We start from the raw sequence: 61,376 nt of genomic DNA, 5'->3' as shown, positions 1-61,376 counted from the left end.
GGGCTTCAATTAAGTCTCTACAAATAAGAAGTTGTATATTTGCATTCATATCAAATTCTGGAATGCTGGGTGCAACCATGCATAGATGCGGGTAGCTCATTGCAACATACGGTTTAGGGATTTCGGACGTTTCATTGGGGATGTCATCACATTCCATCAGAAAAGGAAGATCCATTGTTACAGATGTGTCAAATGAGCGCATGTTAAGTGCCGCTTATCCCGAACATGCTGTGAGAATGTAATGAATAAGTAAGGAAGTAATGTTCAAGACATTGAATAACTCTTGAGATGCAGGAGACTGGTTGTACTGACCATACACGATTGCTTTCTACATATTGCTTGGATTGTCTGGATGATATACATCGAGAAGGAAGGTTTTACTGCATGATCATCCTTGAAAAGGATCGCCGCAGAATGTGGGTACACTTTGCACTGGTGTTTGTGAGAGTTGTAGATATAGGTGATACTGTTTCTGCGTCCAACTTCATGGTCCGTAAAGTAGAAGAATCATGCGCTTTCTCCCCGCCATGCAAGCTTGGACTCGCTGACGAAACTTTGTGGAAATGTAACGCTGAAGAATGACTACGACTTCCACAAGTTGTAAATTGGATTTTAACTTGACAGTCTTTTGCTACATGTCGAATGGAGATACAACATCTAATACAAATGTTTTTACTTCGCAGAAAGGTATTTTTCCGTTATGACAGAGTTTAAGTCCGAAAAGCTTTACATTCATTAATGCTGCGGCTTGCCTTTTGATAAGGACAACGAACACTGTTGTTGTTCTATTCCGTTGCATCGGATTTTTTGGAATTTACAGATCGCTTCTGGGTTGACTGCTAACTACCAATGAATGAAAATCCTGGGTCATTTCTAACTTTTTAATTTGGTTCCGTGCTGCCGTAAATTCACTTTACTATGCTGTTTGAAAAACAGCTAGCATAACCAATTACACACTGTATAATTGTATCAGGCTTCTCCCTTCAAGTAATAACAAGAACACCTGTTTGGGTTCTCGAAAAGACGTTTATTTAGGGGTTACCGATTGCAAGGAATTGTCCATTGACGAAACCCTATAATAGCAATGTTTAACAATATCAAGAAATATGCTAAATAAAACATGAATACTATAATTTCACATAAATACTGATATGTAACCAATGTACGATTATCGTATTACATGGGGCATACCTAATTGAAGACCTACGGGTAATTGAAGACCTACGGAAGACTTACAGAAGACCTACAAAAATGTGGACTATATACATCATTATTAATATACTTTCAATTTCATCTCTTCTTTTTTCTTTAAAAGTCTGCGGGCATATATCACACGATATATGCCCGGAAACATTCCGGCCCGCAAACATTACATCACAATCAAATTTCTACGCCGTTAATTTTCAAATTTTTCATCTTTTACTCAGTTAAACCGATACAGTTATTGTTAAAAATAAAATTATTGTTAGTTTCTAAATGAAATTGAAAGTATATAATAAAAAGGTTATAAACTTTGTATGGGAAATATGACGACCTCGTTTTTTGTCGCGAACGGACCTCGCAAGCTCGGTCCGTGTACGCGCAAAAAAACTCGGTCGTCATATTTTCCCATACAAAGTATATAACCTATAAAAACTAATATGATTTTCTGATTAAGCATGTCTCAAATATAAAATAAACATAAACAATTTTGATTAAAATGAATTTTAAAGTGTATTTATAAAGCTCGGTATGGGGAACATTTTTTTTCTATTAGACGACCTAGTGCAAGAGCGATAACTCACGTAAATATATATCTACAAAGCAGCTGTTCAATTGTTATTCATTTCTTTTATTTTTTAAGATATAATTTTGAAACATTTTACCGATCTTTTAACAAAGAAAATATACAAGAAATGATTATTAATACGCAAGATCGCGACTGCTTTTTCCGTCTTGGTTTTAAATATTACTTTCCCCTTTCAAAGTCTCGCGAGACCCAGAGTATGCGAGAATTTGGGCATGTTGGTAAATAATACCAGTTCTGCAACTTTTGTCGTGATCGATTCACCCGATTTTAACAATGGTGTACTATCATTGCATTGCATTAGACTGTAGTAATGATTCAAGAAGGAAACATAATACGCAGAAATATCCACAAATTATAGTTTTAATGGAAATGTGGTGGATTGTTTTCCCACTGCTGTCAGCCAGGAAATTCACAAAGCTTGCGTCAAAATATATAGCTTCGCGAGCTAAATTCAGAAGTTCATTTTTCCTGCATCCAGACGTTTTACACACGTTTCATTTAAAAATGCTTTTAATTGTGGAAAGCACATGAAGGTTAAATCGTCTTCCGATGCCATGTTTTGAATAAACAAAAAATGGCCAAGATCGACACACTTTTCCAGACTTCTTTACAAGAGAGTTCCGCTAACTCAGTATTTACGATCTTGCGTATTGAACAGCTGATTTGCAAGTATGACATTTAAACGAGTTATCGTTCTTGCGCTAGGTCGTCCAAAGAGAAAAAAAATAGTTGCCCCTACCCAGCTTTGAAAATACACTTTAAAACTTATTTTTATCAAACTTTTTTGTTTATATTAGATATTTGAGACATGCTTAATGAGAAAATCATATTAGTTTTGATGTAAATAGCCTATATTTTTGTAAGTCTTCAATTACCTGTAGGTCTTCAATTAGGCAGGCCGATTACATGGGTGATCTATATCAAGGGAGATAACTCTATACAAATAAATCTCCCAAGTCCTATAGATCTAGACTTTAACTTCATCATAAAACTTTACAATAATCATCATTCATTTTATTCATGTGTGTAATAAATGAACTGATTCTATATACATATACCCTATCATATTATACAATATACATGTGTAATATGAGTCTCACATACCTAGGATTAGCCACAGGGGCTCGTCACGAAATTTTTGTCTTAATAAAATTTGATATCGTCTATTCTATATTTACATATAGAATAGAGAGGGTCAATTCGTGACAAGCCCCTGTGGATTAGCATAATAAAGTGAATTTGAGGGGACAGTGATGGGACAGAAGAAGAATAGTCTAATGGCGTTTACAGCACGCCCTGTAAATCTGTCTCAGTTTTAATCACGACAAATCAAGTGTTTACAAAGCTTCTGAATAATTTTAACAGTGCTCAAAACTGGCGGTAAAACTATATTGTGAATATGTGTTCAACTCAAAATAATCTCGTGATTTAATTAATCAAACTTAATTATTAGCACTATTACAACTTAAATATACAATATTATTCACGATTAACCATAAAACTTAAATGTAAATTACCAGGACAGCCTTTATTTTATTAGATGCACTCAATCAGGCATTGCTCAGCCTCTTATAACATTCCACTGCAGCTTTTGACGGCCGGTTCATCCCGATCGGGTTCGGGGTGTTAACGAGATTTGTTGCGTAATGTAACCCGAATTACTAGGAAATATCAACAACGCGCATTGAATTATTTTAATGAGAATATTGGGTATTTTATAGGGGGAAATTATGTTTTAGTAGGTAAGAATTTTATAAGAAAAAAATCTTTTGTCATTTGTCAAAAATTATTCCATCGACTAGCCTTAGAAATGTCCATCTACAGATCGGGGGTGTGGTTTGTAAAAGGCCTGAGAGAATACACAAAGTGAGTAAAGATGACAAATCATGTAACATATTATGACATCTAAATCGCCATTTGGTTTTTACATGAAGCAATCCGTTTCATATGATCATATTGTAACGTGCTAATGTCCAAGAATAAGGCAGATGTTATATTTACAGTTTATTTACAAATATACACATATTTACACACAACATTTATGTTGAACAACTTCAAATAGTTGAAGTTCAATATACACATCAGTCCATCTGCTTACGGAGCAGAACTGACATCCATCTGTATTAAACTCCAATACAGAACTGACTCAAACTTGGGCATGCCCCTCAAACTTCAAGGTTCCCAGTCAAAATCATAAAGCACCGATAATGGCTAACCTTAATCAGGAATATAAACAATTAACCCTTATATTCCCATGAGAACATCGGCGACCACTAGTGTAGGACGCTGACAGACATATCCCGTTACCCATTGTGATAACAGTATAGAGCAATAAATGCTGAGCATGCATACAAGATAAACAAGTGAACAGAATTAGTGAAACTCCAAAATTATGACATTGCTCCCTCCTTCAAAGACATGTGCCCACACATGTTATTTACAAATTAAAATTGACAGTTTTCTCAATGTACATTCTCAGTTAATTACACTGTCACTTTATAAATCCAATCGTTCCACAGGACGGCGGATTCGTTTACCGCGACCGTATTCTGCATCAATCCCTGCTTCGCAATCGTCATTATAACTCGCATTGTCAATAGAACGTACCTCGTCATCATCACCAGACTGCTGATCACTTGACGGCTGCCACGCGTCACTTTCGCCATAAAATGGTTTTAATCGGTTGTAATGCACAACACGCGGTCTGGAATTTGGTGTCTTTTGGATTCGGTACACAAGATCACTAATTGACGTAACTACGCGATAAGGTCCGTCCCAATTAGATTGTAATTTTGGGCTCACGCCGATTTTGCGTTTAGGATCAAATAGCCACACGAGGTCACTACTTTTATATGGGTTAAATTTCACAGAATAATCGTATCCAGACTTCTGTTTATCACTTGCACTTTTAATATGTTGTCTAGCCGATTCATGCACTTTGCTCATTTTGTCCTTCAAGTCTGCCACATATTCAGGCACACTGTTTGTTTCTTCTTTAGGAATACTTCCGTACATTAAATCCACAGGTAAACGTACTTCCCGACCTAACATCATCAAATTCGGGGAATATGACGTTGATTCCTGGTCAGCACTCCTATATGCCATCATTGTCATCGGGAGAATTTCGTCCCAGTCTCTTTGATCTTTAGACACTAATGTTGCAAGCATATTTCCAACCGTTTTATTGAAACGCTCAATCATTCCGTCAGATTGGGGGTGTAAAGCTGTAGTTCGAGTCTTCTCCATTCCTAGTAGTTTTGACATCGAGATGAATAGTCCAGATTCAAAATTTCTTCCCTGGTCGGAATGAATAAGTAAAGGGACCCCAAAACGACAAATGAACTCATCAACGAGCTTCCTGGCTACAGTCTCAGCCTCTTGATCTGGGATCGCGTATGCCTCAGTCCATTTAGTAAAATAATCTCCCACAACAAGAATGTATTTGTTTCCGCGTTCTGTTACAGGTAAGGGACCCATGATATCCAGGGCCACCCTCTCCATTGGAGCTCCCACATTGTAGATCTTCATAGGGGCCTTGTAGGATTTAGACGGACTTTTCCTTGCCAAACACTGTTCACATTTACGACACCAGTCCTTTACACTAGATCCAACACCCGGCCAATAAAATCGTTCTCGTATCCGAGACAAAGTTTTGTTGACTCCAAGATGGCCAGCTGTAACGGCATCATGAAGCGATTTTAATATATCTGCACGATATATTTCTGGCACAATCACTTGCCACGAAATTCGCTTCCCTGTATCATCTTCCCATCTCCGATGCAGGACACCATTCTTGAATTCCAGTCTTTGCCACTGAGACCACAAAGTTTTCACTGGCACACTTTCCAAACAGATTTCCTCCCATTTAGGCTTGGTATGGCTTTGCTGCAATTTTGAGAAAATAACACCTATTGTCGTATCGTCTCTTTGGGCTTTGGCCATTTGAGATTGTGATATTCCATTTATCCAGGAAAGTTGAGTCTTTTTACGGACAACATTGCATTTTCCTTCTTGACGAAAAGTTTGCTCAGTTCGCTCACAATATGAGCAGTCTTGGCAAGGTCAGCGCGACATCGAGTCAGCATTAACATGTTTTGCTCCAGCTCGATGTTCTATTTCAAAGTCATAAGTGCCAAGAACTTCCAGCCATCGAGCTAACTGTCCTTCAATATTTTTGAAATTCATAAGCCACCGAAGTGACCCATGGTCTGTGCGTAGGCGAAACTTCCTGCCATACAAGTAGCAGTGGAAGTGTTTTATGGACTCTACAATCGCGAGTAATTCCTTGCGGGTTACACAGTAGTTTGTTTCGGATTTCCCTAATGCATGACTAAAATAGCCTATTACTTTCTCCTTACCATCTTGAATTTGAGAAAGCACAGATCCAATGGCTTTGTTGCTAGCGTCTGTATCTAGGATGAACTCTGAGCCTTGAGGATCCGGGTATGCCAGTACCGGACTGTGCATTAGTTTAGATTTTAGCTGCTGGAAAGCCGTGTTGCACTCATCCGTCCACAGAAATGGTTTATTTTCTGTCATGGAATTTAATGGACGAGCAACTTTTGCAAAGTTCAAAATAAACTTGCGATAATAAGAGCATAATCCAAGAAAACTACGAAGCTGCTTAATGTTGACGGGCACAGGCCAATATTTTATGGCATCAATTTTTGATTGATCCACTTGAATTCCGTCCGGGGTTACAATATGCCCCAAGTATGTCACTCGCTTTTGAAATAAGAAACATTTCTTTGGACTTAATTTCAGTCCCGCAGTACGTAGTCGCAAAAGCACTTCCTCTAAATGATTTAACGTTGTCTCAAAGTCTTGACCGAAAACAATCACGTCATCAAGATAAACCAAACAGGTTTTCCAAGATAATCCCGATAAGACTTTACTCATTAACCTTTCAAAGGTGGCAGGTGCATTACACAGTCCAAAGGGCATGACCTTGAGCTAGTAAAGTCAAAAGGTAATCCGGAATTTTGCCATCTGGATAATAACAAGTTTTCTCACTTCGGTCTATTGTTACAGCTTCGCAGTGACCAACTACTGTTCTCGGATACAGTTTGATTGATTTGTCTGACACATTGAGCACACGTATAGGAATTTTTTCCTTCGACAAATCTACTACAGCTTTCCCTACAATCAGTTTATACTTTTCAGTGAATTTCTCCGTAGGAATAACAAGGCCGGTCTTAGGTACTGAATCGATATCCAAAACTTTTCCTTGAAGCAACATCTCACTTCCAGCTGGAACAACACTGGTATCTTCCAGAACAACCCTACAACAACGCATATAGTTGCACGAGAATGTTGAACATTTTACAATATGCCCATTCAATTTAAACTGACTATTTCCTACATCAAGAACACATTTATGTGCCTTCAAGAAATCAAATCCGAGCAATCCCTCAATGTCCTCATCAATGTCAACAATCCAGAATTCGTGCTGTACAGAAATGCCTGCGAGAGTCACGTTCATTGTCGCGATCCCTTTTGCATGAATACATTTGCCATCAGCCATCTTCATATTCATTTTAGAAGATTGTAATTCGGGGAATGGATTCATTTTCCTGTAGACACTGGTATTAATGATGGAGACATTGGCACCTGTATCTACAAGAAATCGTACAGATTCGGCATCATGTATACATCCATCCACATACATACCAGACCCGTCCTTCGATATTCGAGAAGATCGCGGGGCAAAGTTTGAATTTCCCTTACCAGAACTTGATGATTTTTTGGCTTTCGGGCAGTTCCTTCTAAAATGATTCCCACCACAGTTCCAACAACGGATTTCTTTTGTTGATGGTTTTGAATTAGCAGCACATGTATCTTTCGATTTTTTCATTGTTGCTATTTCCTTGCGCATTTCAACAAGTTCCTTTGAAATTTCTCCCATACATGCTTTAATGTCATCAGCACTGAATGATTTTTCATTTTCATAGTCACTGACAGTTACATTCCGCACCGCTGTAGTAGCTCATTTTTCTCGTTGTCTTTCTGCCATATTAAATGCATCCAGTTCCACGGACAGTTTTGTAGCATCATCAATGGTTTTTGGATGCGCTTGCTGAATCCTCAGTCTCATGTCGGAGTCAGTAAGGGCGTCTATGAAATGATCCCGACACAATGTTTCCAGTAGATCTCGCGGAGCATTAGGGTAAGCTTTTCTGCTCAATCGTTTTATATATTGAGCTAACTCCGGAAGTGATTGGTCTCTTTTCCGGACAAGGTTTTTTAGCTGAACTCGGAACAGTTCAGTTCTGTTCTCGGATCCAAAACGGCGACTGAGTGCAATTGACAATTCAACATAGGAACGTCGTTTTCCTGGCTCCAGATCAGCTAACACTCCTTGTGCAGCACCCCTTAACGAGGACGCTAAGAACATGGACTTCCTTATGTCGTCCCATCCATTTATCTCTGCCACGAGTTCAAACTGGACTTTATAATCATCCCACGGCTCAGACCCATCATATGCAGCTGGACGTACTAAAGGTTTCATGAAATCCCTGTTACTTTGATGATCATCATTGTAACTATTGTTTCTGAGTGCCGCTGTAGTATTGCGTATTTCTCTATCAAGCGCTGCACATTCTCTTTCTATACGCTGGATCTCATGAGGGGTGGATGTCATCGTCCCTATTCCTGTATCTGACCTATTACGTCTTATTCCTAATAGCACAGTTGGGGTATCTAAATTTTCTGCCATATCACTTGTAATAATAATCCCACCGCTGCCACCAAAATTGTAACGTGCTAATGTCCAAGAATAAGGCAGATGTTATATTTACAGTTTATTTACAAATATACACATATTTACACACAACATTTATGTTGAACAACTTCAAATAGTTGAAGTTCAATATACACATCAGTCCATCTGCTTACGGAGCAGAACTGACATCCATCTGTATTAAACTCCAATACAGAACTGACTCAAACTTGGGCATGCCCCTCAAACTTCAAGGTTCCCAGCCAAAATCATAAAGCACCGATAATGGCTAACCTTAATCAGGAATATAAACAATTAACCCTTATATTCCCATGAGAACATCAGCGACCACTAGTGTAGGACGCTGACAAACATATCCCGTTACCCATTGTGATAACAGTATAGAGCAATAAATGCTGAGCATGCATACAAGATAAACAAGTGAACAGAATTAGTGAAACTCCAAAATTATGACAATATGTTTTGCTTAAGTCCTAATGTTTTCCCCTTATTAAACCCTTCTTTATTTTTTATCTGCTTATTAAACACAAGTGTGTTATAATAAAATTGATTTTGTTACACATTTGTGATATTTTTAGTACTTTTATTTCTCTAACACTGATTTCTTACAGTGCTATTAGGTGTCCTTTTAAGGTATTCAATGTATAATGACCATATTTCATATGTAATAAATGGATGGTGGGATTTTTGTAATCATGGTATCATTTTGAAGGGTTCATCAAATAAAAATAATCCACCATAGGAATTTTCAAAATTTTGTTTACTCCTTGATTTATTTCACCTAGAATTTAACATTGAAGTATATGGGAAAAGCAGGTTTTATTACAATATTTTAAAAAGAAATGATATTTTCATACAAATCTCTTGGTAGAAAGTTACATACACTTTCTCTTAATGAAAATATGAAATAAAATTAATCATTGACCACACACATTTTTAGAAAATTCGATTTTTCTTATTTTTACAAAGGGCAGACAACTCTTCCAAAAAGTCTTAAGTGCAAAAAGGTCAGGTTCTAATCATTTACCAGTCATGTGAATTTCACCTGCTTCACTTTCATCATTATTCAACAATAAACATTTATGTTGATCTAAATCCTTCAAAATTGTTCATTTTCCTTACATTATACATGGAATACCTTAAATAAGTTAACTTTGTGTAATTGTATCATCATTGTTTGATATATTTTCTTTGATAATTTAAGTTCTGATTTTTTCTATATTGTTGGGGGTTTTTTTTTGGGGGGGGGGGGGAGGAGGATCTCCTGAGTTTACTTACTTGCAGGTGACCTATTACATTTGGTTGTCGTCTATTATCTTGTGTTAACAATTGAACAATTTTAACTTCTTCTTGATAACTACCAGTCCAATTCTTTTCAAATTTGGTAATTGAAGCATCTTTGGGATAAGAGGGACATAAATTGTAAATTTCAGGACTCCAGCACCCTTGGGGTCCTAGGAGTGGGGCTAAAACTGCCCAAAATTGACCATTTTCAAAAATCTTATCAAGAACCGCACACATGTAAGAAAAACTATATGTATATAAGTGATGTAGAGCAGGAAGGCCTCTACCAAAATTGTAAATTTCATGATCCCCAGGGTAGGGGCCAGCTCTGACCATAGGGCAGGGCCAAACTTGGTATATAGTGTTTGTGTGTAAAACACTTAAATAACATCTTCTTTAGTGCTATTGATGCTAAATTGAAACTAGATAGATCTATTTGAAAAGAACAGGTAGTCCTTTACCAATTAAAATTGTGAATTTGATGATCCCAGGGGTAGGGGTTTTGGTATTAGGATGGGGCCAAAATGGTCAGTTATTAAATGTGTGAACAATAGACATTTTTAACTTCTTCTTGATAACTACCATTCCGTATTACGCAAGATCGTAAATACCGAGTTAGCGGAACTCTCTTGTAAAGAAGTCTGGAAAAGCGTGTCGAGCTTGGGCATTTTTTGTTTATTCAAAACATGGCATCGGAAGACGATTTAACCTCCACGTGCTTTCCACTATTAAAAGCATTTTTAAATGAAAGGTGTGTAAAAGCGTCTGGATACAGGAAAAATGAACTTCTGAATTTAGCTCGCGAAGCTATATATTTTGACGCAAGCTCTTCTCAGCTTTGGGAATTTCCTGGCTGACAGCAGTAAGAAAAAATCCACCACATTTCCATTAAAATATATCAGTTGTGGATATTTCTGCGTATTATGTTTCTTTCTTGAATCATTACTACAGTCTACTGCAATGCAATGACAGTACACCATTGTTAAAATCAGGTGAATCGATCACGACAAAAGTTGCAGACCTGGCATTATTTACCAACATGCCCAAATTCTCGCATACTCTGGGTCTCGCGAGACTTTGAAAGGGGAAAGTAAAATTTAAAACCAAGACGGAAAAAGTAGTCGCGATCTTGCGTATTCTTTTCAAATTTGGTATGAAGCATTTTTGAAACAAGGGAGACATAAATTGTAAATTTCAGGATTCCTGCATCCCTGGAGCCTTAGGGATGGGGCAAAAACTGTCCAAAACTGATCAATTTTAAAAGATATTTTTCTCTAGAATTACACATGTTTAAGAAAAACTAAATGCATTGTGATGTAGACCAGAAAGGCCTCTACTAGAATTGTAAATTTCGTTATCCCTGGGGTAGGTATTCTCACACCCCAGGGCAAATTCAAGCTTGTAACAATCGTGGTCCCTGGGGGTAGGATGAGGCCACAATATGGGATCAAAGTTTTACATGTAAATATATGGAAAATCTTTAAATATGGGCCAATGTAACTCAGGTGAGCGATGTGGCCCATGGACCTTTTGTTAACTTAACCTCTGGATTGCTTTACTTTTGGTTTGTGTATATCTTAATAGTTTGGTCTGGTTATAATTTTACAGAAGTGGATTCCAATCAGCATGTAAGAATTTCAATAACGCTGACCTTGAAGTCAATGCTAGCGGTAGAAGTTTTATGATAACTGGAGCAAACAGTGGGATTGGAAAGTGTGCAGCCATCGCTGTTGCACAGAAAGGTATAGAGTCTCAGTAAAAGGTTTATTGTCACCTGAGTAAAGCAATACAAATGTGTCATAGCACATCTTTGATATTGCTCTCGAATTTTCCCTGTCAAGCATCTGAGACAAAAATGTTTTATTTATATATAATTGATCTTTAGAAATTATGAATATCATGAAATGTTTGATCCCCGCAATTGATTTCTAGAGAATCTTCCTATCTATGATGACACACCAGGTACAATCTATTAATTGTGTATAACAATACACCGGGTAGAGTCTCCAGTTTGTTGTGTACAACAAATACAGAGTAAACTCTTCAGTCTGGTTGTGTATAAAGACATCCTGCTTATTTTGTTCACATTCTGAACTTGTGTATCCAAATTTGTATTACTGCATGTACATGTAGGTGGCACTGTGCATATGGTGTGTAGAGATGTTACTAGAGGAGAAGAGGCAAGGCAAGAAATCATAACACAGACTGGGAACCAGGCAAGTTCTCACTGTGAACCAGATACATTAGTTTTGGTATCTCTGAGAAGTCCTATTGTAACTTTGATAACATAACAAAATGTCTTTGTACAGATTAAGAATATGTAATTTTATATTCTGTAATTAATTTCTGTAGTGATTTACATATGGAAACTGCTATTTAACTGAGGACATAATTGTTTTTATTTTTACGCAGGATGTTCACTTACATCAGCTTGATATGTCTAAACCAAGAGACATTTTCAAGTTTGTCAGAGGCTTCAGAGAATCTGGAAAAGTCCTTGATGTTTTGGTAATTACAAGTCTGAAGATGTTATTGTTGAAAATTTCAGTGTCAGTATATCTATAACTTTTCATGAACACATCAGATGTTCATTTAGGCATTTAATATGCATATTGTAAGTCACTGAAAGGTAATCAATATGAAGAAAAAGTATCAATATCATATCAAAGTTCAACTCCATCGTGGACAGATATATAGATTATGTGTATGAATATATGATTTGTTGATATCCAGATGTATTTAAGTTTATTAGGAGTTTTAATAGTAAATCTAGAAAAGTCCTTAATTGATATATGAGTAAAACATGACAACATATTGTCACATTAGTGGCTTATTCCTCAGTTTGTCGATATGCATCTCTGCATGGCCTAGCTATGACATGCATCTCCTTGTGTAGTACATGTATATATGATTTGCAGATTAACAATGCTGGATGCATGGTGAACACAAGGGAATTAACTGAGGAGGGTCTGGAAAAGAATTTTGCAACAAATACTCTTGGTAATGAATTCAAGATACAGCAGAAAATCAATTGATGTTAATTAGAATCATTTTTTAACGTGGCCCCTGTCAAAGAAGGGACATATTATAGTATGGCTCTGATCGTCTGTCCATCTGGACCTTGTAGGCAAACTGTGAAATGAATCATATGTTCTATAATCTTACAACTTGATACATTTGAACACCATGATGAGAGGAAGATGCTTATTGTTTTTCCAGGTCAAAGGTCAAGATCGTAGTATCAGTTAATAGGAAAACCTTATAGGCTGAGTACAGACCAAACTATTGGGGCTAGGACAGTCACATTTGGTACACATACTCCTCATATCAATTAGAGGATGTATTTTGTTCTTCAAGGTCAAAGGTCAAGGTTGTAGAATCACTTAGAAGGAAAACTTTGTAAGCAGGATACAGACCGAACCATTGAGGCTAATACCGTTAAACTTGGCACACATACACCTTACCGTAAATCTGGATATTTTTGCGTCGATTTATTTTTGCGAATTTGAGTAAAAAGCCTATAAATTTATTTTTGTGTTTCTTATTTTTGCGAATTTATGTAACGACATATTTAAAAACGTGTGAAACATTATTTTTGAGAAAAATATTTTTGCGAATCCAACTGACTTGCAAAAATGCTAAGAATTAATCAACAGCAAAAATAACCAGATTTACAGTATACCAAACAAATGATGCCTATTGTCTCTCAAGGTCAAAGGTCATGGTCATAGTATCACATAGTAGAAAAACCTTGTTTTTGTTACAGATACAGATGTTGCTCTGAAAAGTCACAAGCTTCATCTCAGATAAATATACTTGTAAGTGCAGTTTGCATTTCAGCTTGATTGGTGCACCATGACTTACTCTAGGGACAAAAGTAGATCAAACATTTTTTCAGATTTTTTTCTGATTATAAATTCAGGTATTGCCCTGAAATTTTGTCACAACCTCCCTCGCAGAGAAATACATAATCAGTTCACATTTCAACTTGATTGGTGCACTGTGACCTACTTTAAGGCTAGTAGTAGGTCAAAAAGTTTTCTGGACTTTTTCTCATCATGGATACAAATATTTCACTGACATTTTGTCACAACCTCCCTCTCAGAGAAATATATATAATCAGTTCACATATCAGAACGATTGATGCACCATGACCTGCATTAAGGCTTTTCTATTCTGAATTAGTATATAACATTAATTCAGGGTGCATTATGTACTGTTTACATGTCCTGGGGGCGTATGTTGTAGCATTTGTGGTACTCTTGTTAATCAAGAGAGGCTAACAACTCGCTGAAACATCCATAACTCAGCCACACTGAGCCAAGAGTCATATAAATTGGCTCACATAGAATAAACATATTAATCCAATTTTAATGTATTGGTAATCATTAAACAGTACGCACAAAAGTAACCCCATACTTTTACTAGCTTACGACTGACTTCTCAGAATTTCTTTGTGAGGGAAAAAGGACAAGTAACTAAATGTCAGAAAATTGCTGAACAAACACATTACATACTTGATTATGTTTTGCTCACCTGAGTTATGACCTTGCCCTCTTATAATTTTTTAATCTAAACACTGTTAGATCCCCATAATGATTTAAATTTTCTTGTTCATTGTGTCGGAACAAGTTGAATTGTACATACGAGGTGGGTATGTGGGATCATGTTTGATCCCACCCATTCGTACATATTCTTATATTATTTATAACCATTGAGATCAGCACCCTCAAACTTAATATTTATGCCCTCCTTCAAAGAAGAGGGGCATATTAATTTGCACCTGTTGGCCGGTCGGTCGGTCGACCACATGTTCTCCGCTCAATATCGTGAGAACCATTCACTTGATCATAATGATATTTCATATGTGGGTTAGTTATGAGTAGAAGAGGACCCCTATTGTTTTTCAGGTCCAAAGGTCAATCTACTCTGGATATAGTAATATACTGTCCATTCAATATCTTGAGAACCCTTTGCTTGACAGACATCAAACTTGGTACACTGGTACATCTTCAGGAGAAGATGACCCCTATTGATTTTGAGGTCACATGGTCAAAGGTCAAGAGTCAAACTGGACATAGGAATATACTGTCCATTCAATATCTTGAGAACCCTTTGCTTGACAGACATCAAACTTGGTACACTGGTACATCTTCAGGAGAAGATGGCCCCTATTGATTTTGAGGTCACACAGTCTAAGGTCAATGGTTGAACTGGACCTAGTAATATATTGTCTGCTATATTTTAAGAATTATTAGCTTGATTGACACCAAAGTGAGTACACTGGTATATCTTCAGGAGAAGATGGCCCCTATTGATTTTGAGGTCACACAGTCTAAGGTCAATGGTTGAACTGGACCTAGTAATATATTGTCTGCTATATTTTAAGAATTATTTCCTTGATTGACACCAAACTTGGTACACTGGTACAGCATAAGGAGTAGATGACCCCTATTTATTTTTATGTCACTTGGTCAATCCACTCTTGACATAAGAAGATATTGTCTGCTCAATATTTTGAATTGATGATACTACTATCAATTAAATGATGTGTGTGAATAACTCTTTTCAATTTTGCACCATGGGGGGGCATATTTGTTTTACAAACATCTCGTGTTTCCTTTACCTTGTGTCAAGACAAGGTTATCGTACATGTGATCTGGGCCTTTTGGGTCAAATCTGACCCCACCCTATCATATCTGGTTTGGTATCTTGAATCTTAGGAGACCTTAAACCAAATATATTTTTGTTCCTGTTTCAAAGACATGTTAAGTGGGCTCTGCGGCCGGGTTTGATCTTGCCCCTTTATAAATGTTGTGGTACTTTTGATCTATTCAGACCCCTGCTATCAAACCATTTGTTGTACCCCTTGTGGTTCAGTAGTACCTCAAGAAGGGTCACTGGGGTCACAACTAACCCCACCCAGTCATAAATGGTCCTATATCCTGAAAACTATAAGGATCCATGACCTCAAATCAAAAATCTCCTTGTTCCATTTTGAAGACAAATTCACTGCTCCCATGAAAAAGGCCTCTTGGGTTGTGCCAGCATGACTCCACCCTATCTCATGTGGTCAAACAATGATAAACCGTTTCCTCAGATTTTTTATTTTTTCATTTATATCTGTTTATTCATAAGTATTCATACCTTTCTATAGTTCAACATTTTAAATTGCAAATTTCTTTTTTATTTTCATGGAGCATGCTAGGTTGCCAGGTGAACATTGTGGCCCTTGCACCTCTTGTGTATCATTGATATTTGAGATATGATTCCCATTTTCAGTGCTTATCGTATTATTGCTCATCTATAACTGACCTGTAAAAATCTCCTGTGTGTTATATGATGACTGTAGCACAGATTAATTGCTTAATGGCATCAATTTTTAACCTATGGAATAATATATCAATATAAAATTTACATGATTTTCTGATGCAAGCATTTCTTAGATGTCATCCAAAAAGCAATAATCTGTGAAGATAACGGTTTTGGAATTGACAATTCTACTTGTATATATAAACAAAAACAAAATTTGAAAAACTCTAGTAAGATATAATCAAAAAGTTATTTGAATAATTTTAATGTGAAAATAGATTTCAGGGTTAAAATTTGGTTATACCCCTAAACAGTGATGAACTGCAGCTACAGTTCTCAACAATACATCTGTGTTTTCAAAGACTGTTTATAAGATAATTATATTAGCATTGTGTGTTGATACACTTTTGTCCCACTGCTAATGATATGAAATGAACATTGACATCATAAGATTTCTATTCGTCTTATAGGAATCCACATACTGACCACAGAACTAGTACCTTTGCTGTCAGAAAGGAACAAACCGAGGGTGGTGAGTATTTTTGTAACAAGAGATCTAAATCACAGTTCACATGTTATGCATTTGTCATCAAGATGTCCTTTGTTAGTATATTTATACCAATATCGATGGGAAATACAGATATGTGAATATATAAGTGCATGGTTAAATGGATTACATGTTCATGGTTAAATGGATGTTTGTTAGTATTACATGTTCATGGTTAAATGCATGTTTGTTAGCATTACATGTTCATGGTTAAATGGATGTTTGTTAGCATTACATGTTCATGGTTAAATGGATGTTTGTTAGTATTACATGTTCATGGTTAAATGGATGTTTGTTAGTATTACATGTTCATGGTTAAATGGATGTTTGTTAGTATTACATGTTCATGGTTAAATGCATGTTTGTTAGTATTACATGTTCATGGTTAAATGGATGTTTGTTAGCATTACATGTTCATGGTTAAATGGATGTTTGTTAGTTTTACATGTTCATGGTTAAATGGATGTTTGTTAGTATTACATGTTCATGGTTAAATGGATGTTTGTTAGTATTACATGTTCATGGTTAAATGCATGTTTGTTAGCATTACATGTTCATGGTTAAATGGATGTTTGTTAGTATTACATGTTCATGGTTAAATGCATGTTTGTTAGTATTACATGTTCATGGTTAAATGGATGTTTAACTATAGAGGATTTAGATGTACATCACACTCCTATACCAACATCTTACTTACAGAACATTTGAGAAATAAGTCTCATTTTTTTAAAAATGCATGACGATATGAACTGTCACACTTTATACCGGCAAACTTCATGAAGCATGTTAGCGCTTTATTAAAAGTATGCTGATGTGAAGTATTGCAGTTCGTACCCTCATGTACTGTAGTAGGAAGGAGTTTCACATCACTGCCAATAATGGAAATACTACAGTACTTTCAAAAGTGAGATTTATTTTATATATTTACATTCTACTTTCATTTCTGTCAGAATTAATTCCCAGCCATTGAAATAGATGTATACTATGATGCATAAACAAGGATCTGCTTCATTTGATGTGTATATTTTGTACATGTATTACTGAATATTCTCACAGGATTCAATGACTTTTGGTGTATGTTGCAGATAACAGTGTCTTCAGGTGGAATGCTGACCCAAAAGCTGGACATTAAAGACTTACAGTTTGAGAAGATGCAGCCTTTTGATGGCACAATGGCATATGCTCAGAACAAACGCCAACAGGTTGTCATGACAGAAGAGTATGCTAGACGCTATCCCAAAGTGCACTTCTCTAGTATGCATCCTGGCTGGGCTGACACACCCGGTAAGCTGAATAAAGATTCTCAATTCTTAGAAGGTGCACACAGGTTGTGGGTGTTTGTTTCTAAGGCCAAATTTTTAAATTTGCATTTGACAGGGATAAGGTTTTACCCTCTCTTTGGAACACAGAAGTATATGTAAATAGATCAAGCAATACAATTAAGTTTTTTTCCAATCAATGATTATGCATAATCAATGTAAAAGATATTTAACACAAGTACAGACTGTATTTTATGAAAACAGCTATGATTGATCATCAGGGTTTGAAATCTTGATCAAATGGAGGCCATGTTTTATAGACAGCTCATTTTATTACTTCTCGGGTTTTAGACTATCATAAATTTTTGGAATATTTCATCAAAATTTACAAAGATATAAATCAAGAACATTTTATTTACATTCCAGTTGCCTTAACAATAAGCTCAGCCTACCTACTACAATGTTTTTGTCCTTTGTTGCCATCACCATTTAATATTCTTCTCAGGGACAATTTCATTTTGTAGTCCCTGCCTCTCTCTCACCCCCACCCCCTCCCATAGTTGGGGAAGGACTGAATAGTGAAGCCAAACCTGATGCAATCTTTAGAAATATTCTTCACTCTGAAGCATCTACAAAATAAATGTAGCAGACACCCTGTGTAAATTATACTTATGATAAGCAAGGACGCCTGCACTTAAATGTGATGCACATGGTCCCTGTTGGTAAGGAACTTTGGTGTTGGGGATAGGGCTGTGAATGGTTGATAGAGTAAACATGCATTCTTTTCTTCAAAATTCTTCTTGTCCAGTCCTGATATCAGACAACTAAAGTAACTCACTTGATTATTTTGACATACTCTACATGTATATGACAATCAGTCTGTTGCCTAGACATTTATAAATGCATATTACCACAGGAGGAAACAAACTGATAATACTATAAAATAAAATAAAATTACAGTTATTCCTTAAAACACAGACAAGCTCACTCGATTATTTTGACTTATGCTACTTGTATATGATAACACATGATATACAAATGTACAAAAGTAATATTTGTCAAAATAATCAAGCAAGCTTGGTGTGTCTGTGAATTTAATGATACATCACAGGTCAAGAAAAATCTACTCTCAAAGTGGGGAGAGGCTTCATATGACATAATGATGTACATGTACCAGCTAGTACTCAATCCATCAGAATGATAACGAACTGACATTAGTTACACTGACCTGTGAAATGTGTAAACCAGTAAACACACTTGTGTTTATTTTTAATTGATATTGATTATTTACTGTGCTTGATAAAAGATATCTCATCACCTATACTTCTGTATGTACATGTTTTAAACACGTTGATAATTATATAAACCTTTACATCAGTACACATGTACCGATTACTCGGAATTACGGGTGTTATCATATCTCCCTATCACATGCCTTTCGTTTTATCATCAGTAGACCGGTTATCTCTGAATTTGATACCCTTCCTTATAGATAATATTTCTATTATTTAAGCTAGTGAATAATTTATGATCAGTGTTAGTGGAATAAAAGCATAGCAGAGCACTAGAATATGCACTAAAAATATCAATGATAGAGAAAAATTTTATGTTATAATGCAACAAGGACAATGAAACTATAAATCTAATATTAAAAAAAATATTTAAAAAACTTAAAGCATTTATATTGTGCCAGTCGTTGTACACGGGACGTATTCATTTTAAATCTATACTTTAAAATAAGGATAAAATAATTGTATTTTGAACAGCTGTGAGGTCTGCTATGCCTGGTTTTTATGAGAAGATGAAGACTCGACTGAGGACGGCGGAGGAGGGAGTGGACACTCTGGTCTGGTTAGCCTTGTCTGAAGCAGCTCTCAAACAAACTAGTGGTCTCTTTTTTCAAGGTTTAGCTTTATTTTACATTTATATATTATATATATATTTGTTGGCTAAAGCTAAAAGTCTAGATAACATAACATTTTAATTTCAGGAAAGGTTTCAAAATTGAAAATTTCAGTGGTTTATATGTGGATACAGGATCTTGTTCTGAAAATATTATTTAACAAGGGGAGATAATTATAGTATGAATCTTCTATTAGATTTTAACAGATTACTTCTCACTATTTTTACAGATCGATCCCCTGTAGCTACACATCTTCCACTGGCCTGGTCAAAAGCCACACCTCAAGACTGTCAACAGCTCATGAACCAGCTAGATCAAATTTCTCTACAGTTCAAAGGCTAAAGAAAACATGTATTTAAGTACAAATTAGATTCATTCACAGAATCAGTGACTGGGTCATGTACAAGGTCATGGATTCTGAAACAAGGTCATTGACTGGTTCCCAGACCAGGTCATTGATTTTTTCAGGGGCAAGATGACATGTGTGTTGTTAAGGTATGGGTGGAAAAAAAATGGAAATTATATGTATATCTACATGTATATACATGAATTCATTAAAGCCACATCAGTTAAATGATCAGCGATGAGAGTAAAAATTGAGAATGTACAGCAATATTATGTTTATACTTTAGTTAGTCATTTGTATAGAAATATTGACCAAATGATATTGTATTATTTTAATGTCAGTTTTGTAATGTCCTGTGAATATCCTCGTAACCTCCGATTCACTATATCTCAATAAATGTATTGAATACTTGAACCAAACTTCATAATGTGGCTTTTTAATGTTTCTGTCTATACAAAACGTTTTACTGCAAGAGCACTTTTTGCATGGAACAACTCATATTATCATACTTTCAAGTAAAATACTAGAATCTGGTAGGCCAAGAAACAATTGAAAAAACATAATGTTTCCCTCTAGAGAATAGAAAGCATGTGTTCCAGGGTGATAGTGTCTAGCAACGGGTAACATTACTTGACAAGGGGTGGTATTTTAAAAATTATCACATGCATCAAATTTATACACATACATTTCGCCATTGATTGTCAGGTGACATCATTTGAGCAAATTGTGAGTTGTACATGTATCCCTAAAAGTGAGCTGTGATATGTCCATGTATCCCTAAAAGTGAGCTGTGATATGTACATGTATCCCTAAAAGTGAGCTGTGAGTTGTACATGTATCCCTCAAAGTGAGCTGTGATATGTACATGTATCCCTAAAAGTGAGCTGTGATATGTACATGTATCCCTAAAAGTGAGCTGTGATATGTCCATGTATCCCTAAAAGTGAGCTGTGAGTTGTACATGTATCCCTAAAAGTGAGCTGTGAGTTGCTGATTATTACAGAATTTACCATAACTTTGAATTATTTCACCATGTTTTCTTTAATTTTTTTTTTTTACATGTTTACAATAGCATAGATCAAATTTCTGCTTTGTTGTATAAATAACATTTAGTATTATAAAAGAAATATTGCATGTAGTTGAGGGGAACATTGAAAATTTTCACCCTTCGATAAACCATGGTCAACCTCGGCTACACCTCGGTTGACCATGGTTTTCTCGGGATGAAAATTTTCAGTGTTCCCCTCAACTGCATGCAATATTTATATATTGTTTTAACTATTGAATTCTTAGAACATGAATTGATTGGTTTATTCCTGACATACAACATGTTATTAATATAAACTGCCATATCGCAGCAGATTTTCCCTGTGATGGACTAGAATACAGCGGACTTTTGATGTCGAACACAGTGAAGGGATACGGACCTTCCAAAAAAATATATTTGTTATGAAGGAGCCAAAACACTGAAAAAGACACATGTACAGTATTTTTGAAAATACACAAGGATATTAACTGCAATGCTTCATGCCAACATGCTTAACAATGCCTTTTATTTCTTGAATTGATCTCGCAGAAAACCATACTTAATGACCTCACACCTATGTTCAATCAATGTTTTTTTTTAAGGTCTGTATATCTAAAAATAGATTTTATCACTAGCTTTATACATTTTCATAAGCATATAACATTTCCAAGGTCAGTTAGCACAAATGTAGAGAAAGAAGTGCTTCATAGAACAAGAAGCCCATGGGCCACATAGCTCACCTGAGTTACCTTGGTCCATATTTAAAGATTTCCCTATATATATTTTTTCATGTAAAACTTTGATCCCTATTGCCACAACCTACCCCTGGTGGTCATGATTTTTACAAACTTGAATCTGCACTACATCAGGAAGCTTTCATGTAAAAGTAAACTTCTCTGGCCCAGTGGTTCTCAAGAAGAAGATTTTTAAAGATTTTCCCTGTATAATTGTATGTGAAACTTTGATCCCTTATTGTGGCCATAACATACCCCTACGGACCGGGATTTTTTACAAATTGAATCTGTATTATGTCAGGAAGTTTTCATGTAAATGTAATCTTTTCTGGCCAAGTGGTTCTTGAGAAGATTTCTAAAGGTGTCCCTTCTATATTTGTATGTAAAATTTTGATCCCCTATTGTGGCCCCATCCTACCCCTGAGGGCCATGATTTGAACAAACTTGAATCTGCACTATGTCGGGAAGCTTTTATGTAAATTTGTACTTTCCTGGCTCAGTGGTTCTTGAGAAGAAGATTTTTAAAGGTGTTCCCTATATTCGCATGTAAAACTTTGATTCCCTATTGCTACCTCAACCTACCTCTGAGGGTCAGGATTTTAACAAACTTGAATCTGCACTATGTAAGGAAGCTTTCATGTACATTTCAGCTCTTCTGGCCCAGTGGTTCTTGAGAAGATTTTCCAATAACCTCAATGTATTTTTGTGATTATCTCCCCTTTGAGCTTTGAGCTTACATCACAAGTGAGCTAAAAAGTGGTTGAATGAAAGTTTTAAGGTACAACTTAAAATGGGTTACACATTACGTAGGAAATTATATCACCTGAAACCAGGAAGTACCATTTAGCACAAAAACAGCCGGGTTAATTATACATTTCCTGTGTATATCCTGTTTCTGTATAATATTTGCATGTAGATATATGATATTTTGCTCATTCAGATTTACATGTAACTGATACTGTTCATCATACTCAATCCAAGTCTAAATGGAAGTTTAACACCATCATTTTCAGTTAACCTTTAATTGATGTTGCAAACAGAATTGTTAATGACATGTTGTTTCATTTGGAAAAAAAGCAAACAAAAAGTTCTCAAGAGAAACTTAACTGACATTTTAATTAGTCTTTCATTTTGGAATTGCTATAATTAAGGTCTTCCGTAACGACGGAATACCTTCCACTGATTGTGCTGGTTAAGATTATTCTTATTATTCTTTTTTTTTCTTTTTCCTAGACGCTAACTTTGAAGCTTCATATCTCGCTCATTTCTGCATGGATTATGCTCAAATTTTCAGAGTTTATAAACTTTACAGAACAATTTTAAAATAATGTACTACATTTCAGAAATTCCCTTCTGTTCACGAGTTATTCCCCTTTGAATGAAATTTTAGGGGCTTTGGTTTCCAGACAAAGGCTCCGAGACTGTATAAGCTTGAGCATAAAATGCATTGAAAATGAAAAGTAGGAGCATTGTAGTTGTGCACATCGTTTTTTGTTTTTGGATTACAGCGTTCGAAATGGTGGTTGACAGGGTTCAAAAATTAGGACGCCTAAAGGAGCAAAAAATTACACATATTTTCCTTTGTATCTTTTAAACTAAAAATATTTTGTTAAGACGTGTAGAACAAAAGTTGTGCAAAATGTTAAGCGCTTTCTTTTGATATTCCTAAAAATGGACTGGCCCCTTAAATGAGGGATCTGGGGATCTTCAAAGTTTTCGCTTTCTAACTCAAAAACGGTAAATATTTCGATATGGCTTTCGCTGGAAAAGTTGTTCTTTAACATCTTATTGATCTCATAAACATAATATTTTGCTCGAGTATTGTGTTATATATGAGTAAAATGCTTGACCTGCAAACAGGTAACCGTATCATTAGGTAGGTGAAGGGGGAAAAATTTGTGTATAACTTACTTCGGCACGTGCCCCTGGCGTGAAATTCATACGCGACTTCTGTGCGCACTGTGTACATAATATACCTACATGTATTTACGCAGATAGATATTAAAGTTTAATAAAATATTCAAGATATGATAGCAATTTATTTGATTTGTATGTATAAATAATTCAAACTCGATGAATTATTCTCTTCAGTCTGAATATTATGCTATCATAATGTTGTATGATAAAATATTGGTAACAGCTATAAACCTTTATTGTATGTCCTGAACCATAAATTTCATAAATTTAAATAGCAATTTTTCCTTCATTATTGGGACTGAAAAGTTAAATGCTGAAAGAATTTAATCCCACATACACGCGCGCCTCAAAAGACTGATTCGTGGAATGAGATCATACACGCATGTACTTGAGTAGTATAAATTTATTAAACACCTAACGATAAAAATTTATAGAACACCTTTATAGCTTCATTTCAATGATATATATTAAATTCTCAAACTATTTCATTAGTACATACGAGAAGTCAGAATCGCCAGCGTAGCCAAACTACTTATATCGTTACAGTACTTATCTTCCTGTCACAGTACAGTTGATTATTTTCTTTCTTTAACTTGTATTCGTCTTTTGTAAAATCACTGGATAAGTATTTTCAAATAATTTTCCCCGGGGTGATGTTACGTATAACATATCAAGAGGGAAAGAAGGCGAAAGTTAGATCCCACACACACATACTCGTGTACGGTTCCTGTATTTTCATGTTAACTAGGCTGCATTAGGACCTGACCCAAGGACATATGGTCAAGTTTAAGGTTTTTATGTCACACAGCTCCGACGGAAGACCTCTCGTTGCTTTGCAACGAGCTTGGCTCTAGTTACATATATAATACTACATGTGCAAACACGTTTGTTTGTTTCTCAAGTTCTATTATGAGCATCCTAGCAAGAGGATTTATATCAACCAAATGAAGGGTTGTATTGCTTTCTGAGGGGAGATAACACAGTCTTTAAACTTGACATAATCAGCTCTTGGGAACTTCTGCATCAAGAAAAATAATACATTGCTAAAGACCCATTCATGGCTTTTGATTACTGGTAGAGCTGGTGTTGAAAGAAATACTGTATAATGGGTATTGTCTGCAGTTTGAAAGTTTTGCAATTCGATACATAAATGGTAGCATATTTTATTCTGCAATTCCAATTTCTACGGTTGCATTATACCTATATACATGTATATTTCATGGTTGTAAATTTTGCGGATGTTTTATATGTACAAAAGGTGGACAACTGCAGAAAATGGCCATTATACAATATTTGTAAACTGGTGACCAGAAAATGAAGTTGGTCCTTTCAACACCAGAATTACCGTAATCGGAAGGAGTGCATGCTAACTACTAAAACACTATCATTTAATCTCAGCAAAACTTGAGGTCCAAGAAACAAAACTGAATACGAGTCTATCTAGTGGTCTGGTGTCCAAAAATGGTAGCCATATGGACCCTCTTTGCACCAGTAACCATCCGGAAGCTCCAGCACTCACTTAAGTGACATATACTCGTTTTGGTACCATTTGACCTATTCAGAGCTATATGAACCAGTCTCATCTCTCTTTTCTTTCCTCTTCCTTCCTAACTCCCTTCAATTACACCCCCCCCCCCTCCTCCTCTCCACCAATTCTGTCATCTATCGCTTCACTTTCTTTCCCATTTCTTCTCTTCCCTCCCTCCTACCCCCACCCTCTCTTAGCTCTTCTTCCCTTCCTTTTACCTCCTTTTCGCATTCCTCCCTCCTACATATACCTCCCTTTTCCTTCCTGTACCCTCCCTCCTACATGTACCCATCTCTTCCCTCCTACCTCTCTCCATTTTCTCTCCCTCCTCCTTTCCCATCACTCCCCTCCTCTTTTAGCCTATCTATCCCTACACTGCATGTCTGATTGGTTCCTACACTGGGTACCAGTAGCCATACAAGCTACCTTACATTATCTTACATAACACAAGACATTCTGTAAATCAAAAATAATTTAATTCAAAGGTGATATTCTAGTCAGCTCTACAAAAACAATGATCACAGAAAGTATAAGATGTAATAGATTATCGATCATAAACAATGCCAATTCATGGCTGTCCAGTTCTATACTCTTTTATTGCCAAAATCCAAATCACTTTTCAAAATTAAAGTAGAACAACGACTTTCATCAGAATCAAAGTACAACTTAAATTGTTGAAAGTACCAATTTGTTCATCGAAATCTTCCAACAACACAACATGCGATATTTTACAAGATGTACACTAGCTTTCTTATTTCAGTCTTCTATGAATGAAGTTCTAGTTAAACATTGTTTCAGTTGCAAAATCCATTTCAGTTCTAATGTGTATCAAAAATCTACAACATCGGTTTTTTAAAAAAAATATATACATGTACATGGAAATTTGTTAATGGGAAATTGAACCCTGCACCAATTACCTCCATATAAATGTTTGTTTTTTTTTCCCACAGTGCAATCCAGTCAATACAATTTACCAATTGAAATTACACTTCATCTACTATGTAGCAACCTTCAGCATTGGAGTTAATAATCAGGAGAAGCACCTGTTTGTGTGGTGTGTGTGTTTATAATCTCTGAAAATAAGAGTTGTAGATTTCATTATATGACACACTACTGAAAAAGTTTGAAAATAGCTTAACTGGACTCCTGAAGTTTTTTAGTAATAGAAAACATTGGGCTGAAAATGAATGACATATACGTGCTAGAGGAATAACAAAATGGATCACAATATCTATCATTATGCGTAACATTTTCATCTTATATCCTGTCGTATCAGTGTTGTTTGTTAATTAGACATTGGAATTCTTTTCTTCAAAATTTTGTTGCACAAGTTGTGTTTATGAAACTTATAAATGTCCGAATGTTCTTTAAACTTGACAAATTATAGATCATCTATTTATCAAACTTGTCCCGAGTGCCAGCTAGAATGGTTATGAAGTAGTGTTGGTTTCACCCAATTACAGCAAAATTTACGAGGAAAATTATATTATATATTGTACAAAATGGCAACATTCTCACTGATGAAAAATCAAATCTTCTTAAAAAAAAAACATCATGAAAAATAACATGAAAAAAAATAGTCATTCACACAAACATGCAACAATGTAACCATAGGGTTGTTTTAAGTATAATTGACAAGGAAAAAAATATTTTTCAAAAAAAAGCACTTTAAGCACACAAATGTTTTACCATCAAAGGTTATACTACATGTACGGCTGTTATGATAAAACATTCTACAAGTAATGTCAATATTGCATTAATCTGTAACAAACAAAAGAATTCAAAGATAAAAGCACTGTACATGTATCATTTTGAGAAAGAGAGAGGAAAAAAATCAAAATATACTATCATCATCAGACTGTGCACCAATTAAAATCACTCCTTATATCAAAAAATGTACACAAAATTCTTATACACATGCACCTTATCTTGATCTTAGAGAGCTCACAAAACTGAAACCGAAAATTACACATTTCCATCAAATCCCATGAAATAAGTGACTTGCATATGAAATCACAGGTAAAGTTTAATGTGAGTTTAATATTTAACAAAGTAAACACAGACAAAATATTCTGCAATGTTCTGTATCGATCCCACTAACCACACCCTCTACGTATCTTTTCAATCTGTGAACATTATGTATATGTATATTTATCCAGCGGTGTTTACACGGGCTATAGCTGTATCTAGACAAATCCCGACTTAACTGAAAGGCGACTGCCATTTTTCTATATATACATTTATATTTGTACAACATACAATTTTTCATAAAATGTTGACTCAATAATAACCTTCACACATCCTCTCTTTCTTCATTACCCAAGATGCTTACTGGGATAAACACAGAACAAAATATCTCATTTGCGTACAACATTTACATATAGCATTCACTACATTAGATCATGATTGAGAAGCATTTACATCTCCTCCCCTTAAAAATAATCTTCCCATGAAAATAAGACCCCTGTTGTACCCCCTTAATAATATCAGACTCACAATCTTGTTTCAATCTACACATGGAATGTATCTGGTGTTCAGTTTCGCATATAAAGGGACTGTATTTGAGTATTAATTTACTACATGTAACCAATCAGACATTTGCTTGTATTTCCCCACAAAAAGTTTATTCCGTTTTTTTTTTTTAGCATACTAATTCTAGGGAAACTATCTTAGTGTTCCATAAAATGACATTTCTTCATATTGAGACTGTATCAACTTTCTGCACTTATTTGCTTCTACACCTGTTCGTATCCGCTACGGCTTCTCTTTCGTCCAATCAGATACGCAATCAGTACGATGATCACAAGTCCTGCTAGAGCAGCTCCGACTGCAATAGGTACAATGCTGTTTGTGTCCTCGTCCCCGGCACACTCATTGGCATCTGTTGAATAAGGATTCATGACATTAATACACAAACAAATGTTGTAAAAGTGATCAGATAGAAGGTTGAACACAGCAACAGAGACAGCTCTAATTCTATAGTGTTAAAAGGACAACTGATTCAAGTTTGCAAGTTTTAATAGACTTGCAGAATGTTATTCCTTATTTGTACACCTAATACACTAACATCTCTAAAGACACAATACACCTACCAATATATTAACATCCCTAATACAGTGACACAACTAACAATATATTAACATTCCTAATACAGTGACACCCCTAACAATATATTAACATTCCTAATACAGTAACACACCTAACAATATATTAACATTCCTAATACAGTGACACAACTAACAATATATTAACATTCCTAATACAGTAACACACCTAACAATATATTAACATTCCTAATACAGTGACACAACTAACAATATATTAACATTCCTAATACAGTAACACACCTAACAATATATTAACATTCCTAATACAGTGACACAACTAACAATATATTAACATTCCTAATACATGACACACCTACCAATATATTAACATTCCTAATACAGTGACACAACTAACAATATATTAACATTCCTAATACAGTGACACCTAACAATAGACAAACAAAAACACATACCACCAAATTTTGCTGTGTTTCCATCTTTGAAAGCCTGATACTGGAAGTCTGTGACTGCCATTGACAAACCATCGTGTAAGTCAAATGTGGTAGCTTTGTTGCACATATAGCTCTTGTCTTTGTTTGTTGTCAACATGGTAAGGTTGGTAGCAACAACTGATTTCTTTTCACCAACCACTAGAAAACAATAACAGATACCATGCATTCAATAAAAAATACTGTGAAACACTTTAGCAGAAATTAACACATGGACTGAGAGTCACTGAAATTAATCTTGGCCAGTTTGCAAAACATACTCTGTTGTGCTTGTTCTGGAGATAATTTCAAAAGACCCTATCTTCTTTCGAAAAGTGTGTTTTCAAGATTGAAATTTGAAAACTTCAAAAGATCACGTGTAAATCTGAATATCACGTGTAAATCTGAATAGAGAAAAAATTTGGGTTGAGCCTTCACCTAGAGAGATGAAAATTTTGAGAGATCAAAGTGCGAGTCACCTCTAGTTGCAGCCATGATTGATTAAAAGTTATGCATTTTGTAAATATTGCCTTAAAATAGGTGTTCCTATTAGTCCCATGTCAAGTTGTTTGCAAAATATTCTCTGTGAATAATCTTATGTCAACAATCAATGCATAATAATATGAAAATAAATAATTTTTTTAAAAAAAAATTAAACCATCAAAAAAAATTTTTTTTTATAAGAAAATAGAATTTGATAAGTCTACACATATTGCTGGGATCAAGTCTGGTCTAAAAAATTCAATAATTTCATTCTCTTGTAAATAGATATGGTGAATCGAGCAAACTCTATAAACTATGGTATGCCTTAAATCATATACATCTCACACAATATATAAACAAGAGGCCCATGGAATACAATGCTCACCTTAATTACCTTAACCCTTCTGTTCTTCATCAAAAAAGTTTACTTTCTTTGACAAAGTTTGGCCCCATATCATGACCCCAACCTAGCCCCATGGGATTATGATTTTACCAACCCTGAATCCGCAAATGGAATGCTTCAATATTAATATGACTGACATGGCCTTGTTGTTCTGGAGGAGAAGAATATTTGAAAGATCCTCCCCCTATATTCATGTATATTGTAAAAAAATTTATCTCTGATTTTAGCCCCAATTCAACCTCAGTGTCAATGAAAAAACTGTTGCACACAATTTAGGAATGTTTGCATATTCAAATGATTTAGTGTTGCCCTGCTACTCTTTTTTTTTTCATATTTTGCCAATTCCATATACAAATGTATATTCTCATGCAAAACTTTGAATCACTATTGAAGCCCAACCCTCGTCAATTTGATCCCATATTATGACCCCATCCTATCCTCCAGGGCCATGATTAGAATAAATCAAAATCTGCACAACCTCAACATGCTTGCATATCAATGTTGCAAAATGTTAAGTGTCTTCTTCACTTGTCTCAACGGTTATACCATAAAACATATGACTATTGTTCTTATTAAAGAAGATTTTTAAAGAGATTTCCTACGTAAAACATTTATCCCTTATTGTGGCTCCATCTTATCCACGGGAGCCCACAAATTGTACAGTTTTGAACCTCCACTCATTAAACATTTACATAATTTTGTCTTTTTTATTTTTTTTGTTCAGTAGTTCTTGCTGAGAAGTCTTCAAAATATGCCACCCTATTTTTACTATACATCAATTATTATCTCTCCTTTGAAAAGAGTGTGGCCCTTCATTTGAACAATTGTAAATCCCCTTGTGGTTATGGAGAAGCAAGAAACGTTAAAAGTTTACGGACAGACTCACAGATGACGAAGCCTATAGTTCCCTCCAGTTTCACGAGTACAGGACTAATAAGGTAATTATTGATGTATATGAACATGAGAAATATTTACTCACTGCTATCTTCAATATCAATGAAGAGATTGCTGTTGTAGTCATAATCCAGTTGGATTTGTGAAATAAAGTACTTGGTGGGTTTTGTTGCTGCAGTTAAGAGCTCGGTTTCTTTGCCATCAGACGAGAAGAAAATCATAAGATTCCAGCTGTCATAAAATGTAATGACTATATTTTGAGAGAGATATCCATTCAGTGTTGTGTTGCAGCTTCCTCCAGTTACATTGAACTCTGATGGCACGGATATCAGTTCTGATGCATTCTGAAATTAATCACACATAGGGTTAAAAAAAAATTGTGTCCTTTTGTACAAATAGAAATTAAGTGCATCATAATATATACTTTTAAAGGCAAGATGTACAATGGATTTATAATCACTCATACCAACCATTCATACTCCACTCATACATTTCAAAAATAGCTGAAATTATACCAAAACAAGAGGCCCATGGGCCACATTGCTCACCTGAGTCACCTTGACCCATATCTGAAGACTTTCCATATATATTTGCATGTAAAACCTTAGTCCCTATTATGGCCCAAACTACCCTTTGCAAACTTGAATCTACACTATGTCAGAAAGCTTTCATGTAAATGTGAACTTCTTTGGCCCTATGGTTCTTGAGAAGATTTTTAAAGCTTCCTATATATGTATGCAAAACTTTGACCCCCCCCCCCCCCACTTGTGGCCCCATCCTACCCCCCGGGGGCCATGATTTGAACAAACTTGAATCTGCACTATGTCAGAAAGTTTTCTTGTAAATATCAGCTTTTCTGACTCAGTGGTTATTGAGAAAAAGATTTTAACTATATATTTGTATGTAAAACTTTGATCCCCCTTGTGGCCCCATCCTACCCCCGGGGCCATGATTTGAACAAACTTGGATCTGCACTATGTCAGAAAGTTTTCATGTAAAAATCAGCTTTTCTGGCTCAGTGGTTCTTGAGAAGAAGAGTGTTCCTATATATTTGTATGTAAAACTTTGATCCCCTATTGTGGCCCCATCCAACCCCCGGAGCCCATGATTCGAAGAAACTTGAATCTGCATTATGTCAGGAAGCTTTCATGTAAATCTCAGCTTTTCTAGCATAGTGGTTCTTGAGAAGAAGATTTTTAAAAATTTTCCCTATATATTTGTATGTAAAACTTTGATCCCCCCTTGTGGCCCAATCCTACCACCGGGGGCCATGATTTGAACAAACTTGAATCTGCAATATGTCAGGAAGCTTTCAGGTAAATTTCAGCTCTTCTGGCCTAGTGGTTCTTGAGAAGAAGATTTTTAAATGACCCCACCCTATTTTTGCATTTTTGTGATTATCTCCCCTTTGAAAGGGACATGGCCCTTCATTTGAACAAACTTGAAAGCCCATCACCCAAGGATGCTTTTGGCTATGTTTGGTTGAAATTGGCCTGGTGGTTCATGAGAAGAAGATGAAAATGTGAAAAGTTTACAGACAGACAGACAGACGGACGCCGGACAAAATGTGATCAGAAAAGCTCACTTGAGCCTTTGGCTCAGGTGAGCTAAATATAATTATGGAGGTTGCTATAATAGTATCAAAAAAATATATATAAATTTATACAAAACATGCAGTAAAAAATATATTATTCAGCTGACACATCAGTTTGATGTGTTCAAATATTATCTTACATAATTACCAAAAGACACCAAAGTAAATAATGATTTCTCACTCACTGCCATCTTGTTTGAAAACTAATATGGTGAAAATCCATGATACCACCTCCCCTGAAAAAGGGTTCTCCATCAAAACCAGCTAATTTTGAAAACCGGGAAAAGTCTTACATATTCCTTATACAAATATTTTCAAATACCAACCACCCATGGAAACCTTTTCTTTTAATTCAACATTTACAAACATGAGAAATAATCCCTCACAAAACTGGCAACAATTAATGATTTTGTAAGAAGCCTCGTAAAAAAATGCCCATGAACAGAGGTGTTAATTATTGACACAGAAACAGGGAAAGGGCGGTCTAAGTATTTAGAACTTGTACTTGATCCATTTGTAATTATATTACAATAAAATACGTTCAAACCAATACGGGATATCGGAACTAGAAAATTTTGGAACGCTTCAGCAAAAGAAGTTGTGAAAATTATGCGTCACTTGGGCAACTCTTGTACATGTATAAAAATTGGTGATGGCTAAAGACAACTCATTTCTTATGCAAAAATATCTGCCTGGTTTGAAGATCATTTTTCAGAATGTTGCAAATGAATGCCCTGGTACTAAAACATGAGATATTGGATTAAATTACTGAAGTTTAGCAGCGGAGACAAAACAAAAGATCTCCAGACCACCCCCCCCCCCCCCCCTTCCTGACATCACGTTAAATTATCACATACATTTGTTATTAGTACATGCAAATATCAATTTATTAGCTGGTCACATGATATAGTTAATAGTAGCGGTGAATGGTAGTGTAAATGCAAGGTTAAATTGATGGAACTCATACATGTACTAAAGGATATCCCTCCCCCTACCCCCTTTACGATTTAGGAGTATGAGCAGAACAGCTTTTCTTGCTAGGATTTTTCATATTAATATAACGGGTGCTGCTTTTTCTTCTTCTTTAGTTTCCCACCCCTCAACTTTCAAATACAACGCTAAACTGTCCCTAAACTCACTATATCTGATAGTAAGTAAGTTACATGTGCTTGTTTACTAAAAAAGTTGCCCAAGTTCACGCAGAAAACGTGATCTCGTTTGACATACTAAATACTTTGTTTGTTTTGATGTTTTCCGCCACATTCAACAATTTTTCAGTTATATGGTGGCGCCCAGTTTTTATTGGTGGAGAGAGAACCCAGATACAATGTACCTGGGAAGAGACCACTGACCTTCCGAAAGTAAACTGGGAAACTTTCTCACTTACCGGCACGAGTGGGAGTCGAACCCGCGCCGACAGAGGTAAGAGGCCGTGTGATTTTGAGCGCGATGCTCTAACCACTCGGCCATGGAGGACCCTCATACTAAATATTAAAACCGGGACAGAATCATAGACGAAATAATGATTCCGATATTCCGTATTATTGACATGCAGCTGTTAAAGCCCCTCTCTACTTTTTGTTTATGACTCAGACTCAGAGCCCTGGGGTAGAGAAATTCACATTTTTGGAACATCCTTTTCTGTTTATATAGTACCAGCAAACTTTCACTTTTAAGTTAAAACTAGTAATGCAAGGGTCCTGCCCCTGGGTTCTATACCTGATTGTTCCAAAGATTTCTCTCTCCTTCTTTGCTACAGTAATGTCCATTTCACAACTAACTTTACATTTTTACTTGCCACAACCAGGAACTATCTAAACATGCTAACACTAAAACAGACATGGTAATATACCCCTTAAAATTTTTAATAGAATGCAAGTGAACTGTTCATGAAATAACACAAAAAATTATTCATTATTGAGAAAGGTCACGTTTGTCCTTAAGCTGAAAGTTATGGGGATCTTGGTTTTTTTTTAATTGCATGTACATGTATTAGATGACTTAGTAGGTTTCCTTTATAAAGTCATTAATTGTCAATAGAAAACCAATAGGAATGATAGTAAGCAGTACAAGCCTTGGAAAATGGGCATGACCTCATTATCAATTTTCTGTGAACCATTTTAATAATCATTATTTTACTTCTAACTTAAAAATATCAATGCCATAAAAAATGAAATATGAATTTTGTTAACTTACGCCTTTTTTGGACATGTATGGAATGCTAAACTGGATTCTGCCTTTAAACACAATACAAGTGTTGTTTCCCTCCCTAAAATCAAATGTGTTACTGGGAATGGTCTTAGGAACAGGCCCCACATCCTGTTTACAGTCCTCTCCTGAAAGGCAAGATTAAGAAAATTAGTTTTGTGCATTTTACTACACTGTAACACATTGGCCTGTGACTACACAGTAACTGGGGGATTTGCATACAGTGCCACAGAAATTGGAAAAGAATTTTCAACATACTAAAAATTAACCTTTCAAATTTTAAGATATAAAGTGTAACTTGTATAATTTGGAAATGTTTAATACCAGAATAAAACTTTGGAATAGCAAATAGACATCTTAATTACAGACTCAAAAACAGAAAGGCATAGTAGTAGATTTTCGCTGAATCTTTTAAAATAATTTTTTAAAACATTTTTGTAATGAATTCTCTAATCACTCCTTCCTATCATCTGATTATTCCTTGTTATCCTGTAATTACTCTCCTATCATCTGATTATTCCTTGTAATCCTCTAATTACTCCGTCCTATCATCTGATTATTCCTTGTTATCCTCTAATTACTGTCCTATCATCTGATAATTCCTTGTTATCCTCTAATTACTCCTTCCTATCATCTGATTATTCCTTGTTATCCTCTAATTACTTTGTCCTATCATCTGATACTTCCTTGTTATCCTCTAATTACTCTGTCCTATCATCTGATTATTCCTTGTTATCCTCTAATTACTCCATCCTATCATCTGATTATTCCTTGTTATCCTCTAAATACTCCTTCCTATCATCTGATAATTCCTTGTTATCCTCTAATTACTCCATCCTATCATCTGATAATTCTTTGTTACATCTAAGACTATCGTTTCTGGATAGATATGCTATATTTTGAGGACAATAAAACGTTTTCACAGAATTATAAAATCACTCTATGTACTGCTTTGATTGTTGGAAGTTCCTAATGCAAGTGGTTCAGTCACTAGTTGTCTATCAAATGCATGGGTTTTTGATATTTGATTGCACTATTTTTAAATGTAACTGCTTTTTGAGAAATGCAGCAACTGAATGATGCTCAATGCATTGGATGACTGATAGAAAATGCATCTTCAGCATTGGATAGCAGTGTCCCATGTCTTCTCCACTACCACAGTACAACAACTTGACTGTTTTTCAATAAGCCATGCAATGAGTGAATACTATTGACCAGTCAATAGTTTAATTGTTAAATAATCAGAGAAAATAAGAAAAAATGAGCAAAACATGGTTAATTACCCTGCTTAATTATCATCCAACTGGATAATATCTCTGATGTGAAATAAGGGGAATCAGGTTTTCTTTAAAACTTTAAAATTCTGAGTTTCATGGGGACCAGAAAGGCTGTTCATTTACCATGTACAGTCCTTTGATACAGAAATATATGATTTACACAGTACTTCAGATTGCACAGCATCCAGATTAGTCAGGTTTGATTGTTCTATACTTGCATACTTGTAACATAATACTTACCATTGTCTGAGAACTTTCCACTTTCCACATTAAAAGCCTGAACACGGAACTGTTTCACGATGAAGCCCAGCGTCTCATCCTTAAAGGTCTCTCCTGCATCACACTTGTAGTATACTTTGGCATCGGACAAGTTGATTGGTCCTTTCACGGTGTGGTTTAGCTCATCTGAAAAAAAAAAGACCAGAGTCATATCAAGTAACAGTCCATCATAATTTATATATCATCTTTTGAAAATTGTCAGTTTGATATAAAATGTGGTATAAAATTCCTTTGGATAGACAGAAACAATAAATTTCATTCAGTAGTCATAGCAATCTGAATGCACAAATTAAGTGGCCAAATTTGACACAGATATTTAGAAATTATGTAAATTAACATCTTTAAAACATCAATTCAAGAAATGTCAAAGTCATTTTATTTTTAAACTCAGAATTTGGCAGAATTAAGCTTCAAATATGTATGGAGCTGATTCATTTACCTCCCTTGGCATCTGGGAATGACGTGGAGTTCAAACTGACTTCTGCTGACCAAGACACCAGCTGAGACTTATCCTTCACAATCTCAAAGTTAAAGGTCATTGACTTTATGTCCCCCTTTTTTGGTGTGATGGTGAGTTGGGATGTAGTGTCATTCACGCTTGCACACTTTCCAGTGACATTGACATTCTTACTCTCTGGAACATTCACAATCCCAGAACCCTACAAATTAAGATATATTATGCATTTGAAAGTATTTCTAACCCATAGTTTGAAAGTGTCTTTTGTGAGAAACATCTATGTACTTGTTATAGTTCAGAGGCAGAGGGGACCAGTGGTCATGACCCACTGAGATTGGTCAAAATTAACATTTTTTTCTAATCTAATGAAGTTGAAGTTGTTAAATAATAAAATAGAAAGAACACACCCCACCTTCCTTCAAATTAAGAGATTCATGGGCCATAACACTCACCCGAGTCACCCTTGACCCTGTTGTTCTTCAGAAGAAGATATCAAAGGATATTTACCCTCTTTAATTACATGACAAATTTTAACCCTATATTATGACCCCAACCTGGCCCAATGGGGTTGTGACTCTGTGACTCTGAACTTTAAACCCACAAAACATGGGGATGCTTCAATATCATTATGGCCTTCCTGTCCTGGAGAAGATGGTGTTTTCTCCCCTGTACCGGTATTCACACCTTAAATCTAACATGTGATCACTGATTTTATCCCCACCCTCACCCCAGGGTACTTGTTTAAAAAAAATCCACATGAATTAAGGACTGTTTGTGCATTGACATGATTTCCTGTGGTATGAGAGAGAGAGAGAGAGAGAGAGAGAGAGAGAGAGAGAGAGTCAATCAGTCCACATGACCATGTATCTGAGGAAATAAATGATTATATAGTCATCATCTCAATACATAAAAAGTGCTGTTTCCTTATTACATGTACATGACCTTCAAGTGCAAAAAGATCAAACTTTCAAAAATAATTCAACAATACTATTGATATCATTCTCAAATCATCTAAAAACTACCATGTGTTTAAAAGAAGGTTGAAGATGTCACTGACTAAGTGGAGTCATTTGTCACAAATAAATATACAAAACAAGTGTACATATTAATGTATAACTTCAAGGATACCCATGTCAAAATCAAGGTTAGCTTCATCCCTTCATATTTCTAAAGGAAGTTAGGTATATGAATAGCTTTTAATTGCAGTGTTTGCAAAAAAATATATTGACAGGTTTTTGAGCAGTGTTTCATTTAGTATCTGGATTGTCCTGTTTTCATGTACCAATTTTCACCCTAAATTCTGAAATTTTCCCTATTTCTTATTATGTAGTTTTGCTTAAAGCATGTTATTATTATTCAATCAATATCATAAATATATTCTGAAGACTGTTGTCTAAAACATTTATAAAGATTTCATCAAAATACTTATTTTCATTGAAAATTGGAATGATTTTGGAAAATTCCTAATATTTGAAAAGGAAAGTAATTCAAACCTTATTACTTCCCTTGCATACTTTGACAGTAGATATGAAATTTATACATATTGCAGAGGACATCATGATTTTGCTTCATGAAAAAAAGAAGAATAAAATATTTATAGACTAGTTTTGTTGGGGGTTTTTTTCTATGCTTTACCTGAAGAACTTGAATTTGAAAAAAAAACATAATGAACTCCCATCAATGATACAGCTGTATATTACAATTTTGCTACATCAGAGTATCAACACGAAAATAAGGACTCACGAAATAAAAGTGATCTACAAAATCCAGACGCTTCTTTAATCTGGAAGAGTTTGCTAGGAACCAAAGTGTCCGGATTAACAAGGCTCTATTGTTTTTTGGTTTTTTTTAAGGCTCTATCGTATTTACACTGAATATATTCCATCAAATCTACACTGCCTCTAAAAGCTGTAGATACTGCAAAAGTGGTTATTTACATGAAGGAGAAATTTACAATAATTACACATCACGTAATAAACGTGTCAATTTTCCCAAAGTGTATAGCTATAAATATTAGATATGATATAGATCATATTCAGTTACTGCATATTTTTCCCCCACATGTAATTTTGGACGTGGAAAAACGCATTCCTCTCACCCAGTGTAAATAACCACATTTACAATGTAACAAGCATTAGCTGATGGAAGAATTCATTATTTCTTGTTCTGAAATATCTCCTGTCAGTTTAGATATCCATCATGAGCTTAGATGCCTGATGTAAGATACCCTACTGTAATTTTCGTTATCAAAGGTCAGTAAAAAGAATAAACCCTTACACTGCTATTATCCTTTTTCATGTAAGTAACACTGAGCTGGAAGCTGCCCTCCATGATGAGACAGGCTTCAGAGCCCTCCATGACCCGGTATGTGGATTTGTCTAATGGTTTGGGAGGTGGGGGGCCCACAGTGGTTGTTGGAGCCTCTGAGGTGGTCAGTGGTTCTGTGGTTGCAGGCTTAGTCACAGGTTCTGTACCATTGGTACTAGGTATAGTTGTGGGTTCTGTACCATTGGCAGTTGTTGGCTTGGTTGCTGGGGGTTCAGTCGTCGGTTGAGTGCTTGCCCCTGTGGTTGGGTTTGTTGAAATGGATTCTGTTGATGCAATGGCTGCTGTTGTCATCTGATCAGCACTGCATACAAACACTGAAAAAGTCATAGGGTTTTCTTTGAGAATTGCTGTACTCAACTATAAATATAAACATAAAAATTATGTATTCAGAAAAAACTGCAAGTTCGCAAATCAACAAAGTAAGAAAGGGATACAAAATATAGAACTTTGTTTTTGTATTTCATATACTAACTGTTTAATTTTCATACATACAATGCTAGCTAACTGTGCTGCAAGATAATACTTTCTTTAACTATACATGCATTAACTTTGCAGTTTGAACTGATATTACATAATTTTTTTAATTGCTGAGACCTTTACAAAAAAAAATATAGAAATGACAGTCAATTTTTTTCTTTAAAGTAGGGGTCTAGTAGCGTGACGTCATGTCCGGATCGAACTCCAGTATTGGTTCACGTACTATTATTATCAAACGTATTTTTACATTTACCTGGATGTTTTTTAATTTAGTAAAATGAATACAATAACACTCAATCACTTATATTTGAGTAGACTATGGCTCCAATCTTCTTTCCATTTTTTGTCATCTAATTCACACATAAATAAAACCAGAGGTACATATTTGTTTAATTGATATACAGGGGTATTACATGTTAAAATTATCTGTAAATTAAAAAAAATTCATGATATGCAATAATGCACTTGTGGAATTAAATAAAACAATTCTGCACTTGTTATATATTTGTTATCTTGTTATATATTTGTTATCTTCTATTATGTTAAAATCATCTTCAAAATTGCTATTTTGGCCAAAAATATGTAAATATAAATTGAGATGCTGTGAAAATATTATGCTGAGAAAGGGCAGATTTTTAAAATGTATTTTAACAAGCATTCATATATGAACAAAATATGCGAGTTTGAATGAAAAATCACAAGTCAAATTTTTAAAATATTCATATTAGTGGTGTTGCAGTGCCGTATTTTTGACTGCCGAGGGCCTCTATTGAGTTCAATTTTGTACCACCATTATTAAAAAACACGAAACTGTGTTAAAATTTCACTTTTAATTATTTAGTTAGACATATTTATTTCATATTTGAGGAAAAAAATTGCAGAATCATACCTCAAACAAAATTTTATGGACATATTCTAGGACTTCTTCAATGAATTCTGATATTGCCGTTTGACAAATGGGAGTATAAGTAATAAAAATACCATAATTTACTCATTATACTGACAACCCCCCATTTTTTTGTTTTTATCATACCCTCAAATGAACAATCTAAATATTTAAACTTAAAATTTTTGAGAAATCACAAGTAGGTCCAGGACTAGGGACCTACCTTAATTGGCTTTATAAGATACCCAAATAATACTCTATGGAGTGCACAACTGCCTAACTACTAAGTATGTAACCTAACACAGTTTACATATAGGTATGCCACTCAAAACCATACAACATACTGTTACTATTACAATTCAGATACAGAAAATCCAAACTGAAAATAACAGAAAAAACACCAATAATAATAAAAACTTACAAATACTGTTAACAGTATATCGCAAAACTTTACTATAATACCAGGATATCAAATTACATCGCTGTGCACAGGAGTAAGCATTTGGCAGTTATATACACATGAGTAAATGCCCATTGATACCTTCTTCATACAAAGGTAGAATGACAGTTTGCTATTGACAACAAAGGATTAGATACTAGGTAGTTGTGTGGGGAATATACAGGAACATAACTACAGTGGGATGTCGGACTCTGCTGCTGCAAGAAATTAGCTGCTAGCACCGTGTGTACAAGTTCAATAGAATGCTGTGCTGGTTGATAGGACCATGTGTACAAGTTGGATCAGATGTAGCTGCAGAATTGTCCCAACATTTTCCCAGAGAACTACAGTTCTGCAGCTAGATTGGATGCTGTGCCGGATGATAGGATCATGTGTTCAAGTTGGGTTGGATGCTGTGCCGGATGATAGGATCATGTGTTCAAGTTGGATTGGATGCTGTGCCGGCTGATAGGATCATGTGTTCAAGTTGGATTGGATACTGTGCCGGATGATAGGATCATGTGTTCAAGTTGGGTTGGATGCTGTGCCGGATGATAGGATCATGTGTTCAAGTTGGATTGGATACTGTGCCGGATGATAGGATCATGTGTTCAAGTTGGATTGGATGCTGTGTCGGATGATAGGACCTTGTCTACAAGTTGGATTGGATGCTGTGCTGGCTGATAGGATCATGTGTTCAAGTTGGATTGGATACTGTGCCGGCTGATAGGACCCTTTTCTATCTGGATCAGATTCTGTGCCATCACTAACCGTCACTGCTAACATTTCCACCCTGGATATTGAAGGCCTGTATCTGTGTATTGGTCATATCCAAAACCAGTGAATAGTTGACACCTTCCAGATCTCCTGTCAGTGTAATTTTCTGGGGGGAGTTACACTCGTAAAGTTGTGTATCATTTCCCATCACTAGATCTCCTTGATCATTTAAATTAACCGAATCTACAATAAATTTAACACACAATGAAGACATTTTCATAAAGAAGTATCAGTTCTACATTCAGTTTATCTCTAAATATGAATAACTAAGCAATATTATAATGCTTTACCTAAAGAACTTGAATTTGAAGGGGAAAAAAATGAATTCCCAACTTTATCAATGATACAGCTGTTTATTACAATTTTGCTAAATGAATAATGTAACCAAAGGCAATATATAAATCATAAATGGAATTTGAAATATAAAATAAAAATTGCATTTACAAAGAAGAATTGGTCTTCAATACATGTAACTGAATTGATCAAAATCAAGTCAATGTTGGCACTTACTTGGTGTCGGAACTCCTGGAAAGTAGTAACTAGGGGAAACAGCGAACACAAAACTCACACTGACTGCACGATTGGCTGCTTTAAGGAATGTGAGAGCCAGAATGTCCTCCTTGCTATTTTGAAGTGACATGGATGCAATCTCTTCACTTCCTGATGCACAATCCCCACCACCCACAGTAAAATTATTTCCATCAAGTATTACAGAATTAGTTCCATTGGACAGTGTAAAAGTAACATCCATCTCCACAACGATGCAGGACTGGTTATTACCATCCAAGTAAACATATTCACTCCCCTGAACCACTGCTAGTGCTTTGTTAAAATGTTATACAGTTAAACATGGTTAATATCATGAAATTCTAAGAAATGAAAAAACTTGCAAATTATGTTCACAGACAGAAATAGAAGAGGAAGATCATCTTATACTGACTTGCTCATTTTACAATGATCTTTATAAAATGTACATTAAAAAACACTAATTACAGTAGTGATAAATAAGAATCATCTGATCAGTAAAATTTATCTTTTCAACAGAACTTATTTTTAGGAATTTCACATGGTTGAAAAACAAAGAGGGGTTCTGAAAGTGTATTGCTGTGGGTGACTAACAGGGCCAACTAGCTAGAGAAAATTACTGATGGTAGATGCGTCCTTTAATTAGTATGCATTTATTCTATATGTGCTCAAAGTGTAACAATTTTCACAAAGTGTATGTTTCGACATGTATAGGCATGTAAATGAAAGTACCATGTATCTATGGTACAGTTATACAGTACTATAACATCACAGTTTTTTTTAATTCATTGATTCGGAAGAACTTTTTAAGTTATAAAGTTAACCAACTTTTATCCACAAGTTAATGGTGAAGAATCTATCTAAAACAATAATTATTTGCATTTAATTAATCTGCAGTACTTTAATTCTTTGACCAAAACAGATGTTATTGGTAGAAAAAAACTGGCAGGTCTGAAAGTATCTTTATGTACATACCAATGATATCAGTATTGCTTTCTTGGTAAATATTACGATGATATACATATACTGGTTCAATAGGCATAGTTACTTTGTAATCTGAACAGTGTCAGTCTCAAGCAAAATTTATAACACATCCAAATCCGAGATGATCAGGTAAGCTCCGAGACTGATAGATACATATATATATATATATATATATATAAGACTGATAGATAGATACATACATATATATATATATATATATATATATATATATATATATATAATTAATTTTTTTTTATCAAGCTATATATAAGGTATACAATTTCAATATGTGAATTATATAATTTAACTTCAATGGATTAAAAAGAAATCAAACTTATTTCCTATTTATTCATTTTATTTCCGAGTTTGATATAAATAAACAATCCATTTCAAAATATTTATCAATACATGACGTAGTTTATGAAGTAAACAATTACGGTGACGTGAAAACATGGACAACCTGTAGATTGCTGGTTGAACATTTTCATCAGCAATAAAAGATAGTCAGATGGAGAAAGGAGTAGGGAGAACCACTTTGAGAGACAGTCGATTGAAAGGGGAGCTAAATTTCATGTTTAACATAAAACCATTCTTTATACAATTTTCAAATTTCATACCCAATTTTATCAGTATCAAGATCAGTTTTAGGGCTAATATAAGTATAAGTTTATTTTAGTATTCTTCTTGTCAATATTGGTCAATTGATAGATGATTGAAGACCATGTTTACAATTTGAATCAAAATCACATTTAAGGTTAATCGATCCTCGTGTGATGTCATAGGTTTTTGCAAAAATCTTTATCAAATTAAACTTTGCACATGATAGAAATATATCTTTCAGAGGAATTTTATTCACTGCATAAAATAAAAAATCTGGTAAACTATTGATTTTGAAAAAGTTTATATTTTCCATAGATAATCAATTCTTTGTAATTAAAAAAATGTTGTCAAGGGCAATAACTCCTATGCTGGTCTTTCTTCTACTGTATGTCTATTATATATGACTTCCCTAATATCCATAATTAATTTATACATATTTATGAATTAACATTTTTTTTAAACTGTTGACATTTAAAACTTGTAATTTCAACAAGTTTTTATCTATTTTAATTATTCTGTATAACGAAAATGTGTGATTTTCTGATGTTAACATATACTTCCGGGTTGTTTTTTTTATGTCTGACATCTTTAAAAATGTGGCAACATACACATTTTCTTTGGTTATTGGTTAAATTTAACTATATTAAATGGAAATTAATACAGATTTTGCACTTTTAACCATTAATATTGACAAGTCACATGAGGATCGACCCACCTTAAAAAATATTTTCACTGTTGACTGACACCCCAGTGAGCTAAAATTTTCTGCCATGTATTGATGTCTAATAAATAAATGTATAAAATCATAAATGAACGAAAAGATCCGAGTATCTCTGCAAAGCATGTGTTGTATACAGAAACCATTCATTGTTTGTAACTAAAGTGTGCCATTGCCACTCAACCAAGACTGAAGAATTTAACATTAAAAGAAAACATTGTATGTTCTGGAAAAATGTTACCCCTCTTTATATTTTACTATAGCAACATAGTCATAATAAGTATGTCACAAGTGCATATAAACTCCTTGTCCTTTTGACTATCATTACATACAGTATCTGGCAAAGTGTTAAAATGTGAAAGGTTGAAAATCCATTTAGGTTACAAGTCCTATGCAGATTTTGATTTTCTTTTAATGATTTTTACACTAAATTATTGAATTTTTACTAGATAAAATAAAAAATTTTGAAATTCCAAATCTCATATAAGATCTTAAACTTTTCATTTACATTTAGTTTTTCCTGGTATGTTATGTGTACTTCCACTATCATATTTATGCCATACATATTTTACACCGACAATAATTTTCCTTCCCATATAAATTTTCATAATACAAGTACTTATGAAAAAATCCATTTTCTCACAATTTTCTCCAAATTGTTTGCATTGAACATTCAATGTTTGGAAATAAAAATAGCAATCTCATAAACAAAATTAAATATGTGTGCTTTGCAGAATTCAAGTTAAAGCAATTCATGTACAGTACATTCTGCCTGTATCCCAGAGCAACATGTACATATATATTCTCAATAAAAGGCTGCTGTACAATGTTCACAGCACAATAAACACATTTCAAAAAAAAAACTTTCAATAGTAAACAGAGCATTATCAATTAATTAGCATTAGGACAGTTGACAGTTGAAATCCGAATTTTATGAAATACATATAAAAAACAATTTTTGAAGGATAGAAAATTTATATCAGTAAGTGTAAATGTTCTGTAAATCACATTTTATTATGCGAAATTTCTTGTGCACAATTCATTGAATACATCATTGCATCAGCGCCAAAATCAGGTCTCACAAAATGAAAGTTATCAACAGTATCTAAAATTCCCAAATCAATAGTGTTAAATCTAAAGCAAACTTTTTAACTGCACCATGTCCTTTTTTCTCTATTAATTTTTTTAAAATATTTGTTAATATAAACAATTCTTCTTTATTTCATAAGGTTGATTGAAAAGTTTAAAATCAAGACAGCAGTTATTGATATAACTCATTAAAAAAGCAGAGAGGTCAGTTATTAGCAGAATGAGATTAAGTGCACATAACCTTGCCATACATGTCTATACCAACACATGAATGATTTTGTAATATATGTAACACTGCATGGAGCAATTAAAGATTAATTTCAGTTTCCATTCAACTGTAAAAAAATACAACCACCATAGAGACATTTTTTAAAGAAATTTGTTAATTTTTTCTCAAAGATCAGTTCTGTCTAATATTCAAAAAGTGGAGCTCTGTTAAAAGTAAATCCCCAATTAAATTACTGGGGGGAAAAAGATAACATACTCATTCATCAACAAATGCATTTTAACTAGAAACGATATGCAAAAATATATTTAGAATATACATATGTAAGTGTATGTTAATGCATTTTATATATAATCATACTTGTTAATTACTTTTTACAGTGATTAATATTACTGAGTAAGCTGATGTACATTCTTGATATGTTGGGTCTTTGTGCCAATAGATATTTACATTTGTATCTGCTTCAAATGACAGAATTTCAAGAAAAATTTTAGTGCAATAAAAAAATATGGCTAACATCTAGGACTATATGGGGGAATTTCTTGAGAGAGGACAGGCTTTCTTTAATTATTTCTGTAGGAGAAGTGAACACAAGGGATCATATCACCTGTAACAACGTTTTTACGTATGTAGGCTAGTGAAAATATTTTAAGCCATTTTGCTTTGTACAAGAGGGGGCAGAATTTCATGTATGTTGTGATCAATGCATTACTATATGAGTTTCATTTTGGAAACTGGAAAGATAGAATTTCTATGGAAGTTCCATTTTTTTTTCTGGGAGTAGGGAGATGAATCATTTACCTTTCTTTTAAGGATTTGCTTTAGATATGCACTGACTGAATGCGACTAAAATGCAAAATGGAATAATGATTGTTATTGGTAAGTGTGTTATATATGAAATGTAACTTAATTGAGCATATTCTTGAATCAGATTTCATACTTTTATTGAATCATTTGGATTTTTATGATTGACTGCTTTCACCTAGTAACACTGTTGTTCCATTGCATTATCCTCAGATGAAAAGGTAAATAATCTTGATGGCAGGGCAAATGTAGAGAATTCGGATTGTAAAGAACAGTTAGAGAACACATCTTACTCTTCAAATTCTCAATTTACACCCACTACTTACAAAGCATATTATATTAAACACGACTGTCCATTTGTTAGCAAGTACAAAATATTATAAGAAAATACACTACTCGAGTGTAAACATAAATACAGACTACAGCTTTATATTATATATATTGTTTGTTTTTTATTTGCAGGTTTTAGTATCTGATAATAACATTCATTATATACATTCACACACATAGTATAATTATCATGTGATCTCAAGGTTGACAGTAATCATGTAAAGAGTGGAAAGACATTAATCAAAGATATTTTCCCAAACAACCCAGATTGTACTGAATTTCTTTTTATATTAGATTTTTAAAAAATATATATATATACAATGGTCAATTTCATATCTATATAGTACTATACTGTGCAACAAATTGTGAATAATGTTAGATGAAGCTGACACTTTATGATAAAGCATACTGGTATTGAGTGCAGACACATAAAGTATAGATGAAAAATCTTATATCAGCTCAATTTTTTTTCTCCACTGAAACATACATTTACAACTTTATAATTATCAAAAGAATCTTTAGTATGATTGTTACTATGATGAGAAAACAAGTAAGCTTAACTGCAGACTATGAGTTTATGGATGGCAATTAAATTAAACTAATTGTTACTTCAAGGCAACTGTTACATGTAGTAAAGCAATGAATATGATAGGATATATAAGCAGCATGCAGACAGGTTGTAACAAATCACATAGTAATTTATGTGTGGGATGGTTAGGCAGGGCTCGCGCTGCCCATCGCATTTGTCGCATTTTGCGATTTTTCAGGAAAAAATGCGACAGAAATTCCAGAAATGCGACACGGACATTTCGTATTTTAGAAATCGCAGCGCCATCTTGAATTTCAGCTGTTGGCATCCAAACACTCCAAACAGCCTCGGGGCTGTTTTACCTGTGCAGAATGTGTGACTGTGCACACAAGCTAGTTAATGGAAGATCTTTCGGTGTCAATAAAAACATACAAAATTTAATTTGTCAGTTCATCACAGTACAAAAACAATTTCATCTAGAAAGTTATTCTCTAAATTTAGAGAAGTTGAGAGGCATAGCCTTCATCGACTTCTCTTCGCAAGCATTCATGTTTTGATTCTGGAAAACGTGTAAATGCCGGAGTCGGTGACGGTTTATGCTTCCACCGACGTTTCGACTAAGAGATATGTCTGGATTCATGCAATAGACAGGTTGTTTTCAAACATTTAACAGCAAAGCACAAAACCGTCACAAGGAAATCAAAACTTACTTGCTTTTAATCCATTTTCAACATGCCCCTGTCCCGGGTTTAAGTCACAACTCTGTTTACGTCAGCCTGCTTTTCTCTTAACTGGTCCCCTAATGTGACAGCTCCCAAGACCAGTTAACGTAAACCCGGAACAGGGGACATGTTGAAAATGGATTAAAAGCAAGTAAGTGTTGATTTCCTTGTGACAGTTTTGTGCATTATTGCTAAATGTTTGAAAACAAGTTGTCTATTGCGTAAATCCAGGCACATCTGAGTCGAAACGTCGGTCGAAGCATAAACCGTCACCGACGCCGGCATTTACACGTTTTCCAGAATCAAAATATGAATGCTTGCAAAGAGAAGTCGATGAAGGCTATGCCTCTCGACTTCTCTAAAGAGAATACTAGAAAGTTAAACTATTGAATGTTCAGCTACATTGTACATTTTCTAATCCATTTGACAGTAGTATAGTTTATAAATGAAGGAATGTTGGGAAATTGTATCATTAATATTTAGGTCTGTGGTTTGATCTGTTTGGAAAATGGCCATGCATGAGGAAACGCAAAATTGTAGGTTCTTCTGAAATTGCTATGCTGTCACCTTTCATCATCTTAAGCCATTTAAAATTTATTTCTGACTTCCGGAGTTCCCTTCTTCACTACATGATGATATTCACTGAATAACCACCTTGTCATTCTGGATTTCAAGATGAAAACAGAATTCTTCAGTGAATTCTTTGAAAAATGTGATGTTGTGAAACTATGATGATGTGTTATGTCTTACAGTAATTTATAAGTCTTCAGTAACTTTGTCATCTGACAGTGACTTTTTATAGAGTGCAAATTTAATGTTAATGATGAGTATTATATGTCATTTACACTACTAACATGATTAATAAACATAGAGAAACTCATTTCTTGTCTTTATTTAATGTTGTCCGTCAGGCTATGAAATACTCCTAAATTTTTCTGGTATGAAATAGAATTTAGTCAACTTAGCCAAAAACAAAATTTAAAAATAAAACCATGATAGTGCTACATTGCCAATTCTATTCTGACTGAAAAGCAATTTGCTGAAAAACAATTTTCACAATATCATAATAATAGTGATTTATGATAAAAGCTGAACAAAGCTATGTTATAAGAATAATCAGAGACATGTATATGATATGTTGTATATGCCCTCTTGAATAATATGCATGAAATATAGATCAACAGTAAACGGTATGAGTCGATGCACGAGCGCCAGGTTGCGACACAAAATTTTAGTCCAGTGTGAGCCCTGGTTAGGTAGGATAAAGCGCATAATGTTGAGAATGACAGGGTTCAAATATTGCAGATTGAGAGGCAAAAAAGATGCTCAATATTAAGATTTTAATTTATGTAGCAGTATAATTTCTTTAATAGGTAAAATTTAAATAAATGTTCATGTAAGTGTGACTGCATAACTTATTACATGCAATTGTTTGAATAATTTTTTTTATTCTGTATATACATATAACTAAATATGATAATGCAAAAGACATGACCTATATTGAATACTCTCTCCTTAAACTTATTCATTACATGTAATGTGATGAATCAATTTATACCTATTATTTGATTGTAAACAGTGAGTGCAATTTAGTATCTATAATCTAGCTTATTCAAATAATAATTTTATAAATAAGTTCATTATTCTTGTCCAGTTGCTAAATAATTCTATTTTATTGAATAAAATAACTGTTATTCACGAATAAATGTTGAAGCAGTTTCATAGCACTATTGTAATTACATACATATAAACATCAAAGGGAGACCTCATGACCGTTTCACCATATTTTTTGTTACAAAATGCACAGAACCAACCCTGCAATTTTTTTAATTACTCAGCTATTGAATGAACTCCTATTAATCCCTTATACGATTCAATTGCAAGGTTTCCTTTTAGCATTTTTCATATAATTAAAAGCTAGAAACACCGAGAAAAGCTTTAATCAGTGTTAATTTGTAACAGAATCACTTCTTTTAAATTCAAGCGATAAATTAATGATTTGTGTATTATGTTTTTATAAAATCAGAAGTTGTTCCCATCCTGATCATGGTTTATGCGTTTGACAACAACTATGACTTCGTACAGTAATAATACATACAATTCACTTCAAAGGGGGATTTTATACGAGAAATTGTGTGGGTAAAAACTAGTGAAAAATACCTTTTTAGGTGTCTAGAAGCAAGTCAGTAAGTTCTTGCCATGACATCATTACAACAAGTATCAGTGTCAATCTTTTATTTGCTTCGCGTAAGCAACGTTAGTGGAAAACATGAAAAATTATCGCATAATAAAATGGCTTGAAAACAAAACCGGAAGTGCCTTTTAACCGATTAGGAAAGGCAACTCTTACAAAAAATATGGCGGCCGTAATACTGGATAGGTCTATAGAAGAGACAGGAAATGGATTTATAAATAACATAAAGTTACAACAATTGAAATCAATGGCTCTCCCTACCAGCCCAAAATCTACTGGGTATATATCTCTTATATATAAACGGTTATCTTTAAATGAATGTCTTATTAATCATGTTTATGACTGATAATACAAATAGTTAAGTAAACTGATTTACATAAAACCTGCCAATTGCTTAAAAAGAAATGCAATTTTTTGGTGCACAAACTCAGCAAGATTCAGTTCAGATAGAATCATTCCAGAATTGTCATGATTGTTCTACACCAGTGACTGACCAAGAGGGCTGACAAAATGTGTCACAATAGTTGACATGATGCAATCCAATGCAATTTTTCTACGGGTGCTTAATGCTTTAAAAAAGTACTGTACATAACTTCCCACATTCTGATTGCAGTGCTCAGTTGTCTCAATCAATTGATAGTGTTGTCACAATGATCAATTTATAGTCAATCATCAGTTGAAAACATCGATTTTCGACAATATACTTGACGCGGAGATTTAATAATCAACTGAAATTGGCATATTAATGATTATATCACTCTTTATTTTTCTCACCTATTTTTTCCAAAATGGAGCTTTTTTACCATCACATAACCTCTCAGGTGTTGTCAATATATTTTCTGAATTACACAGATTTATCTGACTGCGTTTTTCAATGTGTATGTATGAAAATCAAAATGGCTGAAAGAGAAAGCCACAGTAATCTCAGAAAGTCAACAATAGTGCAATCGTCCTAGCAGCAAAACAAAATTTATCATTTGGAAACACTGGTTTGCAGACTGTTTCTTGTGCAAGTTGTTGGTGTTTCCTTTAAGTAACAAGACAGATCAAAGTCTTGTGTTGAACTCATTTTGTCAATGATCTCTTCTAATTTCCAGACTAAGTAAATTTTATTGATGTTAAAATATGTTTTCCTTTTTGTAATCAACCGTTACATAGATGATAATGCAGCTGAATACTGCCTATCTTTATCAGAACAGTAAATCATGATAATTATCATTTTATAATTAAACATACAATCTAGTACTCAAAACAAATGGTTACTGTCTAACTGTCAGATTTGATTATTGGCTAATAGTCAACCAATGCTGTCAATTAATTGATAATGATTTTCAACCAATTTGACAACACTATATTCTGAAACATTTTGTCAGCCATAGAATTCAGCAAGTTAATAGTCAAGTGAAAACAGTGATCCTAGAACGATTCTATTGCAACCAACACCACCACTTAACTTCCATTACATAAAAGTTAGAGCCCTAACCAACAAAGAATATTCCACCAGCCAAAGATAGTAGGTGGGTTATGTTTAACAGTCCCACAAACTTAATGTATTCGAGACAAACAAATATCCCAACTTCAAGACTTAAAGAATGCACTGTTCATATCGACATTTGTGTACTAGTGATATTGTTATTCATTTAATTCTTAAATAACGTCATATTTACCACAAACTATCACAGCTCCTATGAAATTCGCCTTCATCTTGTTTTTATCTTGTGACCAATCTACCGCTGACAGGTACACGGTTCGCCTCGTGACAATAAGTACTTCCGATAGATAGTTAAACGCTTACTGTAACATATAATGTAAAAACATAATAATTAAAAGTAGTCATATTAAATAAAAAATCCATATACTGTAATATTTTCATCCAAAATACATAGCAAAACAAAACGACCAAGCTACCAGCGAGTATTCACCTTCTCCGTCCACAGATTTTGTGTGATCATATGAGCAAAGTCACGTGAAGGAAGAAAGGGGTAAAAGCAGTTACCAATTCTTCGTGAACTATTCCAACCTTGACGTTTCAAAGTAATTTTTCAGCTTGAAATCTTGTCTTCCTATTTCATGAGACAATTAATACATTGGTAATTTAATAGAATATTTTAAGTTGTTTTTCTTTAGGTTGGCGAAAAATGCTTTTAAAATAAGAATGATCTACATAAATCTGCCATAGCTTTGTAACTCCAACGTTAAATATCCAAAATTGTCACAAAATCCCTAGTGTTTTATATTTATTGTAAGTTATTAGGCCTGATTAAGACCAAGCTCAGTTAAAATATGAGAAATGTATCCAATTGTATTTATTTCGACTTCCAATGACGTAACTAGTTTTACCATCTCCATTAGACTTAAATCGACTTTCACTTTCCGGAAAAATCGAAGATGAAACCTGCGGCTATCGTTGCTGATGAAATGTTCCCTGAGGGTGCTGGCCCTTATATGGACATTGAAGAGGTATATCCATTTTTTAAGATGCATTATTTAATGCAGATAAAACAATGAAATAGATTTTCATTTGAAATGACATAAAATATCGTTAAATTGTTTCATTTGAAATAAGATTTCTGGCACTACAATTTCTGATATATATGCAGAAATATCAAGGTTTTATCAATCTTTTAGATATTACTACAATTTCATATCTATTGACAATTTATGTCCCTGGGGTGGGTGGGTCTGGGGAAACGAGGGGGGTTTATATTCAGCCCCCCCCCCTTTTCTGTCCAAGCCTGTAATATATGTATATACAGTGTGACCGTTGGACTGAGTGAAGCATTAAATGGTCATTGGCGTGTCCTAAGTAATAATCATAGTTAATTGAAGTACAGTAAATTATAACTCATTAAAGCAATACAATTAAGCTGTAACTGACGGTATTTTGTCAACTATATCCAATTATGCACCAAATAACACCTATTGGTGTAACTAAAATAATCCCTAAGATCTGAAGAAAAATTCAGCAAAATAAACAAGAGAATATTGTTTGAGCGCTTTGTATAAACCACCTTTGCATCGTCATATACACGGATAATATGGATATGACGATTGCCGAACATAATCGAGTTACTGAGACCGAGGTCATATAGGAAGACAGAAACTAAGGTGAATTATTAAACATGTCGTTTGTTTTAAAATATTACATCAATTCATAAATGTCAAAAAGTTCTATAAGTGTAAGAAAGTAATAATTACGCAAATGTGCCACTCTAATGAAATTTTGATTGTGAATTTTCTATAAAATTCGCATTCAAAATGGTTTACAAATCTGACACATGCTCAGTGCCTCTCTATCGCTTTTTTCCGAACTGGTGACCTCCGAGGTCAATGCACATCAGGAGATTATGAGCAGGATTGATTGATTGAATATTGTTTAATGTCCCTCTCGAGAATATTTGACTCATAGGGAAATATCGCCACTGCCAGTGCAGGAATTACTGACAGAATGACAATAATTCATGAATCAACATTTTTTGCTGATTTGACAGACAGACTGGTTGACAGAGGATGTTTACTCCTCCTAGGCACCTGATCCCACCTCTGGTATATCCAGGGGTCTATGTTTGTCCAACTCTCTATTTTTTATCACTTATAGGAGTTATGAAATTGACCACTGTTGCGTTGTCTTCACCTCATTTATTGTACTTCAGATTCACCCTGATTCTATGAAGTATTATATATTCGATCACAAATATGTTAAATATTTGTTCTTTTATTTTACAATTTATTTGCTGTCAGTTACAGTTTGTATTGCTTTAAAAATATATATTATTTATGAAATTCCCCTTGCGCTAAATGCCCAGTAACATCTAAATATTAAATGGGGGATATATGAGGATAACTACAGGATACGCCCATTCATTTAACGCCAATATAATGCCAGCCGACATAAACTGCATTGTGATGTCAAATTTAGCCTCGACTTTTTTTTCCTCTTTCAAATCAAACAATTATAAACAACAACAATACCTCCCATTCACAATTTAAAAGACAATAAAAAAAACAAAATTAACCAAATTCAAAGTAGTAAAAAAGTAAGCGTAAATATATTGTATATTTTCACTTAAAGAAACTCATGAACTCGATATATTTATAGTCGTATTACAATTTTCCTATTGGATGATTGACTAAAGACTGTAACAATGATAATTATACCATTCATTTTTAGGAAACTGGGTGTTTGCATTACAAATTGAACGTCAGTCTTCTATTTTTGGCATTCAAAATTAAAACACAAGTAATTGTAGAAGCAACTATTTAACAAAGCAATATGGCGGCGCCCATATGGATCATAAAATTTCAGTGAACATATCTAGAGATCATCTTTATTCATTTGCTGATATACTCATCTTTTCTTTTACATAATTGTTACCTTTAGTGCTTTGTTTGCGGATTGGCCTTTGGCCTGTTCTTGCTATAATCTGAGAGTTTGAGATTAAAAAATTGCCCAATTCAAACCAATCATGCTTCAGTTCGATATTATTTCAAAATGTCAACACATGTGAACACGTATCCAATGCAATGTTGCTTACTGTTGTTCACAGGAGTTTCAGCAGCATATTAAATGATTGAAGATCATGGCATGATTTTGTGTTGTTGACTAAACTTGGAAGACACTTCCTGTAAAGTATGTAAAATAATTGACAAAGCAGTTTCAACAATTTTGTATTACCCCATTTGACTTTGACCTCAAGGACACAACCATAATGGATATTTGGGTTATTATCAACAATTTAGTACCAAATTTGAAATCATACTATAAAGCAAGGACAACAAAGATTTAGTGTGGGTAACGGAGAAACAGATGGACATTGTATCAAAACCTACGTCAATCTTTCTTATCATTGTGAACAATACTTGAATTATTGTAAAATGTGTGTTCAATGAACAAATGTTACCAACTGTGGCCATGAACTTCCTCATATTTTAATCTCACTAAGATGAATGTGCCCAGGAAGTTTCTGATCATCAAACAAAACGGTTCTATACAAATGTGCAGTTTGATACATTATACATGATGCATTGTGCCTGACATCCATTGAAATAATGAAAGTTTTGCTTTCAAATTGCAGACTAGAAGACCATAGTTACAGTACTACTTCCTGTCATCTTGTCAATTTTTGATGTGTGTACAAAGATTCCCTTTTAGAACATATTAACAATGTATTTATTATTCTAACTAAAGTTCATGGGTTTTTATGCCCCCCGAGATCGAAGATCAGGGCTGGGGGTATATTGTTTTTGTTCTGTCTGTCATTCTGTCTGAAACTTTAACCTTGCTAATAACTTTTGAACAGTAATAAGTGCTAGAGCTTTGATATTTATGCATCCCTTCAAAGAAGAGGGGCATATTGCTTTGCACCTGTCGGTCGGTCGGTAGACCACATGTTGTCCGCTCAATATCTTGAGAACCATTCACTTGATCATAATGATATTTCATATGTAGGTTGGCTATGAGTAGAAAAGGACCCCTATTGTTTTTCAGGTCAAAGGTCAAAAGTCAATCTACTCTGGACATAGGAATATACTGTCTGCTCAATATCTTGAGAACCCTTTGCTTGACAGACATTAAACTTGGTACACTGGTACATCCTAAGGAGTAGATGACCCCTATTGATTTAGAGGTCATATGGTCAAAGGTCAAGGGTCAAACTGGACATGGGAATATACTGACCACTCAATGTTTAGAGAACCCTTTACTTGACAGACATCAAACTTGGTACACTGGTACATCTTTAAAACAAGATGACCCCTATTGATTTTGAGGTCACATGGTCAAAGGTCAAGGGTCAAACTGGACATTGGAATATACTGTCTGCTCAATATCTTACACTGGTACATCTTCAGGAGAAGGTGACCCCTATTGATTTTAAGGGCAATGGTTGAACTGGACAAAGTGATATTCTGTCTCCTATATTTTAAGAATTATTTCCTTGATTGACACCAAATTTTGGTACACTGGTACAGCATAAGGAATAGATGACCTCAATTGATTTTTAGGTCACATGGTCAATCCACTCTTGACATAGGACGATATTGTCTGCCCAATATTTTGAATTGATGATACTACTCTCAATTAAATGATGCGTGTATATAACCTTTTTCAATTTTGCACCATGGGGGGCATATGTACGTGTTTTACAAACATCTCTTGTTCACATGAGTATTTTTTGTGACAAGACCTTTCTGTAGGTACGAACATTTTTGACCCAATGACCTTGACCATGGAGTTTGACTTACTTTTTGAAAACTTTAACCTTGCAAATAACTTTTGAACAGTATGTGCTAGAGCTTTGATATTTCACATGAGTATTCCTTGTGACAAGATCTTTTCGTGGGTACCAACATTTTTTAGCTTGGAGTTTGACCTACTTTTAAAAACTTTAACCTTGCTAATAACTTTTGAACAGTGAGTGCTAGTGCTTTGATATTTCACATGAGTATTCCTTATAATAAGAATTTTCCGTGGGTACTAAATCTTTTGACCTTGGCATTTGACCTACTTTTAAAAAATTTGACATTGGTCATAACTTCTAAATGGTAAATATTAGAGCTTTCATATTGCAAATGAGCATTTCTTGTGACAAGATCTTTCTACTGGTACCAAGGTATTTGTCTTTGTGACGTTGGCCATCTTTGGAATTGGCCATTATCAGGGGCATTTGTGTTTCACAAACACATCTTGTGGGTTTTTTTCGCAAATATAAATTCTGATTCACTTAGAGAATGAGTTTGATTCTCAGTAAAATATTATGATCAGCTCGGAAACTTGGTAGCACTGTATTGAATCTATGATGGGTGTCTGGATGCAATCGGAGTTATATATTCTATTGAATCTAAAATCACTTGGTGTACCATGCAATGCCTGCATGTCATTCTAGGCAAGGATTCCTTGCCATGTTGGATTGGCTCAATTACACAGCTATAAGGCTGTAGAATTCATATGATGAATGCACATATGAAGTTTTTTAGTTGTTACAGTATTATCCAACCTAATTGTCTAAACATCCAAACAATTTGGAAATGTAGGTATATATTGATATTTTAAGGAATTAAATTGGTGCATGTATGATGTACTTTAATTGTCAAAAATGGGAGTTTCCATCCAGACAGAAGGACAAGACAACAAAGTTATCTGTATGACCGTAGTCAGGTGACATTGGGATAAACATATCAAACTTTTCTTTCTTTACAGGCTGGGGGTTCCAGTGCACTGTTGATGGACTTGGCAGCCAATGAAAAATCAGTCCACTCAGACTTTTTTAATGGTGTGAAATTTTTAAAATATTTTTTTGTAACATGTAAATTATACAGGCCTTGATATATTGATAAATATTACTTTAACTGGATTGCTGTTTTCTATAAAGTATTAAATTATTTCCATTATGACTATCCGGCCTGCTTGAATATAACCAAACAATTTCACATCTGGTATAATGTACCGCAGAGTAATACAAACTTAAGCAGCGGTTATATTGATGAAGTAGGGATGATAGATCTCACAATGAGAACTTCTGTATTGATTGAAATCCATATATCATAATCACACTGCAACAGAAGAACGCACATGTTTATCAAGTATTATGCATCCTTGTAATTAGTATATAATTAAATGGTTGATTGATTATGCATTTAATTTTTTTACTTGGTGTATTTGTAAATCTCATCATTCAGAAATTAAACGTCCAAAATCTTAAACCAATCCAAAAGCATTTAATCTTCTAAAGAGACTTGGGGTTTTGGTATCATAATTGTGTGAACAATAGAAATTTTTAATTCTTCTTGATAACTATCATTCCAATTCTTTTCAAAACATGATAATTCTGTCTTCCAGAGTTTGAAGATCTGTTTGACGATGAAGACCTGTCGTGATTTTACTACAGTAGTGGAAAAAAATTAGCCTTATGTATTGCAGAGACTTGTATGCAACGCACTCGGATTTGTTGTGACTGAAATATATTGAATGGGTAAAAGCAATCTACTTGGGACTATTTTCCACAACTGTGATTGAATGTATATATAGATGTACAAGCATTGGATATTGACTATATTCTCTTTCATTAGCATCAGTGTTAGAATCATGAAATAAAAATGGCTAGTTTTTATACTGTGTTTTGTCCAATTTCATTATTTCCTGTTAATAATAATCATGATAGCAATAAAAGTAATCTTCAATTAACGAAGCAGCATGTTGTATCAAAGATGGCTGCTATTGCTATGACAATCTGAACAAAAGCCTGTTAATGCCGGTTTTGACACTTTGTAGTTCAGTATAAACCAGTTATAGTACTCCATCCTTTCCAAATTTTGCCTGTGGTCGTAGACATGCATTGTCTAGATTTATCTGTTTTTCCTTTCTTTATATCAAACTTTTTCTGATAATTTAATTTCCAAATAAGAACAAAGCTTGTAAAATTTAGAAAAAGAGCAACAATTTTAAAAAATTGATGTTTTCCATTACTGTATGTAAAGAGCATTGTTTTTCTGAAGAGCTGCAATATCCATGGTAAGTCATCCATTGCCTTAATTGTCATTGCAAATTAATTATTGATTAAGTTTTACAAAGCACACCTCAGGTGAAAGTTAACAATTATAAGGCAATGAATAAATTTACCATAGATTGCAGACATATCTTCTATAGCTGTAATGCAAATGTTGGTACTAATGGGTATTTAAAATGCTTTACTAGTAAGGAAGTAATTGTATATGATGTAATCATAAAGCAGTTTAAGCTGAGGCTGGGGGGAAAATACTACAAAATATTCAAATTACATGTACTTCAAGGGCAGTATATTTCACAACGTTAAAAAAGATAGAAGTATCGTAAAAAAAAAAATCATCGATTTATTTTCACCATCCTAGTGAAAAAGTTCACTTACTGACTTAGACTTGTATATGATTATAGCATTATTTTTTTATTAAAATTGAAAATTTAAGGCATACTAACTTGAAAATACAAGATTGCATTGCTGAAAGATACTGACTTGTAAGTTTAAGGTAAAAGTTTGGAAATTTAGACATCTCAAAAATTCAATATACAATGTTTGTTGTAAATTCAAAGTTCTTGAGTGTCTTGAAAATTCCAACACATAATGCTTGCTTGTATGAGATATCATACAACTTTATAAATCTGAAAATAGTACAAATATATCAATTATAAGCTTTTCTGCTTTTGCTTTTTCCCCATGATAAAGAATGTGTAAAAAACACATCAGGACACAGAACAAAAGGGTCATGATTAGTTGTATTGGAATGCAAGCATTCCCAGGTATTGCAGATTCAGGTATATTTAAATTGTGACCCCTGGAAGTAGGGTCACAGGGGCGGCAATAGGGAATCGAAGTTTTACATTCTAAAGAACAGCAGGGCCATGATTAACTCGATGATATGGATGTATCCGTACTTAGTGCAGATTCTAGTGTATTCGAATCATGGCCCCATGGTAGGTTGGGGCCACATTAGGGGATCAAAGTTGTACTTAAAAATAATATGGAAACCATCTATAAAAAAATTCTTCATCCCAACAACACCAGGACGATCCACAATTAGTATTAATATGGAAGTATCAGGGTGTAAGTGGTTTCTTCAATGACTTAATCGGGAAATCAAAGTTTTATATGGGAATTAATATGCAGGAAATTGATCGAAACAAAGTCTTTTCAAGAGTATCAGAACTGTAATAAATCATATACAAATGTTCCCAATTAAGTTTTGTGAATTCAAAGTTGTTGTTTGTATGCCCCTGCGACTAAAGTAGGGGACATTGTTTTCATCCTGTCTGTCTGCCTGAAACCTTCCTGGATCCTTTTGAATGGTAAGTGATAGGGCTCACATATTTCATATATGTATTCTTTGTGACAAGACCTTTTTTATGGAAGTCTTTAGCCTTGTGACCTATACTTTAAAGTAAATATAACCTATTCAATATCTCCTGAACTATTCAAGGTAGAGCTTCCATATTTTGCATATTGATATCTTGTGACTAGACCTGTCATTTCATACTATAATCTCTGACCTTGACCTTCTCCATGACAGAAAGATCTTGTAAGTCATATTGATATTGCATGAGGCATTCCTATGTTGTGTGAATTTAAGTTCAATTATGTTGTGACTCTTTGTGGCTATATATACATTGGTGCCACATAGGGTAAACAATTTTCATGGGAATAAAGATTGAAAACAAATCATTGAAAAATCAGAACAGCAAGAGCTGCAAGGTGACTCATATGACCCACAGGCCTATTATTTTTACAGTACCACCATTTTCAAATTCCATTATTTTTTTCTCTAGATCAATCCACATCAAGGTAACTCTATCCTTATGTAACATTAGAGGATTTTACAAAATCTTTGCTCGATTAATTTTAAACTTTGTGCATATAGAAATATATCTTTTGTAGTATTTTATTCACTAGGTACAATTTTTTTTTAAAAAATGGTAAACTATTTTGAAACTGAAATGCTTATATTTTCTAAAGATAATTATCTATATTTCAAGTCCCATGGGAATTCAAGTTGGAATAGGTCCTCAGTACCCTAGCATGCTTGTGGTAAGAGGTGACTATAAATGGGGCGGTCCTCGGATGAGACCGCAAAAACCATGCAAGGACCCATGTCACAGCAGGTGTGGCATGATAAAGATCCAATTCCCTGCTCAAAGGCCATTAGTGTCGAACATAGGCCTAAATTTTGCAGCCCTTCACCTGCAATAGTGGTGTCTTTATATGAGTGAAAAATTCTCAAGAGGGACGTTAAAATCAATCATCTATATTTTGGAAATACCAAGGGCAATAACTCCTATGCTATTATTCTCTCTATTGTATGCATGTCTATTATTTCCTGATTATCCACAATTAATTTAGATATATTATAAAGCAGCAGATTTTTTTAAATTTTAAAAATTAAAATTTTTGTCATTTTAATAAGTTTTTATGATATTTTTAAATGTCGGTAATGGTAGCTTAGTCAATCTTGACTGAAATTTGACTCGCTTCATCAGTGAACTGGCATCCAGCTGAGCTGAATCTCTGAGCTGAGATGATCTCGGTGGTAAAGCGTTTGCTTCATGGCCAGGAGATCCCGAGTTCAAACACAGCTCGTGCCGTGGCCGTGTCAAACTTTTAAGACATAAACAAAGGGAGTGATCATAGATTTAATGCTTGACATGTGGAAGTGATCGAGAATCACAGCTTACAACATGAAGATCCCTCATTGCTTTAAATTTGTGGTA

At 34.4% G+C, this 61,376-nt stretch overlaps 2 protein-coding genes and 1 long non-coding RNA gene across 5 annotated transcripts; 2 read left to right on the top strand and 1 right to left on the bottom strand.

Moving 5' to 3' along the window:
• Window positions 1-3,376: 3,376 nt before the first annotated feature.
• LOC125658995 (dehydrogenase/reductase SDR family member 12-like) lies at window positions 3,377-20,598 on the top strand. Of its 2 annotated transcripts, none has more exons than XM_056148595.1 (9): window positions 3,377-3,655; window positions 11,421-11,554; window positions 11,946-12,028; window positions 12,225-12,320; window positions 12,731-12,812; window positions 16,595-16,656; window positions 17,757-17,955; window positions 19,697-19,834; window positions 20,063-20,598. In XM_056148595.1, exons 1-9 carry the CDS (start codon window positions 3,600-3,602, stop codon window positions 20,173-20,175), a joined length of 963 nt encoding a protein of 320 aa, XP_056004570.1. In that variant the 5' UTR covers window positions 3,377-3,599; the 3' UTR covers window positions 20,176-20,598. The 2 variants fall into 2 exon arrangements, with proteins under 2 accessions (XP_056004570.1, XP_056004571.1); XM_056148596.1 differs by having other exon boundaries at window positions 3,423-3,531.
• Window positions 20,599-25,842: 5,244 nt separating this feature from the next.
• Window positions 25,843-52,143, bottom strand: LOC125658993 (lysosome-associated membrane glycoprotein 1-like). Of its 2 annotated transcripts, none has more exons than XM_048890471.2 (11): window positions 52,066-52,143; window positions 51,811-51,937; window positions 41,933-42,244; window positions 41,417-41,605; window positions 38,793-39,157; window positions 36,498-36,717; window positions 36,020-36,184; window positions 34,491-34,630; window positions 30,786-31,044; window positions 28,906-29,082; window positions 25,843-28,266 (listed from the first exon to the last, which is right to left on the bottom strand). In XM_048890471.2, the coding sequence occupies exons 2-11, from the start codon at window positions 51,845-51,847 to the stop codon at window positions 28,121-28,123; spliced, it is 2,010 nt and encodes a 669-aa protein (XP_048746428.2). In that variant the 5' UTR covers window positions 51,848-51,937; window positions 52,066-52,143; the 3' UTR covers window positions 25,843-28,120. The 2 variants fall into 2 exon arrangements, with proteins under 2 accessions (XP_048746428.2, XP_056004569.1); XM_056148594.1 differs by having other exon boundaries at window positions 52,052-52,120.
• Window positions 52,144-52,917: 774 nt separating this feature from the next.
• Window positions 52,918-58,044, top strand: LOC125658999 (uncharacterized). Its single transcript, XR_007363873.2, has 3 exons — window positions 52,918-55,271; window positions 57,342-57,414; window positions 57,981-58,044. It is a non-coding gene; the product is annotated as an uncharacterized LOC125658999 (long non-coding RNA).
• Window positions 58,045-61,376: the final 3,332 nt, after the last annotated feature.

The sequence above is a fragment of the Ostrea edulis genome, chromosome 9 (assembly GCF_947568905.1).
Source record: "Ostrea edulis chromosome 9, xbOstEdul1.1, whole genome shotgun sequence".
NCBI classification, from domain to species: domain Eukaryota; kingdom Metazoa; phylum Mollusca; class Bivalvia; order Ostreida; family Ostreidae; genus Ostrea; species Ostrea edulis.
This window is presented reverse-complemented; position numbering and strand designations above follow the sequence as displayed.

Excerpts from the sequence above, each read along its gene's own strand:
- LOC125658995 (XM_056148595.1), top strand. The coding sequence starts at position 3,600 with ATGTCCATCTACAGATCGGGGGTGTGGTTTGTAAAAGGCCTGAGAGAA. Across the intron at positions 3,656-11,420 it reads GGCCTGAGAGAATACACAAA|AAGTGGATTCCAATCAGCAT; the intron begins GTGAGTAAAGAT and ends ATAATTTTACAG. Across the intron at positions 12,321-12,730 it reads GAAAAGTCCTTGATGTTTTG|ATTAACAATGCTGGATGCAT; the intron begins GTAATTACAAGT and ends TATGATTTGCAG.
- LOC125658993 (XM_048890471.2), bottom strand. The coding sequence starts at position 51,847 with ATGAAGGCGAATTTCATAGGAGCTGTGATAGTTTGTG. Across the intron at positions 36,185-36,497 it reads ATTCCCAGATGCCAAGGGAG|ATGAGCTAAACCACACCGTG; the intron begins GTAAATGAATCA and ends TTTTTTTTTCAG. Across the intron at positions 34,631-36,019 it reads TGGAAAGTTCTCAGACAATG|GAGAGGACTGTAAACAGGAT; the intron begins GTAAGTATTATG and ends CTTGCCTTTCAG.